Below are 72089 nucleotides of genomic sequence, written 5' to 3'. Positions count from 1 at the left end.
GCCCTTACCCCCGCCCCCCACTGCACCAGATGAGCCCATGCAAATAGGTAACACACGACTAAACACTCAGGAACGTCAGCGTCACGTCACCCAGTGACTGTGTATTTATTGTGGTAAATCCAGTCACTTCATTGCTTCATGCCCCTTATGCCCAAAAGACCAGGCTCACCACGACCCGAGAGCGCCGTGGTGAGCCAAACTACTACTTCCTCAAGCTCTTCTTCCCGTATCACCGTTCTTGCTTGCATTCTTGGTCCTGCTCACAATACACCCGTAGTCACCCTGATTGATTCTGGTGCAGACGACAATTTCATTCATGAAGGACTGGCACTTCAGCTCCAACTCTCCAACCACTTCTATCTCCCAAGAAAGTTACAGCCCTGGGTGGGCGAGTCATATCTCCTGTCACCCACCAAACAGTTCCAGTCACCCTGCTTATTTCCGGTCATCATCGTGAGGACATCCCTCTTTTTGTCATCCCTTCCCCTGAGACCCCACTAGTCCTCGGAATTCCCTGGCTCAAAAAACATAATTCTGGACGCATGTCTTAACGACATCACGATAAAGAATAAGTATCCTCTCCCACTGTTGGACTCGGCATTTGGCCCTTTGCAGTCTGCAAAGGTGTTCACAAAATTAGATCTGCGAAATGCCTATCACCTGGTGAGGATGAAGGAGGGAGATGAGTGGAAGACTGCGTTCAATACTAAACGAGGTCATTTTGAGAACTTAGTCATGCCTTTTGGACTCACGAATGCACCCGCTGTGTTTCAGTGTCTTATTAATGATGTGCTCCGGGACATGATAAATGTATACTGTTTTGTGTACTTGGACGACATCTTAATCTTTTCCCGTGATCTACGTGAACATCGCCAACATGTCCGCATGGTGTTGCAGCGCTTGATGGAAAACCGTCTTTACGTCAATGCTGAGAAGTATGAGTTCCATGCGTAGTCGGTACAGTTTTTGGGGTTCATTGTGGAGAAGGGCCAGCTTCGGGCCGATCCAGCCAAGATCCAGGCTGTGGTTGATTGGCCAACTCCAACGTCTAGGAAGCAGTTGCAGAGGTTTTTGGGTTTTGCTCATTTTTATAGGCAATTTTTTTATAGGCCTGTGTTACATCATCCTAATCCTGACCTTCCTTTTGTTGTCGAGGTGGACGCATCTGATTCAGGTGTGGGGGCGGTCCTGTCCCAGAGGTCCCCGGTCGACCAGAGGCTGCACCCCTGCGCCTTCTTCTCTAGGCACCTGAGCCCTGCAGAGGCCAATTACGATGTGGGAAATAGAGAGCTGCTGGCCATTGACCTGGCGCTGCAGGAGTGGAGGCACTGGCTGGAGGGTACGAGGGAACCTTTTCAAGTTTTCACCGACCACAAGAACCTGTCTTACCTCCAGACTGCTAAAAGACTCAACCCCCGTCAAGCACATTGGGCCCTGTTCCTTACCCGTTTCGATTTCATCATCACTTACCACCCTGGGTTGAAGAACGGCCAACCTGACGCCTTGTCTAGGCTGCATGGCCCGGCTGCTGTTCAGCCTGTTGTTGAGACAATTCTACCTGGGACCCGGGTGGTGGGAGCGCTTCAGTGGGAGGTTGAGAAGAAGGTGGTGGAGGCGGGGAGGGAGGTCCAGGCCCCGGGAGGTGTTCCTGATGGCAAATTGTTTGTTCTGGTCGTTTTATGTCCAGAGGTGTAGAGGTGGGGACACACTTCTAGAGTCGCTTGCCATCTTGGGGTCAGTCGGACATTTTTCCTCATTTCCCAACGGTTCTGGTGGAAGGGACTATGCAGGGACGTTAAAGAATATGCTTCGGCATGCTCATTGTGTGCCCGTAGCAAGATGTCCCATCGTCCTCCAGCTGGTCTTCTTCCTCCACTGCCCATTCCTTCCCGGCCCTGGTCCAACGTCGCCTTGGACTTCATCACGGGCCTTCCGCTGTCCGGAGGGAACTCGGTCCGCTGTCCGGAGGAAACTCGGTCATCCTGTCGACAGATTCTCCAAGATAGTCCATTTCGTTGCTCTGCCGAAGCTGCCGTCCTCCTTTGAGACTGCTAATCTCCTTGTCGACCATGTCTTCCGAGTTCATGGTATTCCTGTTGATCTGGTTTCTGACAGGGGGCCACAGTTCGTCTCTCGGGTCTGGAGGTTGTTCTGCAAAGCGCTGGGGGCTTCCTCCAGTCGTTCGTCCGGTTTCCACCCGCAGACCAACGGCCAGGCTGAGAGGACGAATCAAGATATGGAGGCTGCTCTTCACTGTGTTTGCCATCAGCACCCCTCCTTGTGGTCTTCTCACCTGCCTTGGGTGGAATATGCGCATCACACCCTCGTTTGCTCTGCCACTGGACGGTCGCCGTTCATGACTGCATACGGTTACCAGCCGCCGTTGTTCCCTTCTCAGGAGAGGGAGGCGGTCGTCCCGTCTGTACAGGTCCATCTCCGAAGGGCTCATCGGGTGTGGCGGGATGCAAAGGCGGCCTTGTCCCGTACTGAGGCAGTTAGCTGATCGTCATCGGATCTCAGCTCTTCCCTACCATCCTGGTGAGAAGGTCTGGTTGTCCACACGAGATTTGTATTTGGCCGGGGGTTCTAAAAAACTGGGTCCTCGGTATATTGGTCCTTTCGAAATTGACTTTGTTGTTAACGAGGTATCAGTTAAACTTCGGCTCCCTCCCGCCATGAAAGTTCACCCTGTATTCCATGTCTCCTTGCTCAAACCGGTTTCCTCCAGCCCTCTGTGTCCTCCAGTGGTGCCTCCTCCTCCTCCGTGGGTGGTTGATGGTGAGCCAGTGTACACAGTGGGTGAAATATTGAATTCCAGAAGAAGGGGCAGGGTTGTGCAGTATTTGGTCGACTGGGAGGGTTACGGCCCTGAGGAGCGTTCCTGGGTTCCCCGCTATTGGATCTTAGATCCGTCCCTTCTCCGGGCCTTCCACTCTCTCCACCCGCAGAAGCCGGGTGGTCCGCCAGGGGGCGTCCTTTGAGGGGGGGATACTGTCATGGCCCTGTGTTTCAAGTTGTTTTTCTTTGTGTTACAGTGTCTGGGTGAGCGAAGGTGGGCATTGACATCGGTGACGCACCTGTCATGCATTGTAATCATGAGCCTTTTTAGGGGGCACCGTGACAGTGTGTGTGCGTCGGAATATTCACTCGTTTTTGCTCCGTGTTTGCCGCCATTCTGACCGCTGTCCAAATTTAGGCTCAATACAATTATACCACACGGACCGTTTGTCGTGTCTCCCTGCGTTATCTGTTTTTGATTCTCTCTGGTTGTGAGTTCCTTTCGTTTTGTATGTCTCGCCATCACATGCTCTGCCATTTCATTAAAATTGTTCGGACCTCTTACCTGGAGTCTATTTTTTGGGATCTGCCCTTACGGCATTACCTATAGGCAATTTAGAGTCTTCAGTCAACCTACCATGCATGTTTTTGAGATGTGGGAGGAAACCGGAGTAGCCGGAGAAACCCACACAGCCACGGGGAGAACATGCAAACTCCACACAGGTGAGGCCGGATTTGAACCCGGGTCCTCAGAACTGTGAGGCAGATGTGCTAACCAGTCGTCTACCATGTCGCCTATATATATATGTATGAACACATAATGAACTTCCATCCTTCCATTTTCTACCCCTTGTCCTTATAAGAGTCATGGGTGACATGGAGTCAATCCAAGCTGAATTTTGTACACCCTTGACTGGTCACCAGTCGATTGCAGGGCACATATAGAAAGCCACTCACACAAACACTGATGGACAATTTAGAGTCTCCTCACATGGGTGTTATTGGAATTAGGGAGTTCCTGGAGATAACCCACACAAGAATGTGGAGAATATAAATTACACTTGCTCCAATGGAGATTCAAACACAGATGTCCTGACTGTGAGACTGAGAAGTGTGAGGCAGAAGTGATAACAACTAAACAGTGTGGTGCCTAAAATAAACACGTAGAAGCTATTTTAATATTATGAATACTACTACTAATAATATTAAGATATCCTGCAAACAAACCTAGCATAGCTACGAGTAATAGAGTTAATATTAATTATTGCAGTTCATACCTCAATTAATTTTGTAGATGGAAGGGGTCAGCCAAGAGTGAAAGGTTTTGTACAGGTTAAGATGGATCGGAACGTTTGTCCCCCCCACCCGGATTAAGAACAAATGAACAAGCAGTTCAGAAGAATTAAGTGGGTTGAGTCCTGTGTCACAGGCCTGTTAATGTCCTCAACAGCCGTTTTTATGACCTGCTGCAGGTCCCCTGGCCATATTTGAAAAGCGGCGTTGGATAGTCGATTTGGGCAAAGCTGTTCACGGGTAAGAGAAAAAGGCAGACTATGTCCTGCCTTTGTTCAGGCAAAGGACTTTGACAGCGAATGCTTATATGTGACACATTTTACATTTCCAAATCTGAACCAGTCGGCATCATTTTTGTTGCAAGCAGACTGGATATTTACACTGGCTGTGTTGGTAATGCGTCAAACCAGGAAATAAGGTGCTGTGGAAATCCAAGTCAAGGATATGTGTTTGTTTTTCACCTTCATTCCTGTGTATCGCACTGGCTTTGTGTGCTGAATGCCTGAATTATGAAGCCCCAAAACTAAACACTAGGCATTTAATTAGGTCAAAGAAATGCAAGCAGTCACACTTTGGGAATTCCAATGTTTCTCAGCAGGTTTAACGTGCAGCGTTATTCAGCACAAAGATGAGACGTTGCAAATAAATTAAAGCGACGTAACTAAATCCTGTTCTAGTCTCACTGTCTGATGTTTCAACTGACATATTTTCAAACATCTCATAAACTTAAGTCATCTGTAAGCTGTACTGTACTGCTACAAATTCTACTGTACATCTTCCTTATATAGTCTTGTTAAGAAACTACACATTGTTTGGATCTGTGTCAAAACTACTGCCTCTGCTGTTACACAAATTAATCAAAGTGAACCAAAACTCAGTGACCTGATCCTTGTCCAACTTTGGCCTTCAGGGGTGTACCCCACCTTGATGTTGTGCTGATGCTGTTGTTTGGCGACCAGGCAACGTGGTGCCTGGGGGCTGTGTGTGGTGTTGATGCAGGCATGATGCGTCCATAGGCTCTGGGCTCTATTCGCTCCCGTCGCTTGTTTGTTTTTCCGACTGAGAATTGCTATTACCCCCCCCCACAACCACCACTGTCACCACTTTGCTCAAGGAAGAATTTAAATGTTCACATACTTTGTATGTCAGGTATAATATACAAATAAAGTTACAATACTATCTGGATATCTGCATGAGTCATAAAATTTGATTTTATCCCAATCTAAGTGACAACAATAGACCAACATCCTGACGGACACCTCGCCCATGTAGGCTCACCATTGCCCCAACTACTGTAGTGTGTCCCGACCACGTTACACCGATCGACGGCTGAACGTCAACATATAAATTGTCATCGACATATGAATTGGCAAAAAAATTAAGCGGCAGACAACTATTTTTCATGCACTTACGAGGGGCATTTTTGTGTCGCTCACAACAACTGCAGTCATCTTAATGGCATGATGGTGTGTTAGATTTGGATTCATTTTGCTTTTATCTACTCTATGCCATTGTCAGTTGTGAAATCCGTTTGATGAGCCTGCGTGTGTGAGGCTAGTATGGTGGTTGCTCGGCAACGCTGATCAACAGCTGGCTCACTCACTTTCTTATTGTTCCCTTTTAAGCACAGTATTCTGATTCGATTACATATAATGTACGGTATTTATTTAAAAGACGTTAGAGAATACAAAAACACATGCTCCTTCAAAGTAGCCAGTTAGACGAGCGTTGCTCTCGTCTCACTGGCGACGCCTAACTTCCGGATCCGCTACGGGTGTTAATTTCACATTTTAAAGTGGAGAAATATTTTTTCAAATGAATTTTTATGGCAATCACATGTCTCAGGGAAACTCCACTTGCCAGTTATTGAAGCCTCCCTGAGACTCCCTGAGTCACGCCTCAAGGGTGGTTGCGCACAGATTTACCTGGTACACTCGGTGGTGGTGGTGGGGGGGGGTCAATAGTCGTATATGGGAGAATAGGCTCACCTTGATAGCGTGCAAGCCAAGTGTGCCAATGGGAAAATGTTGCGCTAAGAGAATAACACTTTCACACATTTCTGGTTGTCCAGAAGAGAAATTCCTTGAAATAATAACTCATTCCAAGCACTATTTTAAGTAAAATAAACTCAAAACTAGTTTGTGAATTCCTTTTTGATGGCTTGTTTCTGAGTCATTTTGAGTAGAAATATCTTATATATCCATCCATTCATCCATTTTCTGAGCCGCTTCTCCACACTAGGGTCGCAGGCATGCTGGAGCCTATCCCAGCTATCATCGGGCAGGAGGCGGAGTACACCCTAAACTGGTTGCCAACCAGTCGCAGGGCACATACAAACAAACAACCACTCACACTCATATTCACACCTATGGGCAACTTAGAGTTGTCAATTAACCTACCATGCATGTTTTTGGGATGTGGGAGGAAACCGGAGTGGACGGAGAAAACCCACGCAAGCACGGAGAGAACATGCAAACTCCACACAGTCGGGCCCGGGGATTGAACCCGGGTCCACAGAACTGTGAGGCTGACGCTCTAACCAGTCGTCCACCGTGCCGCCTTCGTAAATTCAAGCAATTCATATTGAAACTAAAATATAACAAAAGCATATTGATGCTGTGATATGGTTGTCAATAAAAACAAACGTCAAACTTTGGTGTCATTCATGTAAAATAATGTTCTTAAATTGAGACGTTGTGTAACTGGTCTTTAATACTAAAGAAAAAAAAAGTCTTGCTCTTTGGCTCGAATATCATCCAAAGCATTGGTTTTGGCTTACACCATTAATTCTGGATTAATATTAGCAGTTATATCATATTGAGAAAAAGTTAGCTATTTTCACTGTACAATGAGATCACTTGTCTAGTGAGAAACTTGCTTATCAAGATTATCTTTCTTTATAGACTAATAATAAAACAATTTCCTAGCAACTCTTCTAGCTCAGAAATACTATTTTGCAGTGGAAGTGCAGAATTGCTTGTTAACAGACCCGTTTTCAGAACAAAGTATTAACTTGGTTGTATGTTTTCACACAAAATGGGCAACTATTTACTTCCAAACAATAAAATGTTAATTTTCCATAATACAGTATGTCCCTTTACAGGATACCCCTAGTTGCAGTGGAGGTTCAGGGGGGCCGTAATACAATCGTCATCCAGAATGAATCCTTTCACGTCTTCCCTAATCTTCTGACATCTTGCAGTTTGAAATTGAAAGGATATTTTTTCCCAAAAATCATGTTGAATTCTAAATCGTAGCTCCCACTGGTTTGGCGATTCTGAAAATGTACAGTAAATTGCGATAGACTGACTGCTTGCTTATGTGGCGTACTGCTTACTCTATCACCGTTCTTACATCATCTTCACACCCAAGTGGCACCTACATCAAATATTTGCTCTCTTCATCAGAAAAAAATGTGTAATTCCTCCAATGCAACAGGATATATCTACAGGCATGAGAGAGCCAAACAGTTTATGCATCAGCAGTACAACGTGTTTAGCCTTCCACATAGTGCACACCCAGTCTGCTAAACATTTCCTAATGCATTTGTAGAAGATGGTAAACACTTGCAGCTGCGTGTAGCCAACACATGGTTGAACGCCAACCCCATACGTGAACTGAGAACTGAGGTGGGATACGTGCAAGGCATGTAAACCCCTCTCAACTTTTACCCCACTTTCACCCCTTTAATTTAGGGTTATTTGTGAATTTTAGGTAACATCTTCATAACAGAAAACCAGTATATTATAAGAACAGAAAGTACAGACATCCTAAATTGCTTGGTGCAAATGCAGCATACTTGGACTGTAAAACACGTAAACATGCAAAGGATACACATCTATAAATTTTCCCTCCACGAGGAGAATGTTGGGTTGATTAATTAAATTTATTTTCATTGTCATTTTGGAACATTTAGGTTGCGCTTCAGATGAACTATCAGGAGGTGTTATCAATAATTCTAACCCTAACCAACTACAAGGTTGTCTTATAACCTTGTAGTTGTTTTTTTTAGTTCTATTTCTAATACTTTTGAAAAATATGAGCTGATACATAACATGAGCTTATTGAACATTCGCAACAACGCGCCAACATGTTTTTTTTTTGTTTTTGTTTTAAATACGACAGTATTATAATATGGGGAATGCAGCCCTATGGGTGGCACAAGTCAGTGCAAACTGTAGGCCGGTCCCAAGCCCGGATAAATGCAGAGGGTTGCGTCAGGAAGGGTATCCGGCTTAAAACCTTGCCAAACAAATATGAGCGTTCATCCAAAGAATTCCATACCGGATCGGTCGTGGCCCGGGTTAACAACGTTCGCCACCGGCGCCGTCAACCTGCGGGGCGCCGTTGGAAATTCAGCTACTGTGGGTCGAAGTCAAAGAAGAAGAGGTGGAAAGCGGGTTCTTCGGCAGAAAGAGAAGAGGAAAACACAGAGCCTAGAACTGAATGTGGGGACTTTGAATGTTGGGACTATGACAGGAAAATCTCAGGAGTTGGTTGACATGATGATTAGGAGAAAGGTTGATATATTGTGTCTCCAGGAGACCAGGTGGAAAGGCAGTAAGGCTAGAAGTTTAGGGGCAGGGTTTAAATTATTTTACCATGGTGTAGATGGGAAGAGAAATGGAGTCGGGGTTATTTTGAAAGAAGAGTTGGCTAAGAATGTCTTGGAGGTGAAAAGAGTATCAGATCGAGTGATGAGGCTGAAATTTGAAATTGAGGGTGTTATGTGTAATGTGATTAGTGGCTATGCCCCACAGGTAGGATGTGACCTAGAGGTGAAAGAGAAATTCTGGAAGGAGCTAGATGATGTAGTTCTGAGCATCCCAGACAGAGAGAGAGTCGTAATTGGTGCAGATTGTAATGAACATGTTGGTGAAGGTAATAGGGGTGATGAAGAAGTGATGGGTTAGTACGGCATCCAGGAAAGGAACTTGGAGGGACAGATGGTGGTAGACTTTGCAACAAGGATGCAAATGGCTGTAGTGAACACTTTTTTTCAGAAGAGGCACGAACATAGGGTGACCTACAAGAGCGGAGGTAGAAGCACACAGGTGGATTACATCTTGTGCAGACGATGTAATCTGAAGGAGGTTACCAACTGTAAGGTAGTGGTAGGGGAGAGTGTGGCTAGACAGCATAGGATGGTGGTGTGTAAGATGACTCTGGTCGTGGGGAGGACAATTAGGAAGACAAAGGCAGACAAGAGAACCATGTGGTGGAAGCTGAGACAGGACGAGTGTTGTGCAGCTTTTCAGGAAGAGGTGATACAGGCTCTCGGTGGACAGCAGGAGCTTCCAGAAGACTGGACCACTGCAGCCAAGGTGATCAGAGAAGCAGGCAGGAGAGTACTTGGTGTATCTTCTGGCAGGAAAGGAGAGAAGGAGACTTGGTGGTGGAACCTCACAGTACAGGAAATCATACAAGGAAAAAGGTTAGCTAAGAAGAAGTGGGACACTGAGAGGACCGAGGAGAGGCGAAAGGAATACATTGAGATGCGACACAGGGCAAAGGTAGAGGTGGCAAAGGCGAAACAAGAGGCATATGATGACATGTATGGCAGGTTGGACACTAAAGAAGGAGAAAAGGATCTATACAGGCTGGCCAGACAGAGGGATAGAGATGGGAAGGATGTGCAGCAGGTTAGGGTGATTAAGGATAGAGATGGAAATACGTTGACTGGTGCCAGCAGTGTGCTTGCTAGATGGAAAGAATACTTCGAGGAGTTGATGAATGAGGAAAATGATAGAGAAGGGAGAGTTGAAGAGGTAAGTGCGGTGGACCAGGAAGTGGCAATGATTAGTAAGGGGGAAGTTAGAAAGGCATTAAAGATGATGAAAAATGGAAAGGCAGTTGGTCCTGATGACATTCCTGTGGAGGTATGGAAGCATCTAGGAGAGGTGGCTGTGAAGTTTTTGACCAGCTTGTTCAATAGAATTCTAGTGCGTGAGAAGATGCCTGAGGAATGGAGGAAAAGTGTACTGGTGCCCATTTTTAAGAACAACGGTGATGTGCAGAGCTGTGGCAACTATAGAGGAATAAAGTTGATGAGCCAAACAATGAAGTTGAGGTGTGCTGTAGGTGTGACAGAAGAATTTAGAATTTAAGGTGGACGTGGGACTGCATCAGGGATCAGCCCTGAGCCCCTTCCTTTTTGCAGTGGTGATGGATAGGCTGACAGATGAGGTTAGACTGGAATCCCCGTGGACCATGATGTTTGCAGATGACATTGTGATCTGCAGTGAAAGCAGGGCAGCTGGAGGAACAGTTAGAAAGATGGAGGCATGTACTGGAAAGAAGAGGAATGAAGATTGGCCGAAGTAAAACAGAATATATGTGCATGAATGAGAGGGCTGGTGGGGGAAGAGTGAGGCTACAGGGAGAAGCGATAGCAAGGGTGGAGGACTTTAAATACTTGGGGTCAACCGTCCAGAGCAATGGTGAGTGTGGTCAGGAAGTGAAGAAACGGGTCAAAGCAGGTTGGAACGGGTGGAGGAAGGTGTCAGGTGTGTTATGTGACAGAAGAGTCTCTGCTAGGATGAAGGGCAAAGTTTATAAAACAGTAGTGAGGCCAGCCATGATGTATGGATTAGAGACAGTGGCACTGAAGAGACAACAGGAAGCAGAGCTGGAGGTGGCGGAAATGAAGATGTTGAGGTTCGCTCTTGGAGTGACCAGGTTGGATAAAATTTGAAATGAGCTCATCAGAGGGACAGCCAAGGTTCGATGTTTTGGAGACAAAGTTAGAGAGCGCAGACTTCAATGGTTTGGACACGTCCAGAGGAGAAATAGTGAGTATATTGGAAGAAGGATGATGAGGATGGAGCTGACAGACAAGAGAGCTCGAGGAAGACCAAAGAGAAGGTTGATGGATGTCGTGAGGGAAGACATGATGGCAGTCGGTATTCGAGAGGAGGATGCAGGAGATAGGCTTACATGGAAAAGGATGACGCGCTGTGGCGACCCCTAACGGGACAAGCCGAAAGGAAAAGAAGAAGAGTATTATAATATGGGGCCTGCTGTGGGGTTCTTTTCCCTGCCTGGTTTGATACGGGTTTGATACGGTAGAGACTGCATGTCTTCAAGTCATTAAAACCAACATTTTTACAACTGGCCGTGCGGTTTGTCAAAGCACTTTCTTGGAACGTAGTGAATCAAGAAGGTTGATGTAACATCTAAATTTAACTAATCTGGTATGCACCCGGGTGGCACGGTGGACGACTGGTTAGAGCGTCAGCCTCACAGTTCTGAGGACCCGGGTTCAATCCCCGGCCCCGCCTGTGTGGAGTTTGCATGTTCTCCCCGTGCCTGCGTGGGTTTTCTCCGGGCACTCCGGTTTCCTCCCACATCCCAAAAACATCCATTAATTGGAGACTCTAAATTGCCCGTAGGTGTGAATGTGAGTGCGGATAGTTGTTTGTTTCTATGTGCCCTGCGATTGGCTGGCAACCAGTTCAGGGTGTACCCCGCCTCCTGCCCGATGACAGCTGGGATAGGCTCCAGCACGCCCGCGACCCTAGTGAGGAGAAGCGGCTCAGAAAATGGATGGATGGATGGATGGATGGGTATGCACCCGTGCATAACTTTAAAAAAAATGATGAAAAATGTAAAATGATCTAAAAGGTGATTTTCTTTGAACATTTATAGAGACATCACTTCTCCATAGAGGAACACTATAACTATGCCAGTACCATGAGATGAAAGAGAACAAATAATAATAATAATAACAATAATAGCGACACGGTAGACGACAGGTTAGCACATCTGCCTCACAGTTCTGAGGACCGGGGTTCAAATCCCAGCCCCACCTGTGTTGAGTTTGCATGTTCTCCCCGTGCCTGCGTGGGTTTTCTCCGGGTACTCCGGTTACCTCCCACATCCCCAAAAACATGCAGGGTAGGTTAATTGAAGATCCTGAATTGCCGATAGGTATGAATGTGAGTGCGAATGGTTGTTTGTTTATAGGTGCCCTGCGATTGGCTGGCGACCAGTTCAGAGTGTACCCCGCCTCTCGCCCGGAGATAGCTGGGATAGGCTCCAGCACGCCCGCGACCCTAAAGAGGATAAGCGGAACGGAAGATGAATGAATGAATAATAATAAACTGCAGGATTCCACTTTCCTCCAGATTCTACATACGAGGCGACTTAAGCATAATTGAACTCCCTAATAAATATTCACAATCATTACTTGTCGTGTTAGCTACCGCTAAGAAAACAATTCTATTAAACTGGAAAAACAAACAAGCTATTAACATAAATCAGTGGCTAAATCTCATCATTGAATATATTGCGTTAGAAAAAATATCAGCAGAAGGAAAAAAATCAATTCCACATATACGCAGATAGCTGGTCACCTTTCCTCAACATGCTAAATTTCGACTCTTGATTCCTTTGCCTGAGTAGGGTGCCATCTGACATTTGACAATAGCAAGACTATTTTCATAAGTGTGAAAGTAAACAATGGAATTCTATATTCTTTGTTGTCGAGGTTGTTGTTGTTTTATTATTCTATTTATTTCTTTTTATTTTCACACATTTTAGATCATTTGCATGGTGAAAAGACACATGCATGCTGTGGGGATCTTCTCCTCTTGTCCCTGTGTTTGCTGTTCCGGAGTCTGTGGGGGCGGGACTTTTTTTTCCCCCACTCCTTCCTGATCTCGGGGGTGGGGGGCCAGACCACTGGGGTGACCTCCTGGGGAGTAATGGTGGTGTGATGATGACTCGCCCATGTTCCGTGGGTGCTGGGGTGCTACCGGCTGGCACCCGCCTGGGTCCCCCGCTCTGGCTGCTGTTAGGGGCAGTGGGGCCCCTCTGTCGCTCCTCGGGCCTGCTTCCTCCTCTTCTCTCCGTTCCTTGCGTCCCGCTGCGGTCGCCTGTTCCTCTTCCCGTGGGGGAGACGGGCGGCCCTCTGCACGCTATGGGGCCTGCTGTGGGGTTCTTTTCCCTGCCTGGTTTGGAACTGGGCCACCCACCTCCCATGCTCAGGGACGGGTAGTGGGTGCTGGCAGGGGTGTGGGGGGGGTGGGGTTGGTTCTGCGGGTCTGGGTGGGATGGCCCTCTTCGTCGGTTGTTGTCCGGTCTAATGGGGCCAACCTGCAGGAGCCATGCCTCTTATTCACTCAATCCGCACACACTCACACCATTCACTGTATATATTTCTCACAAAGCACATCTGGGCACATACACGTATCAAAGGGTTCCTGGGTGACTGGTAGGGGATCGGGAGGGTGCGGGTGTCGGATTGGGTTTCAGCACGTCTGTGCTGTTTCCCGGTCCGTGCGCCTGCCCCACCCCCTCAGCTCACTGACCTCTCCAGATTTTACTACACCACACCACTCGGAGGGGCACTGATACATGGGTTAAGGCCAATGACTGCCAGTCGGGGACTTGGCAATCATAGTAACAGGGGGTTGGTGGGTCTCACTTACTTGCATGGCGGTGCTCCCGAGGCCGGGCCCCCCGAGCTGGATGGCTACTTGGTGTTGGGGCGGACATCTCATGTCCCGCGGCTGCTAGTCTCCCTCCAATCATTGGTCACAATTTCCATATTTTTCTTCCAGAGCAGATTCAGAGCCAACAACCAGACAACAACAGGCCAAAACCAAGTCCTTCCAAACCGATCTTTCAAGGATTTTCCTACACAACATGTTACAAGTTACATAATGTTCTGTGAGAAGACACAGACTCATTCCACAGAGGCTGTGCAAGATGGAAGAGTTGACTAAGATTTCTCGTATTGAACTTGTGCTGTGGGCTTTTAGTCACAAATTATATTTGATTTGTTGAGTCATATAATTGAATAAAAGGGAACCTGCTGCGTAGTTACTAAAAAGAAAAAACAACAACATTCTAGCTTCGTGAATCGTCATTATTTACAGAAATGCTTCCAGAAGAGAATATTTATCAAAATCTATTTGTGTATAAACATCTTAAAATATGACATAACAAACACTGGAGCCAAAGAAAGAGGAATAAAGTGCAAAGTGGATGGAGTTCTTGGAGATTTAAACCTCCATGCTTTCATAAACATCCATTGTCAACACCGCTTATACTGGTTAGGGTCGCGGGGTGCAGGAGTCTATCCCAGCTGACTTCGGGCGAAAGGCGGACTACACCCTGAACTGGTCGCCAGTCAGTCACATGGCACATATAGACACGGACAACCATTCGCACTCACATTCACACCGTCACTGAGTGGGAACTGATACCACGCTGCCCGCACCTAAGTCAGGCGAGTGCACCACTACACCATCAGTGACCTTTCATAAACATATTGAGGAAATCCAGTTAGTTTTTTATTCATGTTTGGAAGTAGATTTAATGTGTAATGCTGAAACAGCAGATGATAGGCTAGAGTAAGCCATAATTAGGATATTTGGTACTGAAAGTAAGTTGCATGGAAAATGTAGTCTTTGGAATACGGGAGGAAGCTGAAGTGCCCAGAGAAAACCCACCCAAGCACAGGGAGAACATGCAAATTCTGCGAGGTAGACATGCTAACCACTAGATGACCATGGTGCCCACTGTAACAAACAAGAGGTACAACAAATTAACACACCAAAGACCAAAACTAGATAGCCGCACTGATTTTTTTAAGTCAGGAATAACAGATTCCTTCAGTTTTCATTTAATTTACAGGTTTGACCTGCATTTTTTTTGTATATTTTTTTTTATAGTTTTTTTTTAACAATTGTGTTTTCAAGCATTTGTATTGACAGCTACTGGCCGCAAGTCAAGCGCAGGTCATATATAGAGATAGATGACTATTCACACTCACATTCACACCGTCATTGAGTAGTAATTGAATCCACACTGCTTGCACGGAAGGAGGTGAGTGAACCACGACACCATCAGTGACTAATCGAGAATTCCCTTCCCAACAGATTTGACCCCCGGAGGCATTATCTATTTCCACCTGCTTTATTGTTCTTTATTCCACAAGAAAATCCAATCTATTTGATGAATTATTTTCTCTCTGCTCTAATCATTGCATTTAGTGTCTCTTATAAGAAGCACAATGTGGACATATGACTATCACGGCCGTATATTGTCATGCTTATGGAGTCAGTAGCAATTTAATTTCAGCGGTTCTTCCATGTGTCACAGTTACAAGTATAGCTGATGCACTCGGTCCTGGAACACAATAATAATAATTCATCTGCAATGAGGTCTGTCACATTCATACTACAAAGACATTTACAAACTCCACCATCATGTTAGAGAAACGTTTGCTCTTTTGCTTCATAACAGTGAAGAAGGCCTCACTTTTGTTGAATTCTCTGTCAATGAAATATTTTATGCTTTGGTAAATTCATCCATCCATCCATTTTCAGAGCTGCTTCTCCTCACTAGGGTCACGGGTGTGTTGGAGCCTATCCCAGCTGTCATCGGGCAGGAGGCAGGGTACACCCTGAACTGGTTGCCAGCCAATCGCAGGGCACAGAGAAACAAACAACCGTTCGCACTCACAGTCATGCCTACGGGCAATTTAGAGTCTCCAATTAATGCATATTATTAGTATCACTGGTAAAATTACGTTATAATCATGTAAATTGTTATTGCCACCCCTTCCCACAAAGCTGTTTGAATGTCAAGCTAAGGTGTGGGGGTCGGGTTGCATGACATTGCCATTTTGTTTAACCCTGCAATATATTTTGCAATGTTAAAAAATACACGATATCATACACATAACGTGAATACCAGCACACATTGCTCTTTTTACCTCTAAAAAACTATGCTAATTCGAGCATAAACTTATACAGAGTTATTTGTATGAAGTCTACCTGTATTTAAATGCCCTGTAGAGTTGAGCAATAGTCCAGCCAGGCAGGAAGTTAAAATAATTTCTTTTCATGTCCAGTTATACTGTAGCACATTCCTAACACTACTTATTTTTTGCTTGTTTTTTTATCTCATGCTTTTTAGACTATTTCCACTTTTAAATTATCTTTCCAGCACTCTACGTTGTTTTTATTTTATTTTTTTCTGTTTTTAAATGTTTTTAATGCTTTCTATTTTTAAAATGCTTTTGATCACGTGAAGCATATTGACGTATCTTGTGTATGAAATGTGCTATATAAATAAATTTGCTTTGCTTTGGTAATTTGCATTTGCTTTTAATCAATCTGTTTTTATACACCTGTTTTAACATATGCGTTTGTATTTTCTGTATTTGAGTGCATTAGTTTAAGCAAAACAACAAAAATGTTGTTGTGTACACCTGAAGTTTGTCCTTTCAATAATGCCGTGGCTCTCCCCCCTCACTGTAATCTGTTGCCATGTATATGAGGCGGCACGATGTCCAAGGTTAGGACATCTGCCTCACAGTTCTGACAAACAGGGTTCAAATCGTGGCCCTGCCTGTGTGGAGTGTGCATGTTCTCCCCGTGCCTGCGTGGGTTTTCTCTGGGCACTCCGGTTTCCTCCCACATCCCAAAAACATGCATTAATTGGAGACTATAAATTGCCCGTATATATATATACATATATATATATATATACACACACACACACACACACACCGTAATTTCTCATGTATAATGCGCACCCATGTATAATACGCAGCCCCAAAGTTGACCTCAAAATTCTGGAAGACCCTTCTACCTATGTATAGTGCATTTTTACAATGCATGATTTTACTTCTACCCATATGATCAGAACATGAAGTATTATCTGTATTTTGTTAGTTTTTTTTAAAGAAGCACTTTATTTGAACACGTAATCCTTTTTTTTTATTTACATTGTTCTTATTTTGAAATTCACATGCCTACTTTTATTTAGTAAATGAGAAAACACACAGTTGTGCTCATATGTTTGATTACCCAGGCAGAAAAAGATGGGTACAATTATTTAAAGAAAAGATGGACCAGGCGAAACACATTTAATTTTACTTTAATGGGACTCAAATTAAACGGTCAAGCGTTGTTGTTCAGGCGGCACGGTGGGCGACTGGTGAGAGCATCAGCCTCACAGTTCTGAGGACCCGGGTTCAATCCCCGGTCCCGCCTGTGTGGAGTTTGCATGTTCTCTCCGTGCCTGTGTGGGTTTTCTCCAGGCACTCTGGTTTCCTCCCACATCCCAGAAACATGCATTAATTGGAGACTCTAAATTGCCCTTGAGTGTGAATGGTTGTTTGTTTGTATAGGCTCTGCGATTGGCTGGCAACCAGTTCAGGGTGTACCCCGCCGCCTGCCCGATGACAGCGGGGATAGGCTCCAGCACGCCTGTGACCCTATTGAGGAGAAGCGGCTCAGAAAATGGATGGATCGATGGATGGGTTGTTGTTCATTCATCAGTCATATTTAAAAAACAACTATATTTTACAAATTCTGCCAGGGTATGTAAACCTATGAGCATAACTGTACATATATGCAGTCATACGTACCCCCTGTCATATTGTAATGAAAGTGTAGGCTACACCTTTTTTATAACCACTCGGTGGCGGTGGCATTTTGGGATGTAAGTGTACAGCTTTTTCATAACCACTAGATGGCGACATAGATTTATAAAATGTGAAGGTTTTTTTCCATTTGCCCCTATACCTATGTATAATGCACACTATTGACTTTTGACAATTTCTTTGGGGGGGAAATGCGCATTATACATGAGAAATGACTGGTATACACACACACATACACACACATACACACACTCTGGGGCTGCTCTGTGTGCGTTGTTGGATTTGTTACAAATAATTTACTGTAACATCAGTGCTAATCTTATTCGCATCTTCAGCCAGGTCCCTCTGCGAGTCACTTATTAATTTTACAATTGATTGACTGGATATCAGTACACCAACATTGCATAGGACCCTGCGATGTGTCTATTGCTCACATGTACATTACGACGACGGTTCTCAAACGATATATCATGCAACTCTATGTGGCAGTATGAAACCTTTTCTTTGGCTTTTATGTGTTCTTTTGTAATGAGACCCCAAAAGGATACCATTGATGGCAAACAGCAAAGTGAAATGATAACCTGATAAATAAATAGAACATACAGTGACATAGAAAAGTGTAAGGATCTGGCTAATATAAGTAATGTAATGCAATTCATCAACTAGCAATGTTGTTTAAAAATTATTTTACCAAGCAGCTTTAGTTGCTTTCTAAAGTAAATATACATATTACACACAACACAATAGCAATACAGTGGAACCTAGATTTAACAGACTTCAGATTTAACCGACAGAAAATAATATCCAGTTTGAACTCAAAATCCCCCCTTGTATGCACCAGTGAGGTAAACTTGGACAAACTTTCAAACTTTTCAAACATTTTACAGCTTTTTTATTTAATTACAAAAATGTTGTACATGTACTGGATTTTTTCAGCCTACGAAAAAAGTACAAAACAATAATTCTGTACTGTACTGGTGTTTTTAAGCCACCAAAACAATGCTACAATTTAACGGACAATCTGATTTAATGGACGGCCCCTCCTCATTTTGTTTTATTTTACAGTGATGGTTAAATTATCTACTGTACAGCAGCTAGGACTGTCCATCCATCCATTTTCTGAGCCGCTTCTCCTCACTAGGGTCGCGGGGGTGCTGGAGCCTATCCCAGCTGTCATCGGGCAGGAGGCGGGGTACACCCTGAACTGGTTGCCAGCCAATCGCAGGGCACATAGGAACAAACAACCATTCGCACTCACAGTCATGCCTACAGGCAATTTAGAGTCTCCAATTCATGCATGTTTTTGGGATGTGGGGGGAAACCGGAGTGCCCGGAGAAAACCCATGCAGGCACGGGGAGAACATGCAAACTCCACACAGGTGGGGCCAGAGATTGAACCCGGGTCCTCAGAACTGTGTGTAACCAGTCGGCCACCGTGCCGCCAGCTAGGAATGTAAAAATGTTAATTTAAACATTGCCTTTACAAAACCTTTGTTAACTAAGGTTTTGTAATGGGACAGTTTGAGTTAGGCACAAATAAATTCACAGTTATATTATTTTGTTTCCAATTTAATCATTGTAATCTGCATTAAATGTAAACTATATATTAAAAAGAAAGACAACCCCGAATGCTAGATCTTGTGGGAACTCCCTTGCTCCTAATGCAGAGTCAACACTGTTCCTACATTACAAACTTTTTTTAACAGCTTTATGTAGTGCACATAGTTTGCAGCAGAAACTGTGGATCTGGGACCTGCCTTGTGTTTGGCTTTAGTTGTGTTCGTTTACATTGGCTCCCCATTAGTGTCAAATATCCTTAGTGATGTGCATTACTGTGTGAGAAGGGAGGGGTTAGAGCCATCAATTTTTTCTCTTCAGTTGCAGGTGTTTTTTTAGATTTGCGCCTTTATATATGTAATACGTAAAAATACTGTATGTCTATATAGGCTTACAACTGTAAGCCAGCATATTAAAGTGAATGCCGCCAAGCGTATTAGCCCTTTCCAGCTCATCTTTCCAGGACAACAATGTTAGTCCCTGGGCCTTTTCTTGATTGGTTAGTTGAAGAGGATGGGGTGGGAGAGGCTATCTGTTGGCTGGGACCTACATCATTTTCTCAGCTGAACCAGAAGTATAGACAGGACGTGAGACAGGAGAAGAGTTCATGCACAGTAAGAATAGATTACGGAGATGGGATGTTACTTTTTCCAGTTCAGACAAGTCAACTTTGAGACCCACAAGATCATTGGAATCCTTGGTGAAATATTAAGGAAGTGTGGACGATTAATTTTGACATCACAAGAATCCTGTTTTACAAACATTTAAATGCATACAATGAATCCTGATTCAACAACATGGAAGTGGTACAACTCTGTAAGTGCACCTGTGTGGCAAAGAGAGCCATGCTGAAGTTTCAAGGAGATGAGTGACGGACAGACCTAAATACTATCCGAGTAATGAAATAACGCTCAATCTAAATGTAAACACGTATAGCTATGTCACCCCTGCTGTTGATCCTGAACAGGAAGACCTGGACAACTTTAGGGAGGCTGCTTTTCCTCTTTTTAATAATCTCCAACCATGAGGTAAGTGGAACTCTAACATGCATGAGCAAACACAAAGGGAAAAAACTGTCTCTGCACAAGAGAGTCAAATATGCTGTACGTCTCTCTAAAATGCAATGTTAAACTTAAACCAGTGTCTTATTTAAAAAAAAACAAATGGGTCTGCATCTGCTTCCACCATTGTCTCTTGACTACTATAGTGACAGGCTCAGAAAAAAATATATATATATATTGTTCTATGTGCTTGAAATTGTAAATGAGCCTAAAAGAGGAAAATAACCTTTTGTGGGGATGAATTTCCTCTCAGATTTTACAAAGAAAGGAAAATGTGCGTCCAGATTTTGATGAATGTTCAGACCTGTGGGAAACAACGGCACTGTATAGAAGCAGGCAAGGCTTGTCCTTGCATAACTGCGTGTGCAGTACTGGAAGAACCCGAGTCTCCTGTTTGTTGAGTCACACGGGAAATCTTCATGGCACGTGGTGGTGGATGTGCCAGCGAGGGTGCAAAAAGTCCCAAAGAGTTTGCAGGGTTCTGCTACTCGCTCATTTTGGTGTAAAACATAAAGATAGGAACATTTAATCATATTTAATATACATATTTAATATGTAATATATTCAACTGTATATTTTTTAGCTGTCCATTAATTAATTTAAAAAACTAAAAGTTGTGGTATATAGTGAATTGATCATACAGGTGTAAACAGACACTTTAAGTGCGAATGCATTAAAATACTCCCATCAACTGAAAAAAAAGAAAAATGGATGAGTGACAGCAAAATACCCCATCATTGTGATGACTATAGACAGGCGTGTTTGCGGACCAAACTTAGTGATTGTCTGTGCGCATGCGACACCATAAGACAGGGCTAATGTTGCCATATCCACTGCCAAAACAACAATAGAAACATCTGCAACTTACCGCAAGGTGTTCTCAAGTTAGAAGTAGGCTGAAATATTCAAGTTTGGCCAGTGACAAAACTACGTTGCATGTTAAAGCTGTGTTTTTTTTTGGGAGTCTGTAAAGTAAACATACTCGCGTGGCTGTCATGTGACTGCCTTGTGTTGTCTGATTGTTGAATTGGAGTCAAATGACATTAGTGACCACATTTGATTGGTGCAACGGGCACCCCAAGCGAAAGTCTAAGATGGAGTTGAAAAATAGATGCGCACACGCAAGAATGGATAAAGAAAAGTAGCAAACGGCATATCGATCATTGTAACGGAGTAAATGTATCGATTCTTCTTTACATAAACACTCAAGTAAAAGTCAAAAGTACGGTGCATTTAAAGTACTCTGACAAGTGGTTTATCGAAAATCTTACTGGAGTAAATGTAATGGAGTAAATGTAACGCGTTACTACCCACCTCTGGCTAACATGTTTGCTAGTATTTCCTCTACACATGCTGTGTACTCCAAAGTAAGATTCTTAGATTCCCACATGATACTGTTAAACATGCTGATAATCAACCTTCACACTTTACTAGGTGATTTACTCGTCATAATCCTCTCATCTGGTGCTGGCTGTTTTGATTTCCACAAAGTCCTTCTTGTCAAGTTCACCAGTTGATCCATTCTGTAGTTGTATTGACCGCCGCAAACGTCGAAACCAAAACTTGCTCCATGCGTGTGGGTGGAGGTGAAATGCTTCCCTGATGTCTTGAGGCTCTTGGGAAACGTTCCACCTCTCAGTATAACAAAATCACCCCAGGCCACCCTCTAGATTTGCCCTGGTGGCAAAGCAGGGACACAAAATCTTCTTCACAGAAGATTCCTCACATTCTTTTTCTGGAATAGGCCTATAAACGTTTGCCCTCCAGTAGGCGTGGGTAACTTACACATCTGTGAAGGCACCATTAACGCTGAAAGGTACATACAGGTTTTGGAGAAACATATGCTGCCATCCAAGCAACGTCTTTTTCATGGACGCCCCTGCTTATTTCAGCAAGACAATGCAAAACCACATTCTGTATGTGTTACAACAGCGTGGCTTCGAGTGTGGGTACTAGACTGGCCTGCCTGCAGTCCAGAACTGTCTCCCATTGACAATGTGTAGCGCATTATGAATACGACAACGGAGACCCCGGACTGTTGAACAGCTGAAGCTGTACATCAAACATGAATGGCAAAGAATTCCACCTTCAAAGCTTCAACAATTCGTGTCCTCAATTCCCAAACGTTTATTGAATGTTGTTAAAAGAAAAGGTGATGTAAAACAGTGGTAAACATGACCCTGTCCCAACTTTTTTGGAACGTGTCGCAGCCATAAAATTCTAAGTTAATGATTATTTGCTAAAAACAATAAAGTTTATCAGTTTGAACATCAAATATCTTGTCTTGGTCGTGTATTCAATTAAATATAGGGCGAATCATTGTATTCTGTTTTTATTTATGTTTAACACAACGTCCCAACTTCATTGGAATTGGGGTTGTAGTTATGTGGTTTATTTAACTGGTAATCCCCTTTTAGACAGTATGAAGATGATTGAGAATACAGTATGTAGAATAGCTGTATGTTTATGGATGTATGTGCTAATTTTTATGACCAATATAATGATTGTGTGTGGAAGATTATATGCATAGCGATTGCAGCTGCATCATGGATTTCTATGACAAATTTCCTAGAGGGGACCAATTTTATCCTGACCCTGACAGACTCTGCAAGTGAACTACTGTATAGTGTTATAAATCACAGATTGAGGTGTAAAAGTAGAATGGAAAACATAATATTAAATGTATAGTACATATAAATTTATTTCAGTGAACTATAATTAAATGCAGTATCGAGAAAGCATTTTCAATTTTGCATTTACCATTTGTCCATGAAATATAATGTACACTAAACTCAATGCTTTATCTGGTTCCCTTGTAGAACCTTATATGCAAATGTAAAAAAAATAAAAATAAAAATGTCTCTTTGGGGCCCTTCACATCAATGCATTGAAAAAATATTTTTTGGGGCAGCTGTCAGTCATGGATCCTTCGAAGCCACAGCCATAGAAATCTATTTTAGCCATGTGATGGAATCACAGTTTATGGAAAAATGTCCATTGACATGAGCCCAAAATGGTGGTCGTCAATGCCATACTGTGCTTTATCCCCACTGGAATAAAAATATGTCCTGTGATCTAATGCCTGGATAAACAAACTGGTTGAGGTTCAGAGAGGACAAGCTCATGTTTTGCTCTGGTTCTGACTGGTAAAGGAAATGTCACTGTCCCTCAATACCATGAGGCACATTAGGCTGCAATTGCGGTTTCTGCCTACTGCCCAACCCCAACACCTGGTATTCCTATCCTATCTCCCATCCAAGTACTAACCAGGACCAATACTGCTTATCTTCCAAGGTCAGATGAGATCTGGCAGCATGTGGAGATTGGGCCTACTGTCCCCTCAGAAGGCGCTGCGTTAAGGTCACATTTGTGAACATATCACTGGTCATCTTACAACAAATTCTGAACGTGGAGATGGGATTCAGCTGCTGTTCAGTGCTTGGGCTAATTTATCACATGAGATACAGCACCCCACATTCTTGAAAAATTGAGAGGAGAGGTATGATTTAGTAGGTTTTTTTTCCCCAACATACTGTAGATATAATACATGAACTATATATCATTGCTCAATTGATTTTTGTGTTTAATAAATTTAATTTCAAGATATAATACATAAACTGGGCGGCACGGTGGACGACTGGTTAGAAGTCTGGGCTTCCCTATTAAAGCTACTGCGTCAGCCTCACAGTTCTGAGGACCTGGGTTCAATCCCCGGCCCCGCCTGTGTGCATGTTCTCCCTGTGCCTGCGTGGGTTTTCTCCGGGCACTCCGGTTTCCTCCCACATCCCAAAAAAAAACATGCATTAATTGGAGAGTCTAAATTGCCCGTAGGTGTGAATGTGAGTGCGGATGGTTGTTTGTTTGTATGTGCCCTGTGATTGGCTGGCAACCAGTTCAAGGGTGTACTGCGCCTCCTGCCCGATGACAGCTGGGATAGGCTCCAGCACGCCCGTGACCCTAGTGAGGAGAAGCGGCTCAGAAAATGGATGGATGGATGGATATATAAACTGGGCGGCATTTTCTCCCCGTGCCTGTGTGCGTTTTCTCCGGTTTCCTCCCACATCCCAAAAACCTGCGTGGTAGGTTGATTGAAGACTCTAAATTGCCCGTAGGTGCAAATGGTTGTTTGTTTCTACTTGTATGTGCCCTGTTGACCAGTTCAGGGTGTAACCCGCCGCTCGCCCAAAGATAGGCTCCAGCATGAGATAGGCTCAGCATGCCCGCAACCCTAATGAGAATAAGCGGTACAGAAAATGGATGAATGGATGGTGTCACTGGCAATTTTTCTTTATGCATGGTGATACCCTGTTTAATCACAACCCTGGTGTGATAACTCAAAATACTAGATGATGCCAAATATCAAGGAATATACAGTATACGTTGATCATGAGAACATCTATAACACCAATGCATTCTACTTTTTAAATTATAACAACCATTTATAGTTAGTTGACTTTAAATTAATACAGTTTAGACTATTAGCAGAATGCTGTTTTTTTTTGGCATGCAGTTTTTTCAGACTTTGTAAACTCAATGTGAGTAAGAAGACTCTAAGGCAAATATTATGACGATGGATAAATTTGCTTTGTGTCTTTGCAAACACATTCAACACAATGGTAGCCATGGCATGGTCTTTAAGCATGTGTGAGTATTTCAATTCCCCACTGTGATAGACTGGGCACAAAGTCAGGTGTAAAATTATCATTTTCACATTCCCATAAATACAATGTAGTGACATGTCCAATCTCCTTTAAAAGTCAGCAGCTGCCAACTAGTAAACTATTGTGTGTTCAAGATACACTTGACTTATAGTAACTTCCTAAAAACAAACTCCAATAGACAAAATTGCTTTTTCCCATGGATAGTTTCTCCTTGTAGGGGCAGGAATACAGCACAGTATTTAAAGACAAACACTTGAAACAAAACTTTTACTTCGCTCCATGGTTGTAGGTTATATTAATGGTCAACAAAGATATTCATAATTCAAAATGATTTTTGTACTACTGTATTTTGTGCAGCATGGTGGAATAATAGTTAGCACGTCTCATAGTGAGAATAAACGGTATGGAAAATAGATGGATGTTAACAATAAATGTTTCCACACATTGCTTTAATGTAATGAACTTAAGTCTGAATTTAACTTGTTTTTCTCTTTTTCTGACTCTTCATGGAAGATAACATGCTCAATGCTTGAAAGTTTGATAGCAAAGCGGACAGACTACTGGGAGGGCTGCAATAGAACACTAACATCAAGCGAACGGCCAAAAACTGGTAAGCTTGAAAGTCAAAGTCAAACAGTCACTAACATTGAATATAATCATTTCCAGCAACCTCAGATTTGTTTGTTGATGTTGCTGTTTTTTAAATCCTATTTGAAATAACTGAAATTCTGTTACAAAAGTAAGCATGTTAACATTATGAAACCATTGTTTTTTTAAATCTTTCTTGTCACAAGTGTCAGAATTTATTAATTCTGGATTGTACAATTAAATTGTATTGGTTCCACTGTATGACAAATTAACCATATGTATATTATATCTATTTATCTATCTTTCTATATCTATATTATCTTTGCTGTGACCTGTGAGAAATCTGAGATACTATTAATACCTTGCAGGAATCCACTGTAAAGGAACTTTTGACACATTTGTGTGTTGGCCCCATTCACCTCCCGGGAACGTGTCCGTCCCCTGTCCTCCTTACTTACCATGGATCAGCATGGGTAATGTTTGTACCTTTTATTACATACTGTGCATCTATGGTGTTGGTAACTGAATTAATAAACATCACCATGTTTGGTGGCGAGCCAACAGTTCTGCTTGCCAGTCATGGGGTGAGAAGTTTTATCTGGTCCCGGGTCCCAGGGTCTTTTCAGGTTTCTTGTTTTTATTTGGATACTTTTATCTGTATTTTAAATTGAAACTCACACAAGTGGTCCACAAAGTTTGAATCCATCCATCCATCCATCCATCCATTTTCTGAGCCGTTTCTCCTCACTAGGGTCGCGGGCGTGCTGGAGCCTATCCCAGCTATCATCGGGCAGGAGGCGGGGTACACCCTGAACTGGTTGCCAGCCAATCGCAGGGCACATACAAACAAACAACCATCCGCACTCACATTCACACCTATGGGCAATTTAGAGTCTCCAATTAATGCATGTTTTTTTGGGATGTGCAGGAAACTGGAGTGCCCGGAGAAAACCCACGCAGGCACAGGGAGAACATGCAAACTCCACACAGGCGGGGCCGGGGATTGAACCCAGGTTCTCAGAACTGTGAGGCTGACGCAGTAGCTATAATAGGGAAGCCCAGACTTCCCTCTCCCGAGCCACTTTATTTAATTTTAATTAAACATGGTTCTTGACTCTACATAAAAGTATGTGTCCCTGTGAGTTGCCGCTCCTTTATTTGTATTATCTCTAGAATTGCCAATTATCCAAACCCTAGTGTAAATATACAATGTTCAACCCTCTTTTTTTTCATGTCAATTTTACAGTTAACTTCAACTTGGAGTGGTAAATAAACAGCTTGAAGCTAGAACACGTTGCCTCTTATTTGAAGAAATGTGCGAGCAAGAAGTTGAGAACTAAGGAATACTTAATACAAAGATGGCCTACCCGTGTGGATGCCTCTGTTTTTGTTTTTTGTGTTATTAATTCGACTTTGGAGAAATTACGCGACTCACTTACACAAGGGGAGACTTCATCAAGGAGTCTACCCGGACTTTCTTCCAACAAATTTCGCAGATCTGCACAGTTTTTTCCCCGAGTTACTCACCGGAGCAGAGACTGTGGTCTTTGGGGCATGGAGGCGAAGACGACGCCACAGAGGGAAGCGAGCCGGCATCCAAGTGAAGCTCCGCAAGAGAGGATACAGATTGCCGTTTCCGACTCTACGCTCCCTACCCAACAAAATGGACGAGCTTCATCTTCTGATAAAGACCAGCCCTGTGCTTTACGGAAACCTGGCTTTATGGGGCTGTCGCCGATTGCGCCGTCATGCTTCCCGGCCTCCATCTTCAGTAGGCAGACCGCGTCATGGAGTTATCGGGGAAAACATAAGGTGGCGGGATATGCTTCTATAGCAACGAAAAATTGTGTACGGACGTCACGGAGTTCAGCACACACTGCAGCCTGCATTTAGAGTCGCTGTTTTTGAACTGTAAGCCATTCTACTCGCCGTATGAGTTTGCAGCTTTCATTCTCGCCGGTGTCTACATTCCGCCTCAAGCTAACACGAGCGGCGTAAAAAAATTTTAAAAAAAAGCACCCAGACTCCATCCATCCATCCATCCATTTTCTGAGCCGCTTCTCCTCACTAGGGTCGCGGGCGCACCCAGACTCACCCTTCATTATACCTCGTGCAGCCCTGGGCTCGTCTGAGCACTGCTTAATTCACTTAATACCAACATAGAAGCAAGAACTTAAATGTGCGAAGCCTACAGTGAAAACAGTGAAAAAGTTGACCGATGAAGCAAAGATAGAACTTCAAAGTTGTTTTGACTGCACAGACTGGAGTGTCTTTGAAAATTCAGCTCGCAGCCTGGATGAATACACGGACACTGTAACATCCTATATCAGTTTCTGTGAACAGGTGTGTCTACCAACAAAGTCCTTACGCACATTCAATAACAACAAGCTGTGGTTCACTGCCAAACTTAAGCAACTTCGCCCGGCTAAAGAATAAGCATTTCGAAGCGGGGACAGGGCCCTGTATAATCGCACTAGAAACCAGCTGACTAAAGAAATTAAAATTGCAAAGAGAAACTATGCAGCAAAGTTGGAAAAAGATTTAGCTCGAATGACTCTAAATCAGTCTGGCATGCATTACAATCGCTAACCAATTACAAGCGACGATCCCCCCGAGCTGAGAACAATAGTAGACTAGCTGACGAACACCTTGTACTGCAGATTTTAAAAAGGACACTTTCACACCCCACACCCACACAGCCGTACCACCGACTAAAATCACACCTCTGACTTCTTTGTTGACCATCCACGAACAGGATGTGAGATGCATCTTCAGGCCCAGACCTTGTGTCCCCATCCTGCCTCAAAGTCTGCACGGACCAGCTAGCTCCAGTCTTCACACAGATCTTCAATAGATCTCTGGAATTTTGCGAAGTACCATCCTTTTTCATTACGCTCAACCATCATCCCAGTCCCCAAGAAACCTGAAATCTCGCGTCTGAATGCCGACAGGCCTGTCACCTTGACATCTGTGGTCATGAAGTCCTTTGAATGCCTCGTGCTGGACCACCTCAAGAGCGTCACAGGTCCCCTGCTGGACCCACTGCAGTTTGCCTACCGAGCAAACAGGTCTGCGGATGATGCAGTCAACATGGGACTGTACTTCATCCTAGAACACCTCGACAGCGCGGGGACCGACGTGAGGATCCTGTTCGTGGCTCTGCGTTCAACACCATCATCTCCAAACTCCTCTCCTCTAAGCTTCTCCAGCTCAACGTCTCGCCTGCCATCTGCCAGTGGATTTACGATTTGCGATTTACGATCCCAGATGATCGCACTACAAGTCACTTTAAACTGCATACATTTTTTTAAGTCTCGGCGCCCTTTGCACAATGGTCGTTGCAACGGACTATTTCTATATTAGTCATTCAAATTGCTCTAATTGCTAGAGGACTCTGCATCTTTTTGCACAATTGTCAATTTTTTTTTTTTTAATTGTACCGGCATTACCAGATTACTAGCATCCTTGTATTGCTCAGTGACTGTTTTTATGTCTCAAAACTATTCTCTGTCAATTGACTGTCTGTTGTCGTTCTAGAGTACTAGAGTACTAGACTCTACTAGACAATTAAAAGTCTTACATTTTCTCCAAAATGGACGGGGTGCCTTATAATGCGGCGTGCCTTATGTGTGCACCGAGTTCCAAAATCTGTAAATGTTGTTGTGTGACTTTAATGAGCGCTCCGCTTGACTGACTGGGAGCATTTCCTGCCGACACGCTGCTTATATAGAGGAAGGCGGACGTGACTGAGGACAGCATGCGGACGTAAAGGGGGAATGGTGCGTGTGACAGAGGACGATAAAGACACGCCCCCAGTAGGTATATAGTTCCGGTATGTGCATCGGTTTGGCTAAGGACCCCCGCAAATGGAACCTACGAAGAGACATGCTTACGAAGCACAATTTAAACTACAGGCTATTAGTTACGCGGAGGAACATGGGAATCGAGCAGCCGCAAAATAATTCAAGATTAACAAATCCATGGTCCGCAAGTGGAGGAAGCAGGAAAACGAGCTTTGCCAAGTCAAGAACACGAAGCTAGGTTTCTGCGGAAACAAGCCGATGTGGCCCGAGTTGGAAGACCAACTCAAGCAATGGATTCATGAGCAAAGAACGGCCGGGAGAAGCGTCTCTACAGTCACCATTCGACTGAGTGCAATAACTCGGAGCTTGCCATCATTGCGGGAGGCTTGACGAACCACTGGACATCCGTGTAAACAGGGTGTTCAAAGTGAAGTTGTGAGCGGCGTGGGAGCCATGGATGACAGATGGCGAACACAGCTTTACTAAGACTAGGAGGCAGCGCCAGGCGAGTTACGCCACAATTTGTGAATGGATTGTGGATGCTTGGGCTAACGTGCTTTCGTAAAAGCCGGCATCATTTCTGAGGAGCCGCACTGCAACGAGACTGACTCCGACAATGACGAGAGGGAACCTGACGTTTTAGATGGAGAACGTGCCCAGCTGTTCATTTCGGAGATAGAACATGAAGACTTTGATGGATTTGTGGATGAGGATTGATCCAAATATAACATGAGTACATTGTTAAATACTTCAATAAAGTACAACCGAACTCAGTTTTGCTCCTGCTGCCTTTTTAAAAACATTGTTTTAGCGTGCATGCATGCTACCGTATGTTTTAAGCTAGCGTATGTTTTACCATACCTGCGCCCAATAATATGGTGCGCCTTATGTATGTGTTAAATGCAGAAATAGACCCCGCAACTGAGACTGCGCCTTTTAATACGGTGCGCCTTATTGTCGTGAAAATACGGTACTTGGCAAAATAAAGATGATTCTGTTTCTGAATATAATAAAAAGTGTGTTTTTGACAAGACGTGTAAAGGAAAGCCACAGTAGCTGATTCACTTCAGCTGTTTATTGAATGCTGGGAGAACACTAAAAAACAAATACAGTGAGCATCACGTAGAAGCTTCCGTCGCCAGACCCACACGTTCACGGGCATCCCATGAGGTAAAATTATATTGCAGTTTTACTTATCGCAGGTAGGTCTGAAAAATCTACCCCGTGATAAATGAGTGTTCACTGTATTGCAACTTTCCGAATGGGCATTACCGTAATTTCTCGTGTATAATACGCACCCATGTATAATGCGCACCCCCAAAGTTGACCTCAAAATTCTGGAAAACCCTTCTACCAATCTATAATGCATTTTTACAATGCATGGTTTGGCTTCTACCCATATAATCAAAACAGGTATTTTTTTTTAAAAAATATTCTGAAGTTAAGCACTTTATTTGAACATGTAATACTTTTTTATTTACTTGCTCTTATTTTGAAATTCACAGCCTTACTTTTATTTAGTAAATGAGAAAACACACAGTTAGGCTAATATGTTTGATTACCCAGGCAGAATTTGTAAGATGGGTACAATTCTTGAAAGAAAACATGAAGGGCTAGTCGAAACACATTTACTTTTTTTTTAATGGGATTCAAATTAAACTGTCAAGCATTTCAGAAAGGCATTATCATTAAACAAAACATAACCATAAATAATTGAATGATTGTTGATGGTTGTTGTTCAGTCATATTTAAAAAAAAAACAATATTTCACAAATTCTGCCAGGGTATGTAAACTTATGAGTACAACTGTACATACAGTATATGCAGTCATATGTACCCCTGTCATATTGGAATGAAAGTGGAGGCTACACCTTTTTCATGAGCTCGAGGTGGCGGCATATTACAACCCCAATTCCAATGAAGTTGGGATGTTGTGTTAAACATAAATAAAAACAGAATACAATGATTTGCAAATCATGTTCAACCTATATTTAATTGAATACACTACAAAGACAAGATATTTAATGTTCAAACTGATAAACTTTATTGTTTTTAGCAAATAATCATTAACTTAGAATTTTAGGGCTGCAACACGTTCCAAAAAAGCTCGCACAGGTGGCAAAAAAGACTGAGAAAGTTGAGGGATGCTCATCAAACACCTATTTCGAACATCCCACAGGTGAACAGGCTCATTGGGAACAGGTGGGTGTCATGATTGGGTATAAAAGGAGCTTCGCTGAATTGCTCAGTCATTCACAAGCAAAGATGGGGTGAGGTTCACTTCTTTGTGAACAAGCGCGTGACAAAATAGTCGAACAGTTTAAGGACAATGTTTCTCAACGTACAATTGCAAGGAATTTAGGGTTTTCATCATCTACGGTCCATAATATCATCAAAAGGTTCAGAGAATCTGGGGAAATCACTGCATGTAAGCGGCAAGGCCGAAAACCAACATTGAATGCCCGTGACCTTTGATCCCTCAGGCGGCACTGCATCAAAAACCGACATCAATGTGTCAAGGATATCACCACATGGGCTCAGGAACACTTCAGAAAACCAATGTCAGTAAATACAGTTCGGCGCTACATCCGTAAGTGCAACTTGAAACTCTACTAGGCAAACCAAAAGCCATTTATCAACAACACCCAGAAACGCCGGTGGCTGCTCTGGGCCCGAGCTCATCTAAGATGGACTGATGCAAAGTGGAAAAGTGTTCTGTGGTCCGATGAGTCCACATTTCAAATAGTTTTTGGAAATTGTGGACATCATGTCTTCCGGACCAAAGAGGAAAAGAACCATCCGGACTGTTATGGAAGCAAAGTTCGCATCTGTGATGGTATGGGGCTGTGTTAGTGCTAATGGCATGGGTAACTTACACGTCTGTGAAGGCACCATTAATGCTGAAAGGTACATACAGGTTTTGGAGAAACATATGCTGCCATCCAAGCAACGTATTTTTCATGGACACCCCTGCTTATTTCCGCAAGACAATGCCAAACCACATTCTGCACGTGTTACAACAGCGTGGCTTTGTAGTAAAAGAGTGCGGGTACTAGACTGGCCTGCCTGCAGTCCAGACTTGTCTCCCATTGAAAATGTGTGGAGCATTATGAAGCGTAAAATACAACAATGGAGACCCTAGGCTGTTAAACACCTGAAGCTGTACATCAAGCAAGAATGGGAAAGAATTCCACCTACAAAGCTTCAAAAATTAGTGTCCTCAGTTCCCAAACGTTTATTGCATGTTGTTAAAAAAACAACATTGAATGCCCGTGACCTTCGATCCCTCAAGGTTGCACTGCATCAAAAACCGACATCAATGTGTAAAGGATATCACCACATGGGCTAAGGAACACTTCAGAAAACCAATGTCAGTAAATACAGTTCAGTGCTACAGCCGTAAGTGCAACTTGAAACTCTACTATGCAAAGCTTCAACACTTCGTGTCCCCATTTCTCAATAGTTTATTGAATGTTGTTAAAAGAAAAGGTGATGTAACACAGTGGTAAACATGACCCTGTCCCAGCTTTTTTGAAACGTGTTGCAGCCATAAAATTCTAAGTTAATGATTATTTGCTAAAAACAATAAAGTTTATCAGTTTGAGCATTAAATATCTTGTCTTTGTAGTGCATTCAATTAAATATAGGTCGAACATAATTTGCAAATCATTTTATTCTGTTTTTATTTATGTTTAACACAATGTCCCAACTTCATTGGAATTGGGGTTCTAGAATGAAAGTATACACCTTTCTCATAACCTCTAGGTGGCGGTGACATTGGAATGAAAGTGTACAGCTTTTTCATAACCTCTAGATGGCAGCGTACATTTATAAAATGTGACAGTTCCCTCCCCCCTACCCACCCCCCCTTCCCATTTTCCCCTGTACCTATGTATAATGCGCACTATTGACTTTTGACATTTTTTGGGGGGGAAATAATCTGCAGTATTCACGAGAAATTACAGTATTTTGAATATCTGTTTATTTATATGTAAGGTGACAGTTGTCATTCATCATAAATGATGCCGCACAAATTGCACAGTGTGAGTGCGGCTAATGGAGTTTTTAGCTTGTTCTAGTGCTCAGTGCGAGTGTACAGTAGTACTCACACTGGTACAATGAACCAGACTTGAGGTTTCAAAGAAGCTCATCCCTGGTACAAGGTGCACATTGTGAGTGCGCTTTTAATAACTGCAGCTTTAGTCTTCAACAATTGTCTATTATTTGTGTGTTTGCTGATTGTGCTTTAAGAACCTGAGAAATAATTATATATGGTGATTATCACGTGGGTAAAACCAATCTAATGATGCATTACAACTTTTAAACATTACTGTAAAGAAATACATCAAAGAAAAGCCTACTGTAGGACAGGTTCACATAGTTTATACGGTCCCTCCACTGATTTTATTAACAGAACTAATGTGTATTTCAACTAGCTGCAGACACCTCGAGGATGGCACACAGAGAATGCTTGGAAAATGGTAGATGGCGTAAGAAGGAAAATTCCTCAGAGCCCTGGAGGGATGACTCCGAATGTCAGGGGGACCATTTTTTTAAAGACAAGGTGAGGAAGAAGAGAAGTGGAATGATTTTTTTTTTTAAACATATCGTTCATGTTTATTGTTTTTTTTTTTGGTCATGTGGTAAAGCACCAGTAAATGAACGTGACCGCCAATATTTTGAGTAATATATCAAAACAAGCCTTTGCTTCTGATGTTGTCCTACATATGACAGTAAAAGCAGTGGTGTAAGTGTGGGTTGCAGTGCCCGAGACAAGTCAAATAATTGTGCTCCCTGACCAGCGGGCCTGTATCATGGATCTGTTCCACCAGTATTTTGAGCCATTTGACCCCATAAGGGCAGGGTTGGGCAAACGTATGTGCTCATGGGCTGCGTGTGAGTTAATATGGACAGATGAGCCAGGTCATTTGTTGTCAGGTTTTTAAAAAAAAAAGGAAACGTGTATCTAAAAATGGTTTATTCTAGAAATTAAATACTAATTCATCGTCCTTTAAGAATTATATTATTCATAATTAATTTAAACCAATTATTTATTTCAATATTTTTTAAACATTGAATGTATATATTAAATTATGTTTAAACATGTTTATCTTATTTACAATAAATTGATGCAACAATTATTGAAATAAATAAATCCATGGAAACTAAAAAACATAACACATCAACCATAAATAAGCACATATAAAATTGTTTCTCATTCTCACTTTTAAATGTTATTATTTATAACAAAAATGATAATTCACTCACCAATTATTTTTTGTGTTTTTTTAATTTTTACAAATATTCAAGCAACCAAGCAACAAATGTTTAACGAGATAAATGAATAAAAATGAATGAATGAATAAATACATTTTTAATTAGCCAATTTTAGCAACCCTTTATTGCTCAATAACTGTTTTTCTCAATGTCTTTATGTCTCAAAAGTGTTGTCTGTCTATTGACTGTCTGTTGTCGTACTAGAGCGGCTCCAACTACCAGAGACAAATTCCTTGTGTGTTTTTTGGACATACTTGGCAAATAAAGATGATTCTGATTCTGATATTATTTGACACTTGAACATATAACTGTTCGGTGGACCAGATTAGGGAAAGGAGCGGACTATATCAGGCCCTTGGGCCATACTTTGCTCACCACTGCTTTGGGGGCACTTTTCTTCAAGCAATGTCAAAGTAGGTTAAAATCCATTCTATCCAGTTATATGCACAAATAGTGAAGGGTGGACTGGTTTGGGGCGTTCCTCCATTTAGAGCATAAATTGTTTAGTTTTTCAACACCCAACTCAGGTTAGTGTGTCATAACTAAGCCTTGCTGCATGTACTGATGAAGCCTGCTCAGATGAGAGGCGAAATGTCTTTGAACACAACCAGAACAGTTAAGTTGATGTTGTTGGATGAATGCGAATATTCATAGGCATGGATTGTAATAATACCATATTGACTCAAATAGTCTATCATTTCATACGCAAAGGTCGTTCCTTTTCTTGGTCTAATCACCTATCTTCTCAAAACAATTCATAGAAATTGCTTGTATAGTTTATAGAATTCTGAAAATTATAAGTAGCCAATCAACTAGTGCCAGTCCAAACATAACTTCTGGCCTGATTGGCTGATCTGCTAGCTGCAATTCTCAAGTGATACAAATTATTTAGTTTTGATTTATTTACAGTCCAACATGTCCAACATTTACAGTCCAACATGTCCAACAACTTAGTTGTTTCCACATCCATCTTTCCTCACTTCTAACCAGTAACACAGATGTTGTCTGCACAATTTCAAATACAAGGCAACATAAAGACCACCTGTATCATGTTAGGATGCACTATATTCATTCTATTGTCTTGTGTATTCCTGTGTTAATAGGAAGAGCAAATGCTTCGGCAGACAGCCCTCCGGGTCGTTTCTATCATTGGCTATTCATTATCCCTGGCTTCCCTCATGTTAGCGACGCTCCTCATGGGCATGTTGAGGTCAGTAACCATGACCAAATATATAACTCATGAATGATGCTGCTTTTTTTATTTTTATTTTATTTTATTTTTTTATTTTTGCAGGTTTGGTTTTCATATTACATTTAACGCCTGAAATACAAACAAAAATCGGACAATTACACCAAATGGCAATTAACATTTTAATCAGCAGAGCAAGCTGTGATATAGCTCATAAACTATCACAATTACACATACTATACATACACTATGTATAACCAATAGAGAGTAGAATATAGAGAACGTAAAGAGCCCCGAATTCACATAGTACAAAGTCTTTACAGGAGTTGCCTGAGGTGGTTGAAACTTGTCCACCAGAGACAACAACAGCTCTGGCTGGCACAGACTGGTTCTGATCACTCTGGTACAATACGGCAAGTCCTAAACTGCTTTCGCGTCAAGCAAAACTGTCAACAAAATGTATTTTATCGGTGTGGAGCCGCAACTCCAATAACTAATAAGCTACACTTCTGACAAGTATCGTTAAAACGAAAGGATGCTAAACGCTAAGGCTAAACTAGCATGAAATGCCGCGAAACACTTGAATAAGTCCTTGGCTGACGCAGTTCACTTTTCACAGAACTCTGGCTGAAACCCTGTTAAAGAGGAGCGTAACCAACTATGAACAACAAATTAGTAAGCAATTTAATAAGTGTCTAAGAGAAAATACAGTAATACACAGCTAACCGGAAATTAATTGGTACTTTACAGCATACATCAGCAGAGAGAAACGTATTGTATATTAATGTAGTATTATATAGTAAATTTAATATTTATAATATCAGCAATGTTATTTGGGTTATTTTTCACAATAGTGCTGAGTTTTAATTTAGATTTTTGAACTCTGCACAGTAAAGGTTCTCAAAATGATATCTTATATAACTTTTTTTTAAAAATCAAATTAGCTTTGCTAAAGGACCATACAACCCATTCATAAACGCTTCCATTATACAATTTATACTCTTAACGTTTATATCGCGATGTATACTGTTACCGTGAAGAGATTGAATTTATACTGTGATATAAATTGTAGGCCATATTGCCCAACCCTACAGTATATTCCTAATTTTTACACCAAATACAGGAAGTCCTCGATTTACGAACGGGTTCCGTTCCTACGTCGGTGACGTAACACGATTTTCCGCGTAAATCGGATTTCAGCGTTAAAGTCGAAATTTACGGCAAAATACTTCTGTTACGGGTATTGTCCCACGTGATTGTGACAGCAAGCTCAGTGTGTGTGGACATGTGCGTCGATGTGCGAGTGAGACGGTATTGCGCAGGCGTCGTCCTGCGGGACTCTGAAGGAGGAAGGAGTGCGCGCCAGTACGAGTGTGTACAGTAGCAAGAGTAGTGACGGCGACGGGAAGAATAGCGATTAGCGTGGACCCGTTGACGTTGAATGTGCAGAGGCGCTAATAAAGCCATTAAAGCAGCAAATCGGTGCTTCATGCCTTTATTGTTGCCGCCACCCAGCTCAGCTGTGCAACGAGAGAAGGGAGTTAACCCCTGTGTCTCCCGACCACGGTCAGGTGACTGTAGCAAGAAAGGTTAACACTTCGTATCAAGAAACTAAAATACATTAAAATAAAAAAATAAGATGCTGTACTTACCATTACTGCTGAGAGTGTGAAAAAAGGAGGGCGAAAAAGGCAAAGATACTCCCGCCGCACAAACACAGACAAGCACTATGCACTAGCTAAGCAGAAACACTATGGTGCTGGGACAAAATGATGAATGAGGTACGGGCATCGTAAAGTCGAAACGTCGTAGGTCGAGTGCGTCGAAACTTGAGGACTTCCTGTAGTTAGTTTTATAAAAGCGCTATTGGCGCTTTAACTATGGAATTAAATTCATTAAATTCAACAGTACAGTACGTAATGCTTAGTTCATTTCCAAGGCTTTTGAGGTTTAATCTCATCCTGAATCAAAGAGCAGTGGAAGCACCACACTGTCAAAAGCAATAGTGCTGTTAGACTCAAGATCGGTCTTGGTCTTGTCTCGGACTCGACTTCCAAAAGTCTTGGTCTTGTCCCAGACTGGCCGGACTCTGGATTTTCCGTCAAGACTCATCAAGACCAGCACTGATCTGCTATCTTCAACTTCATTAATGTGATAACAACGAGAAACACGTTGTTATCACAGAAAGAAACAAAAAAATAAACAGATACTTTCAATTCATATTTTATATTTATTTTATTATTTTGGGGGGTTAGTATTATTTTACTAACCCCCCACCATCACTGTAATGACTGCAACCTTCGCTGTATTGTGACTGAGGGACACAGCTCCCCCGTCCACAAGCCAAAGTGGAAGGTGTGAGACATGAGTACGAAACTGAGCAAATTGAGCCCGGCGCATGACATGTCCGCTAACTCAACAGTCATTAAATTTGGCTTCCTGGACCACAAAGACGTCATATGTAAAACAACATGCAAAAGACAACAATCTGCGGTGTGTAAATTCTGCAGTCTTTAACTCACTGAAATGGCAGGTACAAAATCAAACTTTAGCCAGCATCTCAAAAGAAAACATAAACCCAGTTAAGTAATATTAACTGCACCGGCGAATCTAACTTGGTCTTTCTGAAATAAATATAGCTATATAATATAGTGCTAGTCTCGGGCAATCTTGGTCTTGGATAGTGTGTTCTTGAGCACAACACTAAAAAGCAGTAACAAATTTAAATTTCAGTGCATTTAACGTGTGAGAGTTTTCTGTGGTTACTCGTTGAACAATCAGAAGTAACAGATTAAAAAGGAGGCAATTGTGATCATTGTTCAGCATTCCTCTGGGCGTGATCAGCAATTGTTTTCCTTAATTTAAATGTACCATAATTAATAGTCTATGCTTTTGTTGTAATTTTTATTTCTTGGGAGTGCCTTATTTTCTTTCAGTTGACTTCAGCATGGAAGCGTCATTTCATCATTGTGCGTTTCAATGACATGCTTTTATGCTCCAGTCACGTCACAGTTGGCAGTTATCCGGTTCATATCTAATTTTCAGCCAATTTTGAAGGAGGCCTGATCTAAGCATATCTGATTCCAATTTCACACGCTCTTTTATCTTTCCACTGCCATTACATCCAAATTGTACCACTTGGGAGGAAAGAGGACCTACTTGATGCGAGAGACCTGTGCTAAACACAGTGCTACTGAGTGACAGTCTTGTGTTTTTTGACTGTTTTTCATCATTTATTATTGTAATCTTGATCATATTTCATAAAAAAAATAACAGAATTTATCCTCTGTAGTGATCTCACAGTTACATGAGATGAGTGTCTCCTTTCTCTGTTTTCCAGGAAGCTCCATTGTACCAGGAACTACATTCACATGAATCTGTTTGTCTCATTCATCCTGAGAGCTGTTGCCGTCATTTCTAAGGAAATCGTATTATACATCATGTATTCCAACCTACCCAAGGATGACCCTGGATGGAACTCATATTCAAGTTCTCCGGTAGAGTCGCCATTAACACATCAATTGGGGTGCACATGTACTGATTTTTAACATCCATCCATCCATTTTCTGAGCCGCTTATCCTCACTAGGGTCGCGGGAGTGCTGGAGCCTATCCCAGCTATCATCGGGCAGAAGGCCGGGTACACCCTGAACTGGTTGCCAGCCAATCACAGGGCACATATAAACGAATAACCATTCGCACTCACATTCACACCTACGGGCAATTTAGAGTCTTCAATTAACCTACTGAGGCTGACACTCTAACCAGTCGGTGCTGCCTTTACACAAACATGTAAACACATAACATTGTGATAAATATTTATGATACTGTATGTTGAATATTGAATAAATATTTACATTGTTAATTAGTATGAATTTGTAAAGGGGAGTTTTTAATATTAAAATAAATATTTTTGTCATATTTGATAAAACAGTCATTGTGAATTGATAGTAATGCTTTCATATAACTGTGAGGCAGACGCTCTAACCAGTCGTCCACCGTGCCGCCTGATTTTTAACATCTTAAACCTAATTTATTTTTAATTATTTTTATGAGCCACATCACGAGGGAGGCGGCATGGTGGCCAACTGGTTAGAGCGTCAGCCTCACAGTTCTGAGGACCCGGGTTCAATCCCCGGCCCCGCCTGTGTGGAGTTTGCATGTTATCCCTGTGCCTGCGTGGGTTTTCTCCGGGCACTCCGGTTTCCTCCCACATCCCAAAAACATGCATTAATTGGAGACTCTAAAATTGCCCGTAGGTGTGACTGTGAATGGTTGTTTGTTTGTATGTGCCCTGCGATTGGCTGGCAACCAGTTCAGGGTGTACCCCGCCTCCTGCCCGATGACAGCTGGGATAGGCTCCAGCACGCCCACGACCCTAGTCAGGAGAAGCGGCTCAGAAAATGGATGGATGGATGGACATCACAAGGGAAGAAAATGGCAAATACAGTATGTACTGCTCCTATTGTGTGGTGCACTGAGAGAGCCAACACAGCATACCCCACACATAATGATATATCCCCTGTCAATCACAATTCTACTGCCCTGAACCAGATACAGTAATATCTTGTGTATAATGCGCATTTTTCCCCCCAAAAAATTGTCAAAGGTGCGCATTATACATAGGTATAGGGGAAAATGAAAAAAAGTTCTACATTTTATAAACGTATGCCGCCATCTAGTTTATGAAAAAACTGTACACGTTTATTCCAATATGCCACCGCCACCTAGAGGTTATGAGAAAGGTATAGCCTGTACTTTCATTCCAAAATGACAGGGGTACATATGACTGCATAAACAGTATGTACAGTTGTGATCATAAGTTTACTTACACTAGCAGAATTAGTGAAATGTTGTTTTTTAAAATGCGACTGATGACTGAACAACAACCATCATTAATTTATTTATGGTTATGTTTTGTTTAATGATAATGCTTTTCTGAAATGCTTGACAGTTTAATTTGAATCCCATTAAAATAAAACACACATGCAAATCAGTCGCCTTTTGGCGAAATGTGTTTTGACAACTTCAACTTTCGCATCGGACGCTGTTTGCGCCAATCCAGTTTAAGCACTAGTGACGTTTAAGTCTAGTTCACCAATCAAATGACACAAGAAAGTCACATGACCTCTCACAACGTCTTCTATTGGGCTTCCCGGGCATAGGTATTAATACTAGATAAGCCAGCCCGTCCGATTGGCGTGCCTACGTGGCGGCCATGTTGGGAAGGTCGTCGTTACCATGAATGCAACGGAGCACTACTCTTGTTTACATTTAGACGGACAAAAACAACAGCTTTCATATATTGTAGTATTTGTCTGGCACTGTCTGCCCAAATGTGGATATTTCAGCTCACTTATAACTTGGGAAAACACGTGCAGTAAATTGCAGATGTTTACACACACACACACACACACGCACACAGACACACACACACACACCCTGAACATCAGAATTTGCACATTCACGTTTTATTTTGTAATTTTTTTTAAATTGATGTTCATGCTGTGGTTAAAAAGAAGTCAGAAGTTAACCACTATTTAATCAGTACTTGAGTAATGATTTCACTGTGTAATTTTTGCTCTTAAGTAATTCTTTGAAGGACTACTTTTTACTTTGACTTGAGTCACATTATTGTCAATTAACAGTACTCTTACTTGACTACAATATTTGGCTACTCTACCCACCTCTGGAGTGGACATCTTCTATTGCTACTCTTACGTTTAAGCAAAACCTTTGCTCATCAGATCAGCCACAGTGTCGCATTTGTTGCACTGGTCTTTTGTATTTTCGCGTTTAGGTGCTGCGGTTCATGGCCCTGGTTGTGGTCCCAGCGGAACCGCAAAGCACATGTAACATCGGCGACAAGAGTTCATCCGCTAGTACATTTTGTATTAATTAGGAAACGCGCCTACAATTATCTAATTAGTTTACGGATGTTAATGTTAAATGTATTAATCGACGGAGCAATGTTAGGGATTATGTCACAACACAGAATGAACTAACTTCAAATTCAGAAATGGAAAATAAAAACTGAAAAATATTGTACTTAATATTTTCCTGGAGGATGCATTGGGGATTAGCCTTTGGAGTTGGTAATAGTGAAAAATTAAGTGAAACAGACAATGAATTTAGTCAATTCCTTTCCAAAATGAGTGCTTAAAGAGGGCCATGCTATTCATATGGCACAGTCTGCAGCAGGCATCAGGTGCAGGTGGAGATGGGCCTGGGTCAAGTTGGAGGCCAAAATGAAAAAAGGGAAAAAAATTTGGCACATTTAATTCTAATCTTAAATTTGTACATCAACATGTGCTTGAGCGGTGGTTTTCTGTGTGAAGACATTCTTTTTTTGCCTTATTGTACTCCAGAGTCTTCCAGATTGCTTAAATTATATTAATTTATGTTGGAAGTGTTCAATCTCATCGAATGGCAATGACCTATGGGGTCCCTCAAGAGTCAGTTCTTGGACCCCTCCTGTTCAGCCAGTATACGCTACCCTTGGGTCAAATTTTTCAGAATTTTAATTTGGACTATCATAGCTATGCAGATGACACACAGTTATATTTAGCAGTGTCTCCAAATGGCTAAATTCAATTGAGGTGTTGTGTCACTGTCTAAAACAGATAAATACCTGGATGGGCCAAAATTTTCTTAAACCACAACAAAACTGAGATAATTGTTTTTGGCAATAAAGAAAAGAGGATTGCTGTTAGTAAATACTTGGAGTGACTCTCTTTAAAAACCAAAGACCAAGTCTGAAACCTTAGTGTACTGATAGATTATACCTGACTTTCAACTGTCATATCAAATCAATTACTAAAACTGCCTTCTACCACCTGAAGAACATATCCAGAGTGAAGGCTTGCATGTGCCAAGCAGACCAGAAGAAGCTCATCCATGCTTTTATCTCAAGTAGACTTGACTAATGTAATGGTCTTCTGAGTGGACTCCCCAAAAACAGCTGCATTAAACATCTGTTCTTCTGACGAGAACAAAGAGGTCAGAGCATATTACTCCAATTCTAAAGTCTTTACAGTGGCTTCCAGTCAGCTTTAGAATAGATATTAAAGTTCTGCTACTGGTCTATAAATCACTAATGCGCTAATATAAATAAATTTGCTTTGCTTAAAATGAAAATAATTCTATGCGGCGACCAGGGGGATCCCACCAGACCCTCCCCCCCACAATGTTTTGCTTTTGGTCACCTTTTCCATGCCTTTGGTGTTTGCATGTCTGATAAAATTAAACGTGTTTCACCTGGTCCTTCATGTTTTCTTTAAAGAATTATACACATCTTACAAATTCTGGGTCATCAAACATACAATATGAACACAACTGTGTGTTTACTCATTTACTAAATAAAAGTAGGGCTGTGAATTTCAAAATAAGAGCAAGTAAATAAAAAAAGTACCGTAATTTCTCATGTATAATTCACATTTTGCCCCCAAAAAATTTTCAAAAGTCAATAGTGTGCATTATACATAGGTATAGGGGCAAATGAAAAAAAACTTTCCCATTTTATAAATGTATGCCGCCATCTAGAGGTTATGAGAAAGGTGTACCCTACACTTTCATTCCAATATGACTGTGGTACGTATGACTGCATATACTGTATATACAGTTTACATACCCTGGCAGAATTTGTGAAATATATATATTTTTAAATATGACTAAACAACAACCATCATTCATTTCTTTATGGTTATCTTGTGTTTGATGATAATGCTTTTCTGAAATGATTGACAGTTTAATTTGAATCCCATTAAAATAAAACACACATCCATTTTCTTTACCGCTTCTCCTCACTAGGGTCGCGGGCTGCTGGAGCCTATCCCAGCTATCTTCGGGCGGGAGGCGGGGTATACCCTCAACCGGTCGCCAGCCATTCGCACTCACATTCACACCCACGGGCAATTTAGAGTCCTCAATCAACCTACCACGCATGTTTTTGGCAGGGTGTACCCCGCCTTTCACCCGGGATAACCTCCAGCACGCAAGTGAGAATAAGCGGAACGGAAGATGAATGAATGAATAAAATTAAATTAAATGTGTTTTGCTTAGCCCTTCCTGTTTTCTTTAAAGAATTGTACCCATCTTACAAATTCTGCCTGGGTAATCAAACATATGAGCACAACTTTGTGTTTTCTCATTTACTAAATAAATGTAAGGCTGTGAATTTCAAAATAAGAGCAAGTAAATAAAAAAAGTATTACATGTTCAAATAAAGTGCTTAACTTCAGAATAATTATTTTAAAAAATACCTGTTTTGATCACATGGGTAGAAGAAAAATCATCCATTGTAAAAATTATACATCGGTAGAAGGGTTTTCCAGAAATTTGAGGCCAACTTTGGGGGTGTGTATTATACATGGGTGCGCATTATACATGAGAAATTACGGTATTACGTATTAGGCCGGCAACGGTGGCTGGTTAGCACGTCTGCCTCATAGTTCTGGGGGCCGGGGGTTCAAATCCCGGCCGCGCCTATGTGGAGTTTGCATGTTCTCCCCGTGCCTTTATGGGTTTTCTCCGGGCACTCCAGTTTCCTCCCACACCCCAAAAACATGCATGGTAGGTTGATTGATGACTCTAAATTGCCCGTAGGTGTGAATGTGTGCGTGAATGGTTTTTTGTTTTTATGTACCCTGCGATTGGCTGGCGTCCAGTTCATGGTGTACCCCGCCTCTCGCCCGAAGATAGCTGGGAAAGGCTCCAGCATGCACGCGACCTTTGTGAGGATAAAGCGGTACAGAAAATGGATGGATGGATGGATTACGTATTAGTAATAAAGTGCTTAACTTCAGAATAATTCTTTGAAAAAACTAACAAAATACAGATAATACTTCATGTTTTGGTCCTATGGGTAGAAGCAAAATCATGCATTGTAAAAAGGCATTATACATAGGTAGAAGGGTTTTCAAGAATTTTGAGGTCTATTTTGGGAGTGCGTATTATACAAGGGTGCACATTATACACGAGAAATTACGGTAGTTGTTACAGTACCAAGTCTGACTCACTTGCGGGACACGTGATACAAACACTCAACACAGTCAAACACACTGCTTGTGTCCAGCAACAGCGTGAGCTTCAGGCTACTTCCTAATTGGCTATCAGTACTTTTTTCATTATAATCACATCCGAGTCCATGGCTCGGGCAATCTCGGTATTCACCACATATAAGAATTTAACATTTACAATTGTCGACCCCAACCGTTTTACAATCAGATCTTGGAGGAGAAAGTCACTCTTAACACACACCACACCTCAGGTTAATCAGGTAGGATAATCTGTCAGTCATCCAACAATCGGACCTTTGCTGAGTTTGATCAGAAGGTAGAGAAACTGCTCAAGTTTAGCCATTTTATCAGTATGTGTGTATCCATTTTAAGTAGAGTATTCCAATTCGGATTATTTTTAAAGTCACTCTATGCCAAGACTAAACCATCCTCAATTTTCTTTCTTCAACAGATAGCTCTGATGTGCAAATTCTCAAAAGTGGCCATGGAGTATTTTGTGGCCTGTAACTATTTCTGGCTTTTGGTGGAAGCTATTTTCCTCCACACATTGCTCTTCACCGCTGTGTTGACCAAGCGACGCCTATTGAAGAATTACATGCTGTTAGGCTGGGGTATGTTCTTGTTTTTATGAATCAAAAACACAAAGAACAAATATTGGACTGGTTAGTCTGATACAATCAGTGTACGTAGCGTAATGGACCATATGCACAACACCTACCTGTGGAAAGGTCAGATGGCATAACAGTTTAGTTACAGTCGATCTGTTACAAGCTACTGGGATGCCATGTGACTGGAAGAATAACCTCTGTCACTAAATGTTTGATAACCTGGAGTTGTGTAATAGGTTCAATAGTTTGATGATCTCAATGATGCCAAAAACTCATATGATCACCGATCAGTGAGTTTAAAAAAACGATAACCGATCACCGATCCGATCACAAAATGAAATAATGTGTCTATTTAAATGACCCGTTCATTTACTATATATACTTGTGTACTTAATTGCTCAAAAAATTATATTTACAATAAATAATGTATCTTTGTTCCTCTATATATGCCAGTGAGGCATAGTGACAGACATATCAAATGAATAGTCTTCTATTAGATGGCAGGAAGTAAATACAGAAATTAATGTATCCAACTTTTTGTGACATTTTTGTTTGTTGGTGTCCCGTTAGATTTTTCAATTGTAAATTGTTCCTTGGCTCCATAAAGTTGGAAATCACTGCTCTAGTCAGATTGTTTATTCTAATCAGTCATGTCCAACCAACATTACATGACATAAATAATGGGTGCTAACTTACTGTAATTAAATTACTTTATTTTTAATTAAATGACTTCACCCACACCGAAGCTTTAGAGCATGATTCGACAAAAGGGCGGCAAGTTTACGTACAACCGTTCATGCTACCACTCGCTTGCTAGGCTACATAATGTTTTTGTTGCCTGCTTGCGAGCCGTATCATATTAAAAGTACATGTACATACCTCAACCAAGCCTTCAACGAACGTCCTCCTCTCCTGAGAAGCGGTGACTACCAACACACATTTTTCCCCATTTTGTCCTTATAATACAAAGTCGCCGCGTTCCACTCTTGTTGTTGTCGCCACGGTAACGAGTGTATCTGGTTGCATTTGAGTTGAAAAGATAAAGCCCAATGATCGTAAAAAACGGGATGCGGTGGTATCGGAATACAAAATTCTTGAAAGAGCAAATTAGTCTGATCCGGGCATTACGTGTTGTCTGTTCCACACCGCCGACATGTTTTTTTTTTTAATAACTTTATTGGCCGTCAGATATTTACAGGACTACGCCAAAAGATACGCGACAAGGCTAAAAATAAACAAGCTTTTGGATTCAAATATTCTGTGCACGATGGCGACGCGGAGTAAATGTCTTTTGCAGAGCCGATCAATGACGTCATTGATCGCATCGGCGAATTATGACATTAAAGCCGATCAGCCGATCAGCATAAAATGCTAATTATCGGCCGATACCGATAAGGCCGATAAAATTGGTGTAAACTCTAGTTGTAACTATGCGTTTACATGCTGACAGGAAGTTAGCATGCTACCTTAAACCGAATGCAGAAGTGCTGCATGCATAAAGTCCATTTGATTTGACCAAGTGATTACAGTATATTGTATACACATTCCTACTACTTCATGTAATGTTGCTCCCGTGTCAGTCTAAAAAAAGACTGAAAAATGTGGTTACATTTGGCAGATTTAATTGTAAATCACCACAATTGTGGATTTTCAGGAATGCCTGTCTTCTTTGTGACACCATGGACAGTTGTTAAGATTTTATATGAAAACACAGAGTAAGTGACCAGCTTCACTTTAATTAATAAAATTAATAATTTTATGTTTGTTCATGTTTCACTATTGCCAATGTTTATTCCTAAGGTGCTGGTCAATTGTGAACAGATGGTTCTGGTGGATAATAAAGGGCCCGATCACTTTGTCAGTGCTGGTAAGTGTTAGTTTATTTGAAAGGTGTTACCGTTCTTCTTAAATGTCGTGCAACTGCAGGGTGTGCATAGGTTTACCCTGCAATGGCTATCAAATTTTTTACAGTACAGTACCCATGTCAAAACTAATTTTAAAAGAATAAAATAATACATAGTCTAACATACAAATAATTTGTGATCTTTTTCATTTATTCTGATGCTGTGATGTTACAAGAAAAATATTATTTATTTTGAGATTATGAGATTTGAGTAAAAGACTGCAATATTGGCAAATCATGTGCAACATCCCCACTTACTGCACACACAATCTATTAGAGCAAAAATGCAATTTAACTCCCGCTATTAGGGATATTAGTGAATCAGGCCCTCTATGTCTTGTGAGCGCTTGTGATAAGGAAGCAGTTGTACGTCGTAGTACAGTATTCAAGTGTGACTGATTGCTAATCTTGCCAGAGCAATTCTCAAATGAATGACTGTTTTTGGAAAATGTTTTTGATATTGCTCACATTACATTTAATGCATGTTGCAGATAATTTTCTTCATATTCATCAAGATACTGCTGCTGCTGCTGTCCAAGCTTAAAGTGGATCAGGTGAAATTTACTGACTACAGATACAGGTATTTCCCTGGAGATGAACTATAACCACTTCCAGTCATGTTAGGTCAAAAACCCTAAGATGTACAAGACTCCTTCTTAATTACTCCGACCATTCACAGCACCATATAATACTTTAGATATATACTTTATTAATCCAGAGGAAAATGATACTAATTCAAGTGTAACCCACATTCATTTTTGCCTGTCAACCTCACCACAAATGACACAATCCAGAGGTAATGTTGAGCACGTTTTTTCCAGGCACTGTGGCACATGGCATTTTAGCTAAAAAAATATTATTTAATCCTCAGAAGTATTTGTGGATAAAATAAGCATGGTTGTATATTTTGATTCATGTCAGTTTAGCCAGGGCAACACTGGTTTTGATTCCTCTGCTTGGAATCCATGAAGTGGTCTTCACTGTGCTCGTCGATGAATGTATGGAGGGAAGCAGTCGCTATGCACGGGACTTCATTAATCTCACCATCAGCTCTTTTCAGGTAAGATTAATAATGCCAATTGCATATCTGATGTTTTTGTAGTAAATATTTAATTTGAGTTCTAATAATGCACTTCCCTTTAACAGGGATTCTTGGTTGGAGTGTTGTATTGCTTCGCTAATGGAGAGGTATGCTTTTATTTCTTCCATACAACACTCATATCTAATGTCATTGTTCTAGATATACAATGATTTACTTTCCTCATCTTGTTTGCAGTTAGTGCTTTGTCTTTTGTTGTCTTCTTTTCTCACTCCCCTCTCGAAACCTTGTTCTGTTTGACTGATCGACTCTGATTCTCTATAAATATCCATTATAATACAAAGAAACCACAGCGGCATCTTAAAAACTCCACTATGACACACTAAAACTGTACCAGTTTATAAGGGATACAGATCCTCATTTCTGCTTGACCTAACAGCCAAACAGGACAAACAAAAAAAATTAAAATATTCTTCTCCATAAACTGAATTTTAAATTATTTCCTTTATAATAGGATATACTATAAAATGATAGTATATACAAATAGCGATGGCTAATAGAAAGTGAATTGAGTCAGGTTCCCCTGGGTGGTGAAGTCTGTGCAACTATCGTCAATCCAGCAATGCACACCACTGAATTTCACCATCCCGGCGCCCTCATACTGGTCAGAATGAATACTTCAATCATATTTCTGTCTCATCTACGAACAACTTCACACAACATGTAGACGCTAAAATGAGAGGAAATTAAACTCTGGACCTCCTGTATGCCAATGCAAAGGGAACATAGTATAGCTCAGCTTCTCTCCTTCCTTTGGGGAATGTAACCACAAACCAAGGGACAGCTGGAGGCCACAGATGGAACAACAGACAGCCAACATAAGGGCTGTGACAGTTTGGTCTAAAGACACAGGGGTGTTGACATGTCACCAACTGGTTTTATGTTTTTTTGAGATTACATTTTTTATTAAAAAGGAAGGGTTTCCACTGTCACATTCCAAAAATGTATTCTGTACATTAGGTTAAGTTGTCTTTAAGTTTGAATGTGAGTATAAATGGTTGTTTGTTGAGTCGACACTGTACCTGTATGTGCCTTGTGATTGACTGGTGACCAGTGCAGGGTATCGTGCGGCTCTTATCCAAAGTCAGCTGGTATTGGCTCACGCTCACCTGACACCCTAATGACGACAAGTGGCCTACAAAATTGATGGCTGGAAGTGAGGCAGCAGTCTTTCACAGCATTGAGCACAAAGTGTCCCTGCAAAAGCATTTTACAAATAAATTCCAGGCTACAAGTTAGCAACAGGTTGCAGGCCCCTTTAAAATGTATACAGGATTTTTTTCCAGAACTATTCCATTTCATAATAATTTTCTGTTTTCCTGTGATTAGGTACAAGCTGAGCTGAAGAAGCGCTGGCAGATTTTCTTGTTCAACCACAACTTCCAGTTCAGTTGCTGTTTTCAGGACACGTCACTCACGCACCTGTGGAAGTGCACAAGAAGGCATCGCGCACAGTGCAAGCAAATAAACTCCTGTGATGAGGGAGCGTCTTCAGCTTTCACTGTGCACCCACACCTGCTCCAGGTGGCTCTCCAAGGACGTGGTGGACTCCATGGACAGAAAGAGGACAAAGGTCAGGGGGTAAAAGGATGTGACGCAGCAGGTCTTGATTTTCTGACCAGGAAGAGTCTATCCAGTAGTGACGGGGAAATAACCCTTGGAGAGACTATGGAGGAGATTCTAGAGGAGAGCGAGTTTTGAATGCCCTTAGTGTCTTTACCAGAGGGATGCTGTTTCAAAACTCTTCTCTGAAATGTTCGACTGGTCGAAGTTTAAAAGACTTGTTTAATTTCTCAAGCACTCACTAGAAATTATATTTGTACGTATAAATTGCCTCCAGATTACCCGTGACACTAATGGGGACAAGCTGTAGAGAAAATGGATAGATGATGCCAAAAACTTATATGGAAGATGGAGGGAATATAAACACTGGTTTAAATAACTGAAATACACTTTCCACTACAAATAGAGGAATGTTCAATTATACTCAAAAGTCTTAAAGTCTTAAAAATAGCTGCTTTTTCTTACCCATGACCGTTACACAATTCTGTCATTTTATTTAAATCACATTTTAACATGTAATACATTGTACAACACTGATTTAATAGACCACTTATAAATATCCATATGCCAATAAATATGGAAATGATGCTATGAATACAATGTATTTGTTGTTCTAAATGCGAATATTGAAGTGTCCGGCAGACATTTCATGTACTCCTTCTATTGGTAGTTTTTAATGTACAGTTATAAGGTGCTGTTGCACAGTAAAAACATAGATTGTATCGACAGTCCCACAATGGTGTATGTCAGGGGTGTCAAACTCATTTGTGTCACGGGCCACATTGTAGTTATGGTTTCTCTCAGACGGCCGTTAAGATTTTGAAATCATATAAATATTGAATCACCTCCGTATATGATTACATAGACAACAAATTGATAGATGAATAGTTTGGAAATCGAAATTCAAGGGTAATACTTTGTAACTATTTTTTAAGTTACTGTATTGTAAAAAGAGGTTTGGTAAGAAAAACATGGTTGGAAATATTTATTCCATATGACAATTTTTTTTTCTTCTACAGACTAATGGCAGTTCAAGCACATGATTTGCTTTCACAGGCCACGTAATATGATGTGGCGGGCCAGATCAGGCCCCCGGGCCATGAGTTTGACACCTGTAATGTTTGTGCACAAATAAAACAAAAGTTCGACCAGCTCTATCTGGGACAAAGGTCACACTCACTACAGTTCATAAACAACCTTTTGGAGCTATACTAAAGAGCTCGAGGAACACCTGCACAATCAAATGGCATTCAATGTAAGAGTTGTATGAAAAACTGTTGTGATAACAATAATAAGAGGACAATTTAAAAATACAGCTTGTTTATTACTGTCCTAGGATTTTCATTACATTCTGCAACTGCTGTAGTTGACGGTTTAAGCTTTATATCTCGCTGTCTTGATCTTTTGCAACCAGATGTTTGATTGTGCCTGCTGGTATTTGATTATTCTTTTAATATTTTTTTACAAGATAAAAATGGCTGGAGATAAGCAAACAGTAGGTGGATAGTATTGTTTTTCTATTGGAAGTAGGACAGAATATTACAATCCTACAGCGTTTTTATTAATATCTTGTAAGTCACCCTCTCCCGTCATGGTTCCCACTCGTGTCCACTTCTGGTGACTTTGTTGTCATAATTCCCACTCCTGCACACTCCCGTTGACTTTCCCTCCCGCTCCTGGCCAATCCCGTGATTAATAGTGAAATTCACAGGACCCATAATCCCCCAGAAATGGCAGCCTCTTGCCTGCACTCACACTAGACTGCACTTAAGAAGCGTGCACACATGCGTGCACCAATTTTTAAGATCGGAACTGGGTTTCATACCACACACGAAAAGGAAAAAATTAACGTGTGTGCTTATTGCTCTTACTTTACTCGAGATTATCAACACAGCACGCCACACACATAATGATATCTTTCCTGACAATCAGTGAGTATTTTCCCAAAACCAGATTTCTGTTGTAGTACAAAGACTGACCTATGAGAGGCACCCAGAAAAATAGGCCACCCAGAAAAAAAAAAGAAAATATGCCACCCAGAAAAATAGGAAATACCAAGAGTACCTGTCGTGGTAAGTGTCAAGACACTATTTGCGGTACCTGCACGATCTTTGGTGTGCATGCCTAACTAGCTACAGCAACAACACTTGGACAAAATACCTAGGTAGTACCTAACCCTAATCCTAACCTTAACCGTCAAATTTACCCTCTTCCTAGCCTTAAGCCTAACCCTAGCTAACTAAATTTTATGAGCGGACATTTAATTGTAAGGTATCGCATTGGTATTTTTCTCCTTTTAGGCTGACTGTTGTTGCTGTAGCTGGCTATTGAAGATGGCCGATTTGTTGCACATGCGCACGTTGTATAATGCCGGCACCAAAGCTAGTGCCTTGACAGTAAGAAATAGAAGCTAGGTTAACTGTTAGCTTAGTTGCTAACTACTTTTCAATTGCAAACTCTTCTCGTCATTTTTATTGTGGTGAATGATTTGGGAGACATATTGAAAACACTCAACCATCTGCTCCTCCAATTGTGTCTGGCAGCAGCGTAAGCGTCAGGTCGCTTCCAAATTGACTGTTATTCTATACTGAAAAAAAATATAAACAACACTTGTTTTCGTTCCCATTTTTAATGAACTGAACTGAAAAATCAAAGACTTTCATTCATACGCAAAGTATTTATGTATTTTAAATATTGTTCACAAATCTGTTTTAGTCCTGTGCTCCGATAATCTCAACACCACACACATAAAGACTCTGTTCCACTACCGATCTAGACTCTAGTCCTCAAAGACAGAAGTCTCGCATGAACAAACATCATCTAAAATGAAGAAGAAAAATGATGGTGGTTTGTGGACTAAAAATCCCATACTAAAAAAAATAAACAACCATGGAAAAAATCGTGGAAAGGTGTAAAATGGATTTAATAGTCTAGAGTGAGAAAGTGGTGAGTTCTCAAATTAAACTAATGCGGCTGGTGTGATATCCTTTGTGTTTCAGGTAGGACATTTTATTTTTGATTGTCGTGGCTCAAGAGACGTCGGCTTTCCCCACACACTTGAAGATTTTTGCTGGTCAATATTGAACGGTACAAATTCACTCTTAAAACACCTCAGACCACAGGATAATCTTTCAAGACAAAAATGTCTCTGGCGTTTGTCATCCTTTGTCGGGGAGAGGCAAAATCATGACATAAATAGCCTTATTATCTTTATGTGTGAGCAAGGCCTTAATCTCTGTGAGCGCGTTCTCCTTTACCGAGATAACCCATCCACCTCACGAGTGTGGTATGTTAAAATGCTGATTAGACAGCATTATTACTGCACAGCTGTGCATTAGATTACCCACAATAAAGTGCCAATTTAAAATGTGCAGTTTTCCTGTATTAGTTGTCCGTGTGGCTGGTCTTCAGCGATCTTGAAGGTGAAGACCAGATAACCCAAGTATACCTCAAATGCCGTTTTTAAACGGTATTTATTAAACAAACAAAACAAAACAAAATTTAAGGTACCTTGCTCTGTGTGAAAAAGTAATTGTCCCCAAAACTTAATAAATGGTTGGGCCACATTCGGCACCAAAAACGTCTAAAATGCTTTGGATTTCTGACATGCTGCATTACATTTACGCCAGATGTAATGAGACACACACCTTACTACGCTGGTCTGCTTGATGGCAACATTGTTGTCGTAATCATAGGTGAGTCAAGGTCGATTGCTTTCATAAACCGTGAGGAATTAGTTATTTCCTAATCCGTTGCCATAGACCACGGGTTGGCAACCTGTGCACGGGTGCCATGGGTGGCACTCTGTGGCATAAATACTGGCATACTGGGTGTTATGACGATCTTGGCTTTATGAATGGCTTGATTTATTGGGCTTGAGTGACAGCTCCCCGCAGAACTGTAGTCGCGGTCCCACCCAGATTCACAAAGACCCGGAAGCCTGATGTATGTAAGTATGTTGGAAATGTTTTTGTATTTTGTGTCATAATTGATTAATTCATAACTGAGCAGAAATTCACTCCATGTCACAAAGGTTGCCGAGCCCTGCAAGTTGTTGTTCATTTAACTTTTATAGGTGCAAATTTACTTTGTTGTGTCAGTGAAAAAAAAAACATTTTATCATCACTCCAATATATGTTGTGACTGAGAAAGATTGTATCACTTGACTCAGGACTTGGTTAAAACAAAGTAATAACTTGGTTTGCTCGAAATTTAAGGAGAACTTGATTTTTTCCCCCCACATTAACTTGGGACTTGCTTGAAACTTATTCAAGTTTAGACTCAAGACTTATTTGTGACTTCGACGTAAGTGACATACACCCACCTCTCTCTACTATACATCCAACAGATATAAATCAAGCAACATCCATCCATCCATCCATTTTCTAAGCCGCTTCTCCTCACGAGGGTCGCGGGGGTGCTGGAGCCTATCCCAGCTGTCATCGGGTAGGAGGCGGGGTACACCCTGAACTGGTTGCCAGCCAATCGCAGGGCACATATGAACAAACAACCATTCACACTCACAGTCATGCCCACGGGTAATTTAGAGTCTCCAATTCATGCATGTTTTTGGGATGTGGGAGGAAACCGGAGAGCCCGGAGAAAACCCACGCAGGCACGGGGAGAACACGCAAACTCCACACAGGCGGGGCCGGGGATTGAACCCGGGTTCTCAGAACTGTGAGGCTGACGCTCTAACCAGTCGTCCACCGTGCCTCAAGCAACAGCAGTCACCAAAATCTACGAGTTAGGATAGTCTGCTAGCCTATAGGCTACATATAAACATAGATTTGCTCTTGGGATAGAAATCGTGATATGCTTTCCCCTTTATGTTTGATTGAGCATATGTAGAGTATCATTAATGCAAATGAACACCACACAGGAGTTTGAAGTTGTAGTTAGTTATGGAGTATTACAGCTTTTAAATGAAATTACCGGAGCTGCAGACATTCTAATCCTGAGACTGGAGGTCTGGAGAGGCATTGCTGTGAATGTGTGATGCATCATGTGAGCGTTTAAGCACGCCTCTTTTAAAACCAATGGTCACGCTGGATGAGTCACGAGAGGCTGGGAGCTCCAGGCAGCAACATTTATAGTCATGATCCGCAGTACGGCTGCCAGCTGAACGTGACCGGATCCGCCATGAATAACGGGATGGCGGAGCGTATGGGGTACATCACCCGGGTACAGAGTTTCAGCGCATGCCACCGCCTGCACAGGTACGGTTGTTGTCCTTCAGAAACAGGGTTGAGGGTTTGGAGGAAGTTAGCTAGTCTGCTTGGCCGCCCTGTTACGAGGTAGTGTTTTCAGCTGTGGCGGTTAAAAAGAAAGTTTAGGACTACGCGAGCATGGAACGGGCGATCTAATAATGCGGTCAAGCCAGGCTCCACTCGTAAAGTAGCAGTCAAGCCAGCCGCCCCTAATTTTGTTCATACTAGGCATTACGTTAATGGGTCGCCAACTCGCGGCGAAAGCCACCTTCAAAATAAAAGCTTCCCAATAATACGGACGTCAATGCTCTTCACTTTTGTTGGAGACCTCTGGGGCCTCATGTACAAAATGCGTACGCACAAAAACGTGGCGTCCGTTCTTTTTCACGGCAAAGTTCAGATGTATCAAGCGTGACATGACCGTGGAAATGTGCGGTGCCTCACGCCAACTGCATGGCTGGCGTACGCACGTTTCTGCAGCTTTTGGTGCTTTGGCGACACTAAGAGGTGATGCTGGGAAACTGTTCTCATAAATCTGCACACCAGAGACACATGAATAATTAGCACTGACGAACAATTCATGCCCGGCAACATTTTATTTAAACAATGCAATTGAGGCAAGGACTGAGAATTCATTTGTTAACCAGTGTATTTAATGAACCACTGATATTTGTGAGGACACCTATTAATTGATCGAGGCGATCATTTATGCCGCCTATTGCCCTCACAATCGCTTCGTGACTCCAGCACATGCACTGAAAAAAAGAGTCCTTTGAATTTACTTCATTTGAACATGTACATCGGTTGCACATGATTAAAATGTGTTTAAATTGACATAATTTACCCCTTTTCCCCTAAAAAAAAACATGATTTTTTTTTGTCAGCGTGCGTGTCCTCTCCTGTGTATTAAAATAATAAATTGAGTCATCAAAAAGGAGTAAAAGTTTTTGATATCCTCTTTGATATGCTGATGTGCTTTTTTTTTTTTAATTCAAAAGATTTATTACAAATACCACACATTGAACATTTATGCATGAACCTTTATCTCACAGGGCTGAGTGTAGGTTACTGTATGAACACATTTGTTATGAGTTCTAAAAAATACATGATATTAACCTTGTGGGGTGATTATAGTCAGCCATGTGTCCTCCCATCACCCCTGAGACAGCAGCGTCACCCATGATCGCAGCGATTCTCTTTTCTCGAACAGGTTGAGGCCCTCCGTGCCGGTTCTTCCGCCTTTTTTTGGCCACCCTTTGGTGGTGGGCAGCTGTCTTCCGCTTCACATCCACCTTAATGGCTGACCACTTCTTTTTTAGTTCAGCATGTTCGCGCTATTCTGTCTCCACAGCATCGACAGCCGCACACTCGCTGTCCCATTCGCTCCTCTTTCGTGTGTTGTTAATGCCGTAGGACAGTGTGCCAAAGAGGATTTTCTTGCGTGCCTGCATTTCATTGAGCAACTTCACATTCAGAAAAAATATTTTTCTTCATTACCTTGCTCATTTTCCTTTTTTTCTGATCATGCAGAGATCGGCATCTCAGGTGCAGGGTTCATTTAAATATGATTTGCATGTTCAAATGTTGGCGTGGACAGGGAGGAGTCGGCTACTCCAACATGTGCGCTCATTTCCACGTTGATTGGAATGTATGAAGGAAATGTGTTTGGATTCATGAGTACGCAGAGTTTCATACGTCTGAATATTTTTGTGCGTACGACGTTTTCTGGATTTGAGCGTACGCCATGTTTTAGGAGGAAGTCTTTGTACATGAGGCCCCTGGGGTGGTATAGTGTCCCCCAGTACTGGACTGATGTTGCAATAACTCATAGATTTTTTTTTTTAATGAATTTTTTAAATCCGTGGTAATGACAGTGCCAATTTCAGGGGACTTTTATTTTGGGTGGGACATCTTTTGTTGGAGACCTGGGGTTGTGCAGTGTCCCTCAGAATTGGACCGGTGTTGCGATAGCTCACAGATGTATTTTTAAACAGATTTTTTTCAGTCAGGGGTAATGACAGCAAAATATGCAGTTTTCAGAGACTTTTATTTTGAAATACAATATCAGATTTTCATCAAACCTCTTTTAGTGGAGTCCTTGGTGGTCTGTCACACAGATCTGGACTTGTCTTGCGATACCAAGGGGATTATTTTTGGGTGGCTTTGGCTCAGTTGGTAGAACAGGTTTGAATCCCTGCTACGACTGTCCGTCCGCATGTCGAAGTGTCCTTGGGCAAGACACTGAACCCTAATTTGCTCCCAGTGGGGCTGGCAGTGCCTTGAATGACAGCATTCGCCTATTGGTTTATGAATGTGTGTGTGAATGTGAGGCTTTGTAAAGCGCTTTGGGCACTGTGATGGTGTAGATAAAGCGCTATATAAGTGCAGTCCATTTGCCATTTATTTTTCATAATCTATCAAATAAACACCATTTTTTTAATGCATCTCAAGATTCAACAATATTAACCTTGCTGGTTTCATTCCTTAACCGAAGAGCATTGACGTCCGTATTATTGCTTTTATTTTGAAGGTGGCTTTCGCCGCGAGTCGGCGATTTATTACCGTAATGCCTAGTATGAACAAAATTATTGGCGGCTGGCTTGACTGCTACTTTACGAGTGGAGGCTGGCTTGACTGTAGGCTTAAAACTACGTCATTATTGCGGTCAATGTTACACCAGAATTTCCACGTACTATACTCGTCAGTCAAAACCAACGAAGAAGCCCAAGAGAATTATATTGTGCAAAGGAGGCTTTCATGGTGTGTAGTCTGACGAGCCTAAGCCTACACCGCGCGGAGATTCAGTGAAGTCAACTCTCAGTCAATTGGGTGAGTGAAACAATAAAATATACCAACATTGAGACAGACGGCACGGTGACCGACTGGTTAGAGTGTCTGCCTCACAGTTCTGAGGACCGGGGTTCAATCCCTGGCCCCGCCTGTGTGGAGTTTGCATGTTCTCCCCGTGCCTGCGTGGGTTTTCTCCGGGCACTCCGGTTTCCTCCCACATCCCAAAAACATGCATGGTAGGTTAATTGACAACTCCAAATTGCCCGCAGGTGTGCATGTGAGTGCGAATGGTTGTTTGTTTGTATGTGCCCTGCGATTGGCTGGCAACCAGTTCAGGGTGTACCCCGCCTCCAGCCCAATGATAGCTGGGATAGGCTCCAGCTCGCCCGCGACCCTAGTGAGGAGAAGCGGCTCAGAAAATGGATGGATGGAACATTGATACAGCTAACAAGGTAAACGGTTGCTTGCACATTTGCACTGATGATTTTTAGCGTTTATTTTAGTCTTCAAACCAACGTAAGAGCCTATGACAGCTAAAACATTGAGCTAAAACTAAAACTTCACCATAACAACTTTACGTCACAAGGAATTGGGACAGAATTCACATAAACGTTGTCTCACAGTATCACAAACACTAACCTTGTGCCTCATCGGTGGGTAAGGAAAGGAATCAACGTTTTATAGCATTTGGTTCCATCCATTAAAAAAAAAAATAAAAATCACGAGTGCCGTGTGAAGTTACTTTCCGTGCCAAAACGTGGAGTTCCGGTGCCTACCCTCCAAAATAAGGTTACAAGCTTAAAACAGAAAGTTAAGTTAAAACTTGCACATAATGTACATGATTAAACAGTCCCAAATAACAATTTTAACAATGCTATATTTAACTTTTAGCTGAAACATTAGTTAATTAAAATTAAGTCAATTGGGTTAGTTCCACACACATTGCCTTTTAGTTCATAGGTTTGATATTGATACTGGTTATAAAGAACCCAGAGTCAAATGTTAATTTTAGTCTATGCTGCGGGCTGCTAAGAAAATGGATGTTCATAAGAATCGAGAATCGTTTGGAACCTGAATCGAAATAAGGAACCGGAATCAGTCAAATTCAAATGAAGCACAACCCGAGTCAGAACTATTGCATGATTTTACCGTTACTGCGATTGAATAACAGCAAGAGTGTAATGGGTTTAGTGAGTATTTAGCATCATTTATGCACTTGTATCCAAAGAGTTTGAGGCGCACCACATCTATTGTGTAACTCACGCGATTTTTATGAAGCTGTTTTTCTTTACCATTATGTACTTTAGTCTTAACCGTTACACAAGAAGTGTATTTCAATGGGCCACCACCATTTGCTCTGTCAAGAAGGATTGCCTTTACTATGAATGCCTAGAATTCTAAATCATCAATAACTTCAATAGGACTTTAAGCATCGCTGTTTCAGCACGGGTGACATTTACAAAAACAAAACCAAGGCAGCATTAAAAAGTTGCAAAATTAGATTTTATTTATTTATTGTTTTTCCCGTGTCTTTTCCGTTATTGATCAAATTATATGATTAAACGAAAATGACCCATACAGTGCTTCTCGATAACAACTAGAATTATGCAGTAGTAGTGGTGCTGGTCGTCGGGGCTTTTTATATTCAGTGCAGTTTTAAAAAACAGGTTCCTGTGAAGTGTTTGCACAAAAAAGCAAGAAAAACAAAGGTGAGGTGTACCTGAAGGCAGACCTTGTGACACTTGTTGCCATGTCATGCTTTCTGTTTACCCTAGAAAGTAGACTACACTATACTGTATGAATCATGGTTATCATCTCCTTTGTAGCATTCATCTGACCGATGAAGATAATATAAAGGTCTACGGGAAATGTAACAATCCTCACGGCCATGGACACAACTACAAAGGTTGGTTGAGTTTTTACTTTGCAGCAGCACAACTGGTAAAGGTCATCAGTTAGTGAATACAAGAAAAATAATAATGGATGTCATAATGTGCTTTTGTTTTGAAATCTTCGCTACAGTTGCATGTCATATCTGTGAATGTAAACATGCATATTTAGAGATGTGGACTAGGTAATGTGAACAGTTTCAGTCTCAGTAGTTATTTTGAGTTACTCCCTGATTTGATATGATTGTGCAAATGGCATCAAATGCTGATTAGTTTGGATTGTGTTATACATTGATGAGATGAGAGGGACAGGAATTTGACAAAATATACTTCAATAGGGAGAATGAAATAAAGGGTTGAAAGAACCTTGATGAATGCTCTGAGCGCCTGTTTCGACTCCAGCGGAATATTGGTCCCTGGAGGAGTTTTTCCCCATAGTGGAGCTCTTCCCAAAGCGCTGGACTTTTGTAGACGGCAAATTAGTAGAGACTAAATCAACAAGTAATGTAATGAACAAGTAGTGCAGCATATTTTGCATCAGTTACTTCAAAACTATTAAGACTATTATCCAACAATCCATCAACCAAATTCTTAACAGTCAATTCCCCTATTATTATACTCAACCTTGCAGTACAATGTTTCCCAATCATGAACTAAAACTTAATTCTTTCTGCAGTGGAGGTTACTGTGCGTGGAAAGGTGAGTATCAGGCTTTTTTTCCCCCAACCTCCCATTAGACTTTATGCCCAGCATACAAGGATTTACAGTGATAAACATATACTGCCAGACCTCTACAATACATATAAAAGATAAATGATTAAAATGGTGCACACAATATTTTGTTGCTCCGTCTTTTACTCGGACAAAACTGTCCCATCAACATTTTTCAGTTGTATTCATTTCTTAACACTTTCCTGCAGTCGTCTTGAGCACATCTGACATTCTTTCAACAAGATTATGTTGTGGAGTCTATGATGTGTAAAATTGATGTCTCATCCTCCCGAAACCGCTGTTTAACAATTTGAGCCAGATTAATCCTTATGTTGTTATCTAGAAAATAATTTCAGGGGAAGACATTTGACAATCTGTACCCATCAACCCACGACCTCTTTCTCCTACTTTCTTGTAAATTTACCCTCAACTACTATTGTTTTCATTAGTTTTGGGATTTCTTCCTCAAAAAAGACAGCTCTCTAATCACTAGTATCCGTCAAACTTTTAAACCATTTTCGTAGTTTCAGCAATTTTCCCAAAATTTTTTTGGGAAATAATCCATCCATCCATTTTCTTTACCGCTTATCCTCACTAAGGTTGCGGGCTGCTGGAGCCTATCCCAGCTATCTTCGGGCGGGAGGCGGGGTACACCCTGAACCGGTCGCCAGCCAATCGCAGGGCACATAGAAACAAACAACCATTCGCACTCACATACACACCTACGGGCAATTTAGAGTCTTCAATCAACTTACCACGCATGTTTTTGGGATGTGGGAGGAAACCGGACTGCCCGAAGAAAACCCACCCAGGCACGGGGAGAACATGCAAACTCCACACAGGCGGGGCCGGGATTTGAACCCCGGTCCCTAGAACTGTGAGGCAGATGTGCTAACCAGTCGGCCACCGTGCCGGCAGGTAAATAATTTAAGCCTAAAATATAGTCACATATCGTATTGCATTACTACTTAATTTGGGAAAAAAACATTTTTTAACATAGGACAGTCTAGGTTTAACTATCCTATGTGCATGTGTGTTTTTATATAGATTGATCATACCACTGGTATGATAATGAACCTGACCGACTTGAAGAGGTGTATAGAGGTAAGGTCAACAGAAGAACTAAAACTTGTTTCAGTTAGTGATAGTAGTATTCAGCAAATGACAAAATGATGGATGGTGATTTATGGCCGGAAGTGACGTCAACGGCCCTGACCGTCGCCGGAAGTGTTGTGATTGTATGAAGTCTAACTGGAAACTGGAAGTGACGTCACTGGATGTGACGTCATCAGTTGTTGCTGGACGTGTTGTTGTCTGATATGACGTTACCGGATGTGCTCTCACCGGTTGTTACCAGAAATCAGACCGGAAACCAGAAGTGACGTTGGAAATTCCCCACTGGAATTCCCAGGAAAATTATTTACGACCATAGGGAATAGACTGGTACCTAAGGTCCCCCAATGGGCTCCCTCACAACGAGTCACCTGTCCAAACACCTGGTGATAGATTGATAACACACTTGTCAATAGATTTGCGACTTCTGGGAGTGAACAAGTCCCCAAGAGGGCCCCCACCGGAAACTCTATAGACCCCTACCACCTGCAGGGGTCCCCTTGGACCCCCAAGTGGGCCCCCAAGCGGGCCCCCTTCACTTCCAGTCACAGCCTCACACCTCACCCCCACATGGTCTCAGCCATGCCCCAAGGACCCTGTTGATATAACACAGATCTCAAGGATTCACTTGTGTCAGAAAGATTCATTATCTTCCCATGTGAAAATCCCTTGTTCCCACATCATCAGAGGCGGGTCTGTTTATGTCAATAAACATATGTTCTTCAAAACAATCATATATTGTCATATGAACTCCAGTAAAGGCATGTCGAGACATGCTCAGTCTTGACCCGTCACAGTGATGTCATCGTCTATCCATATAGCAGCATGCAAACAGAGCACAAACCTGCACCTCTACAGTTCTTCCGTTAGGGGGTGTTAGTCACATTTCCAATTAGCAACCAATTTTTTTGCTGACCACCCTCAAAGTGGGGTGTCAGGGTATATGCAGTCTTTGACCTAAATGCACTGAATGTCACAATTTTAAACATTCATTCACATGTTCATTCAGAAATTACGGATTATGCTTTGTGACAGTTTAAATGTACAGTATATCTACACAATACTACTGATGTATTTAACCCAGTCACTTTACACGATATTACAATATTTAAACATTTCCATGTTCGTCAACGAACTAGTATTGGGGCTTTTGTTGGTTTCAGTTATTTTCTACACATTTCACTTCACAGGCCATAATTTTCAGTCTAAAACTATAAATATGCAACATTATCCAGTCAGATTATCTGAATTACTGTTACATGATACATTATACTGTAATAAGAAAATACTTGGAATACTTTTTAAAGTAAGTATTTCTGTACTTTGTCTAGTCATATTTTGACTTTCATAACATTCGATCACAAGTTTCTTCAGACCAATTAATTCCTACATTGTGATATTATCATCGAAATATTGCCACGATATTGTATGCGCACAACTTCTCCTCTTTAGTTCCACCAGTATGATTGTGTTAGTATCAAATTGTTGCTTTAATAAAAGTGTTATAAAACAACAACAACCAAGAAAACCATTTGCATCAACATGTGATGGTACTCTTCATATAAAACTGGTAAAGACCATATTCTTAAAATTTAAAAATACCCCTCTTGCTTGTTAATCCACAGCATACTGTACATATCTCAAAATGTTGTGATCATGTTTATATTCTATCAATTCGCCTGAAACTTACCCATGGTCATACGGCTAACCAATATACAACAGGTTGTCTTCAGGTGTTTCGACTGAGTGAATTTTTATCCTTGCATTCCGTGTTCTTATAAGCAATAGCAAATACATAATCTTAATTTTTCTACAGGACTGCCCTCAAAGGCGTGTCTGCGCATGCTCAGTCTTTGACCTAACACACTGCTGACACAATATTTAAACATTTCTTTTCACGTTCATTAACAAATTACGGGTAATGCTTTTGTTGTCTTCAATGTATCTATCTACACAGTCATATACATTACTCCTGATGCAATTATTCCGCTCTCTCTCTCCGCAGTACGATATTCATTTCGTCCTTGTTGTCTGTGTTCTTACAATCATAAATATAGTGCCTTAAATTCTCTACAGACCTCAAGGGTTCACTTGTAACAAAAAGATTAATTATATTCCTGCGTGAAAGCCCCTTGTTCCCATGCCACCTGGGTGGTCAATAAACAGACAAACCAGACAAGGTCTAGTCACACGCTTGACTCAGGGTAAGGGATCCATTGAGTTCGTTTTGGACTTAAGTTTTGGACGAGGCTGTACCTCACTGAGGCTGTGATGGACAATGTGTGCGGGCATGCGTGGGTCCCTCCCTCCCTTAGGGTGAAAGAGAGATCATGAGACTTTCATACATAAGCTTCCGGAATTCCAAGGTCTCCAATCCATTCTCCACATACATAAGTTGCTCCAATATAATTCCAAGTTACTTCAAAAACCTGCTAAGGCTACTTATGCTATTAACTAGATTTTTAATTTAATTAAATTTATCAATAGAGGCAGGCAAGACGCTGAGCTGGAGAAGCTTGGAAGAGAGGAGTTCGGGGATGATGGTGTTGAACGCAGAGCTGAAGTCCACGAACAGGATCCTCGCGTAGGTCCCCGCGCCGCCGAGGTGTTCTAGGATGACGTGCAGTCCCATGTTGACTGCGTCATCTGCAGACCTGTTTGCTCGGTAGGCAAACTGCAGGGGGTCCAGCAGGGGACCTGTGACACTCTTGAGGTGGTCCAGTACGAAACATTCAAAGGACTTCATGCCCACAGATGTCAAGGCGACAGGCCTGTAGTCATTCAGACCCGAGATTTCAGGTTTCTTAGGGACTGGGATGATGGTGGAGCATTTGAAACAGGATGGTACGTTGGACAGTTCCAAAGATCTATTGAAGATCTGTGTGAAGACTGGAGCGAGCTAGTCTGCGCAGACTTTGAGGCAGGATGGGGAGACAAAGTCAGGGCCCGCCGCTTTATTAATCTTTTCTTGTTTGAAGATACGTCTCACATCCTTTTCGTGGATGGTTAATGCAGAAGCCATGGGTGTGCTGGTGGTCGTTGGCGCGGCTAGGTAGGTGTGGGGTGTGAAAGTGTCCTTTTCAAATCTGCAGTAGAAAGTCTTCAAGTCGTCGGCTAGTCTTTTATTGTTCTCAGCTTGGGGGGTTGGTCGCTTGTAATTGGTTAGCGTTTCTAATGCATGCCAGACTGATTTAGAATCGTTAGCGGTAAACTGTTTTTCTAACTTTACTCCATAGTTTCTCTTTGCAATGATAATTTCTTTAGTCAGCTGGTTTCTAGTGCGATTATACAGGGCCCTATCCCCACTTCAATATGCGTCCTCTTTAGCCTAGCAAAGTTGCTTAAGTTTGGCAGTAAACCACGGTTTGTTGTTGTTGAACGTGCGAAATGACTTTGATGGTACACACATATCTTCACAGAAACTGATATAGAATGTGACATTGTCCGTATATTCATCCAGGGTGCCAGCTGAATTTTCAAAGACACTCCAGTCCATGCAGTCAAGACAGCTTGAAACTGAGTGCATTTGCCAAAGTTGGTGAAAGAAAGTCCGGGGTAGACTCTTACCTTGTGTAAGTGAGTCGCGTAATGTCTCCAAAGACGAACGAAAAACACAAAAGCATAGACAAAACTAGAGAGCACGTAACCGAGGCGTCCGCACGGGTAGGTGCCATCTTGATAGGTGATGCTTTTGTTACTTTATGTAACTTTCATGTAACAGTAATTCAGAGAATCTGACTGTATAATGTTGTGTATTTATAGTTTTGGATTAAAAATGATGGCATGTGAAGTAGAAAATAATTGAAACTAACAAAAGCACCAACACTTGTTGGTGGATGAGCATGCAAATGTTTAAATATTGTAATATCCTACTGCAGTAAAGTGAATGGCTTAAATGCTGCAGCAGTAAAATAACTCACACTTCATTCATCTGTTAAGTTTGAATAATTGTGTGAATGCTGAAGGCATTCACACGTTATTCTCCACCAAAAAATGTGTTGTTATTATTCTATTTTATTTTCCACACTTTTTCGGCGCGCTACTCCTTCCACATTTTTCATCCGATTTACACCGTTCCAACTTCGTGTTAAAAAAAATTCACGCCTTGAATTTTTCTAAGGGAAATATTACCCACATTTCCCACAATTCCACATTTTACACCCAAAAAAAATCCCATTCATTCCCAATGAAACGTTCAACAAATACTTTCACATCATTCTCTTTCACTTTTAAAACATTCAGCTCATTCAGAACTTATTCAAAACACATTCCCATGTTACCCACATTCCACATTTTCAGCCACATTTTACTATGTTAAAACACCCACATTCTCCCCCATTCCACTCTATTCTGCCTTGTTCCCCTCTGCTTCCACATTTCTTCACCAATTAGAACCATTCCACTTACTACGTTTTCCACATTCCCCACATTCCCATATTACCCACATTCCACATTTTTCACACACATTTCACATTTTATTATGTTAAAACACCTCCATTCTCCCCCATTTCATTCTATTCTGCCTTGTTCCCCCCTGCTTCCACATTTTTTCACCAATTCAAACCATTCCACTTACTAGATGTTTTCCACATTCCCACATTACCCACATTCTGCACTGTACAACACTAAAATACCCACATTTTACACACAATAACACAAGTTCTACATTTAGCTATAGTTTCCTTATTTCTCAACCGATTCGCACCGTTTCTACTTCTACGTGTTCAGCTCATTCAAGCGAACCTGCGAACGAACAGCTCCTGTTCCCCAAATTTTACATTTCTAAATAAACCCCAAAATTTAACATTTTTACCCACCCAAAATGTCACTTTTTCAACCAAACTTTTCTTCCTATTTGACCCAAAATTCCCATATTGGAACACGTTATACATTATTCCCTCATCCTTCAACATTTCTCCACCATTTGAAACCATTCTAACTTCTCACTATTCAACTTCATTCAATATCATTCCCCATTATTCACCATCATTCTAAATTATTCAACAAGATTCAATAACATTCTACATGATTTCAACCATCATTTCAGCATTCACATTTCTCCAGAAATTGCACCTTCTAGTGTAATGTAATATCCTACTTAAGTATAGTGATTGGATTAAATGCATCAGGAGTAATGTAAATAGCATTGTGTAGTTATACATTGAAAGTAACAAAAGCATCACCTGAACTTTGTTCGTGAACGTGAAAATAACTACTGTGACATTAGTGCGATAGGTCAAGGCTGCACATGCGCAGACACGCCTTTCAGGGCGGTCCGCTAGAAAAATTAAGCTAATGTATTTGCTATGGTTTATAAGAACACAGAGTACCAGGCTGAAAAGTCACTCGGTCGTGTGCCTGGAGAAAACGGGTCGACAAATTGGCTTTTCAATTTGACTTTGACAACCACAACGCTTCCGGCTTCCGGTGACGTCAGGGCCGGTAATGTCACTTCCAGTCATAAATCGCCATCCATCATTTTGTCATTTGCTGAATACTACTATCTCTCTTCAGTTTTTTAAATATTGGGTAACAACTTTAAACCAACTATCAGGCTTGAGGTTCTTGGTAAAAAAATGTTTAGCTTAATCAATTTACATATAAATTCAAGGGAGTAAAGGCCTCTTTATACGGCCGACAACGCCCGCATTGCATTACGTGACCGACGAATTGCCCCGCGCAGCACCTCTGCGTAGATAGCCGCGGACCCGACAAAAATAGTTGCTGCGCGTCGACCGCTGCGGAGATCATCTCTCGTGATTGGTCCGTTTTAGTCATGCTGTGAAGACGTACCAGCGTGCTCCTTGGTTCTACATACCATCTACGTCGCCGCCTTCTCGATCGATTTTGCAGCATAATTAAACGTATCATCTGGTCATCTAGGTCGATTTGTTCTGTCGCGGTCGCCAATGTTGTTGCTTTGTTCCTCGTTACTGAAAGGAAAGTAAAAACGGCTACCAGAAATGGCAAAAAAAAAAAATGCAGAGGAAACTCCACCCTGTGGTGTCCTATCCAATACCAGCCGTAGGGACAACCCCAACTTGGAGGAGAACTGCAGCCACTTTCAAAACAGCGCGCGTGGGTTGCGCTCGAGTATAAAGGCAAACTACGCAAGGGTCAGCCGCAGTGACGTAAGCGCGGTTGCCGTCCGCGCGAGTATAAAGAAGCCTTAAGATGCCACACTTAAGAACAATGTTTATTTTCTTTGAAAATACATCATAATTTGAACATCAACATAACATGTATACAAGACGTACAGGTATGCCTAAGTAAACACATTCAAAGGGTGAATATGACACCAGACTACAACTTTTATCTTTTAACTTTGAAAAGATAGTTTAAAATATTGTAAAGGGCATCTTAGCCCATATGGGTGATGGCCGTTTTCCCCACAAAGTCATACTGTTACAGTTTCACATATTGCAAAAAAAGTATTTGGTATTTTTTTGTTCAAACTAATTGATCACAAGACTTGTGTTAATATTTAAAACAAGTTTTGTATATGCATATCCTTTCAAGAGTCAGAGGCTTATTTTGCATTGTCAAAATATTACATCAATTTACCTTGAAATCAGTTCTTTGGATTCTTGCGGACCAGTAAGAGGAGTTCAATGCTCAACAAAAACCAACAGGCTGCTGTGATTCAAGGAAAGAGCTGATATTAAAATTGTCTCTTTCGAGTGGTCAGGGATGGAATTTTTTTAAGCATGTTCAGCACATATTTTCTTTGGAATCCAAATAAACACTAAGATATGCTCTCTTTACATTTAACATGCTACTAAAAGTTAGGAATATTCATTTTTCTACTTTCAGGATAAACTTAAATTGCACTAGGTCTTTTACAGGTGGAATAAATTTTACCTTCGCTAAACTTCTGAATGCTCCTGTCCAACATTTCAATGTTTCAGTACTTTTTGCACAAATTGTTGTGATTTTTGACATTCAGCTTCTTGTTAGAGAACAACAGGTGGTTGATCCATACTAACCATTGGTTTGTAAATTAATAGCAAGATAGCAACACATAAGTTGTCCACACATTCCACATAATGCTTAGGCAGAGGTTTTTACACCTCACTCTGTAGTCTGCTAACCTATTTACAGTTGGTATGCTAACATCTAGCAAGATAGCAACCTGAGTGCAAAAGCCCCAAGACAAATTAAAAAGGATGTTACATCTTGCCTTTTACAAATTCTAATGAGAATTGATAAAATGATAACTTGCTTTATTACCATTGGTATGCTAACATATAGCAAGATTGAAACCTGAGTCCAAAAGATGCTAAGGATTTTATATATATGTTATATATTTTATAAAAGATACCCTTTTATATCTTACCCTTGCAGTAGAGAGCAGCCCCACCAAGGTCTAACAATCCTAAAACAAAAATATATATTAAAAATTGCTTGCATAACCACATTGTTCTACTCCGGCCTAGTAGGTAGGTACAGTTCCCTCTGCTGGGTCTGGTTCGTCCCAAAATCCCTTGGCTGCAATACAAGTGGACTTTCACAGAGTAAAGTGAAAAGAGTTAAGAATAGTAACACTCCTTTATTGTGATGCTTAACGCAAATGTAATGGCTTTTTGCTGTGTCAACCCTGTGTAAAATGGGAATTGGTTTTGTCTTTGTGAAGTCCTGCTTAAAAAAAAAAAAAACATTAAATTTGGATTTTGTAATATTTTAATAATGTGAAATATGAGATTTACAATATAAAGCAGAATATAATTTTCGGGATCTATTCCGTTTTCAGGAAGTCATCATGATTCCACTTGATCATAAGAACCTGGATAAGGATGTCCCGTATTTTGCCAATATTGCCAGGTATGCCGCAGTATAGCCTACTTCTGTTCAGACAATGGTGACTATTAAACAGAGGTGGGTATTAACGGTCTACATTTACTCCGTTACATGTACTCAAGTAATATTTCGGATAATAAGTACTTGGGAGAGTAGTTTGAATAAACCATACTTTTTACTTTAACTTGGGTATTTATGTGGAGAAGAATCGATACTTGTACTCCGTTCCAATGATCAACATGCCGCTCGCTATACTTTTATTTCACCATTATTGCAAGTGTGATGTATTTTTAGACTTCATTGACTTCACTCACAAGTGTCATTTGACTCCAATTCACCAATCAGAAAAAAACCCTCGTGGGCCTATCAAACACATTTTGCGGAAAAATAAAAAGCCGCGTGAGTGTTTACTTTACAGACTCTGAAAAACAACAGTTTTGTCAGGTGCCTGCGGATTCCCATATATTATTAGTTTTATATTTTATTTGACGTTCATGCTCTGACATTTTTTTTTTTTTTTAAATCAGAAGTTACTCACGAGTTACCCTACTTGAGTAGTTTTTTTCTTACTCTTACTCAAGTAAATATTTGGAGGACTACTTTTACTTGAGTCATATTATTCTAAAGTAACAGTACTCTTACTTGAGTACAGTATTTGGCTACTATACACAACTCTGCTATTAAAGAACCATTTATGATTTGTGCTGTGCTCTGCTTTTTAAAATGTTGTCAAACACCATTGTATGAACTTTGTGTACATCTCCTTTCATTATTTGGGTTAGGGTTTCTCCAAACCAAATGTTTGGCGAAATGAGACATTTGATCCTCAATGCCGTCATTTCATGGAGATTAAACATGACGTGTGTCACAAATGAATTTTCTCTGTGGCTTAAATGTCCACTTTATGCTTATTTTTCTCGTTTCTCGTTTTTCTCGAATTAATATGATCAACACAAAGAAACAAATCGGGACTGCATGTCCTTGATTATAGCTCCTCCATGGAGTGAGGAGTGTTGCAAATAAGAGAGATGAGATGCAGCTTATAATGTACGTTTGATTTGAATTTGTCTTTTCATTACTACGATTGCTACTAACTTCTTTTTTTTCTGTCTTTTAGCACGACTGAGAACCTGGCTGTTTACATATGGAACAACATGATGAAGGCCATTGCCCCTAACGTCCTCTATGAAATAAAAATTCATGAGACCGATAAGAATATTGTCATATACAGAGGAGAGTAGACGGCAACACCTACTCTCTTCACAAGTGCTGTTTATAACCCTTGTGTGGTTTGCCTACTGTGAACTCAAAATAAGTGTTGTTAGACACCGGTGTCTTATTAGGCTGGTACTATTTTTAGGTTGGTAAAGTCTTGTTACTTTCATACCAAATACAGTGCGATTTTATTTATAGGTAGCCCCTTGAGACGAACAGCCATGTGGTTTTTGAGGGGGTCACAATAATTTAAAGAGATGCTCAATGTCGTTTTTTTCCTGTAAAATACATTTTAAATCAGTGATTGTGAACCTTTTTATGTGTGACAAAAATCTGTATCAATTTTTATTAAAAATGAATTCAGAAATTAAATCCTCAAGCCATTTGATCTCTAGTTCTTCTCAAATGATCTTCTCTCTGCTTCTCACATTGATATTGCAATGTTCAGATATTCTAACTCTGAAATGCATAAGCAGTCATTTCGAATTCCAAATTTTTGTGTGAGCGTGTGATTCTGCATTTTAATGACACGTAAGTTTAGACCTTCCTGGGACGTTATTCAAACTTCCAACCAAATCCGAGCAGGCTTCATCAATTCATGCTACGAGGCTAGCACTTTTGGAATGCAAAATGAGAGTCGTTAAGATGACTGACAGAGAGACCACTGTCCGTCAACAAGAGTCGTCGGGTGGAAACCTCGATAATATTCCAATCCGTTGTAAAAGGTTTGTGGAGCTGCTGTGGCGAAGGATGCCTCCTGAAGTCCACGATCATCTCTACAGTCTTGAGCGTGTTCAGCTCCAGGTTGTGTCGGCCGCACCACTTCCTGCCGATGTGCAGACTTGTCACCGTCCTTGATGAGGCCGATGATAGTGGTGTCATCTGCAAACTTCAGGAATTTGACAGCCGGGTGCGTTGAGGTGCAGTCGTTCATGTAGAGAGAGAAGAGCAGCGGAGCGATGACACAGCCTTGGGGTTCCCCAGTGCTGATGTTGCGTGTGGATGAGGTGGTCTCCCCCCAGCCTCACCTGCTGTGTCCTGCCCGTCAGGAACCTGTAAATCCACTGGCAGATAGCAGGTGAGACGCTGAGCTGGAGAAGCTTGGAGGAAAGGAGTTCAGGGATGATGGTGTTGAACGCTGAGCTGAAGTCCACGAACAGGATCCTCGCGTAGGTCCCTGCACTGTCGAGGTGTTCTAGGATGAAGTGCAGTCCCATGTTGACTGCATCATCCGCAGACCTGTTTGCCTATTAGGCAAACTGCAGGGGGTCCAGCAGGGGACCAGTGACGCCCTTGCGGTGCTCCAGCATGAGACGTTCAAAGGACTTCATGACCACAGATGTCAAGGCGACAGGACTGTAGTCATTCACATGTCCAATTTCGCTCTGGAGTTTCATGTAAAGCTGGCTAAATAACAGACTAACCACAAATATGGGCACAAATGCTCATATTGTATTCTGTACCAACGTTATTATTCTGGTTGTGCAGTGAAGTACAAAAACAATTGAATATAATATTTAGATGTTACCACCAGATGGCGACCTATCCTAAAAGTACATTCACATG

The 72089-nt window shown here is 41.4% G+C and overlaps 2 protein-coding genes across 3 annotated transcripts; both read left to right on the top strand.

The window, feature by feature from the left end:
* The first annotated feature begins 19968 nt into the window (after positions 1–19968).
* LOC133418132 (glucagon-like peptide 2 receptor) lies at positions 19969–49936 on the top strand. The gene is made up of 13 exons (XM_061706538.1): positions 19969–20058; positions 25266–25362; positions 25709–25813; positions 33580–33707; positions 35524–35630; positions 38950–39106; positions 45077–45236; positions 46888–46948; positions 47034–47100; positions 47628–47716; positions 48058–48196; positions 48283–48324; positions 49565–49936. The coding sequence occupies exons 1-13, from the start codon at positions 19969–19971 to the stop codon at positions 49934–49936; spliced, it is 1614 nt and encodes a 537-aa protein (XP_061562522.1).
* Positions 49937–54846: 4910 nt separating this feature from the next.
* pts (6-pyruvoyltetrahydropterin synthase) lies at positions 54847–70894 on the top strand. Of its 2 annotated transcripts, XM_061706374.1 has the most exons (6): positions 54847–55017; positions 59625–59704; positions 60364–60386; positions 61446–61502; positions 69262–69332; positions 70426–70894. In XM_061706374.1, the coding sequence occupies exons 1-6, from the start codon at positions 54851–54853 to the stop codon at positions 70547–70549; spliced, it is 522 nt and encodes a 173-aa protein (XP_061562358.1). In that variant the 5' UTR covers positions 54847–54850; the 3' UTR covers positions 70550–70894. The 2 variants fall into 2 exon arrangements, with proteins under 2 accessions (XP_061562358.1, XP_061562359.1); XM_061706375.1 differs by lacking the exon at positions 61446–61502.
* The last annotated feature ends 1195 nt before the right edge of the window (positions 70895–72089 follow it).

This window comes from Phycodurus eques, chromosome 19, assembly GCF_024500275.1.
Source record: "Phycodurus eques isolate BA_2022a chromosome 19, UOR_Pequ_1.1, whole genome shotgun sequence".
Lineage (NCBI taxonomy): Eukaryota > Metazoa > Chordata > Actinopteri > Syngnathiformes > Syngnathidae > Phycodurus > Phycodurus eques.
This window is presented reverse-complemented; position numbering and strand designations above follow the sequence as displayed.

Excerpts from the sequence above, each read along its gene's own strand:
- pts (XM_061706374.1), top strand. The coding sequence starts at position 54,851 with ATGAGTCACGAGAGGCTGGGAGCTCCAGGCAGCAACATTTATAGTCAT. Across the intron at positions 60,387-61,445 it reads AGGTTACTGTGCGTGGAAAG|ATTGATCATACCACTGGTAT; the intron begins GTGAGTATCAGG and ends GTTTTTATATAG. Across the intron at positions 69,333-70,425 it reads TATTTTGCCAATATTGCCAG|CACGACTGAGAACCTGGCTG; the intron begins GTATGCCGCAGT and ends TCTGTCTTTTAG.
- LOC133418132 (XM_061706538.1), top strand. The coding sequence starts at position 19,969 with ATGTCACCCCTGCTGTTGATCCTGAACAGGAAGACCTGGACAACTTTA. Across the intron at positions 33,708-35,523 it reads ACCATTTTTTTAAAGACAAG|GAAGAGCAAATGCTTCGGCA; the intron begins GTGAGGAAGAAG and ends CTGTGTTAATAG. Across the intron at positions 35,631-38,949 it reads CTCCTCATGGGCATGTTGAG|GAAGCTCCATTGTACCAGGA; the intron begins GTCAGTAACCAT and ends TCTGTTTTCCAG.